The sequence below is a fragment of the Puntigrus tetrazona genome, chromosome 4, assembly GCF_018831695.1.
Source record: "Puntigrus tetrazona isolate hp1 chromosome 4, ASM1883169v1, whole genome shotgun sequence".
Classification (NCBI taxonomy): Eukaryota; Metazoa; Chordata; class Actinopteri; order Cypriniformes; family Cyprinidae; genus Puntigrus; species Puntigrus tetrazona.
Window position 1 is genome coordinate 22,755,745 of NC_056702.1, and position 72,089 is coordinate 22,827,833.

The following is a 72,089-nucleotide window of genomic DNA, read 5'->3' on the forward strand; positions in this document are numbered from 1 at the left end:
TGATACATGGCGGTGATATATCTTTTATATAACCGTAATTAATTAATCACCCTCATGTTGTTCCAAACCCACAAGACCTTCATTAACCTTTGGAACACCAATGAAGATATTTTTGATGAAATCGGATCCTGCGTAAATGTACTACATGAAATTCAGATGTGGTTATTTAAATAATGACAATGATGCTTTATTATATAAATAATAATACACAAATCTTAGTTTTGGAATCACAAAAAACACAGAGTAAATGGTTAAATATTAATTGACATTATTTGCTTTTCTAAATGTTCGAGCAGTTAAAACATTTAGTGGAATGGACTACAAAACTAATTCAGTAAATGATAACAGCTCAGGTAACACTGAAGAGAGCACTGAGGAAAAATCTACTTGAAACGTTTTACAGTGCAGGATCAAAACCAAATGACACTAGAAAGCAGAAATAAAACCACAAACAAACACACCAATGATTGGAAGAATTAACTGAAATGTCCGGTCCATTTCTGACGGAGAAAAATATCGTTTCATTTTGGGGTAAAATAAGTTTTGAGGGTCATTGAAAGATCATCTCTACCTGAACAAATGCACTACACAATGATTGAGTTGTTCCTACTTTAGATGTAGTGTGTTCCTGTCCTTTGTCCTGTGTGTTTATTATATCTGCTATCACTCCTGATTCAGCATCACATCATTTGTTTTTTACGCTGAACGAAAGCCGTATGCTGCAGTCATTTTCTGGAAGTGTGTTCATTTGAATGTGGTTTTCCTGTGTGCACACAACATAAAGACAAAAGCAACATATCTATGAACGTCTATTATTAGTCCGCTCCATACAGCGTTGCTTCCTCTTCATATCATTAATGATCATGAAGGCTGCTCAAAAAGACTTATAAATTAAGAGGGGAATCAAAGCGCATTATGATAAAGATGCTGTAAACAAAAAAAATTTAAATTGCCAGCCCTAAAATGATGTAACAATCTGCATATTTATTAAAATAGATCTGTATGTAAACATGTTAAATGCTGACCAGAAACACCTGGTCTGTAATCAGCAGAAGTCTAAAGCAGTTTTCCAAGAAGTCCTTTAAGCTTGTATAAAAATACCAGTTTCGAAGTAGGAGACAAATTGTATTTTTAATTGGTTAGCAAGCATAGTTAGTGTTTTAAGAAGAAGATTTGTTCTCTGTTTCTTAAAATAGAGCTAAAGGAGTGAATCGGCTTGACCTGTCTATGGAAAGAGCCCTTGGTGTTCAACAGAACGTGGAATATGACACATTCAATTTCAGCGCTGAACTCAAAGATTATTCTTTGACGTGGCCTGGCATACTGTCCATCATTAGTTCTCTATATGATACTTTAGGCTTTGTATCCACAAGCCAAGCAAATTTCACAGCAATTATGCAAAACTGAAGTTAGGATGGGATGAGACCATTCCATTTTAGTTGAGTCAATCTTGGCTGGATGATTTGAATCTCCTGAACGCTTATATAGTGTAAACCAATGCTTTGTTTCCAAAGGTTTTGACAGTTAAACCAGCGACACCAGCAAAGTTGGCTTTGGTGCTGTGCCTCATCTGCGAATTTGGAACAAAAGTGGAGAATGCATTCATCATTGGAAAAGCTAAAGTAGCAGCTTTAAAGCAAACGACTATACACAGACTGGAACTTGCCACTGCTGTGTTAGCTGTGCGTCTTGACCAATTACTGAATACAGACTTCCTACTCCTGCTACTGCTAGACCTTCTACTCCAACTTTTGCTTCAGGAACAACCTTCTAAGTCGCACTTGGCATGCCATTTTGGCTTGTAAAGGTCAACGATCCAGTAAGTAGAAAGTGTTCTTCAATGTCTCTACAGTCTACAAGCAGACAAAGAAGTCTATCGATCTATTGCTGAGGATGATATCGTCAAAGTAGTTGATGTCACGCTGACCCCAAGACAAAAGGTTATTAGTATAAGATAACTAAGATAACTATTAGTGTGCTAATTATAGGGATCTACCTATAGTTGTCACGACAGGGGCGTGAACCCGGGTCATAAGACAAAAGGGAACACAGGGGACCTCTAGAGGCACGGAGATACAACTACAGCAAATGGGATATGACAATAGTAGATTTTATCTGTTTACACTTGAGTGATCCTTCTCTATCAAGCTAGCTAAATATGTCTTAAAAAGCAGCATATTCTTAAGCTGGTCCGACCATCTCACGACCAGGGTTTCTGCAGCTTTCATAATGCCAAATTTAAGATAATTCAATTAAAAACACAGACAACACATACAAAGGAAATTCAGAACCACAAAATTTGTTCTATTTCTTTACTAACAAAAGCCTTTTTTATCAGTGACCTGTCCGTGAGACACTATCAGAAGCTTCGGACAAAAAGAAAGAAGCTCTGAGGAAACCACACACAGAAAATGTGCATAACCACGAACATGATAAAAGTAACAGATCTGCACTGAAAAAAATATCATGACTAGAAAAATGTTTTGGTTAAAAATGACTGAAGAGACCAAGAGGGTTAAGTAGCCTATAAAATACAGTAATACAGTACATGGTTACTGTAATTACTTCTATAATATAGTAGTTGTATAGTACAAAAAAAGGTGTAATCAACAATCACATTATTCCATTTTATTCCATGCACCCTTCATTGTTGAATGAAGTCTTTTTCACCAGTTCAGCCTGAATCTGGAGGTTTGTACTTGTTTGTTACAGGATTCCCTTTGTCATTGCAGAAAGAGGTTTCCCGAGGTTGTTGATTGGTTGGAAGGTCGGTAGTTGTTGAAATCTTGGGAAGCCAGTGATTTGAGCTGATGTTGGCTGAAGATGCGGAGACATGGTCTTTTCTTTGCAGTAAATAAAAACACAGATTTTTGTTTCTGACACAGATTTTGCAAAGCATAGGGCTTCGTGAGATCCCTTATGGGAGAAGAGGCCTCATCACTGATGAACATGAATGGAATTGTGATGTCAGTGTTGAGCAAAGTATCTTGAGGAGGAACAGGCAGCCCAAGGCAACTCTGAGTAGGCAAACACAACAGCTTTAGACACTCTGTCGTAGCTTCCGACAATAGAAAACACAAACCTGCAGTGGGCATCAACAACAGCCATAAGTGTGAAGGAAAATCTAAACTTTTTAAACATGCTTCCAGGCTTGGAAGGGGGTTGAATGAAGACCCCCGAAGCAGTGTGGAAAGTGTGAGCAAAGTCTTTGGTAACAGCCTTCCACTCCGGCTCAGTGGTCGACCAAATGAAGTTGAATAATGGTTTTATTTTGCAGAGAGGGTTTAACTACACAGGGTCAAGTCCCCTGATATCCAATATTTGATCATCTGTGTGTCTGGGAGTAAAGAGCACACAAAATGTGGTCTCTTCACTCTTTATCCATCACCAAGAAATATTTCTGCTTCTCATCTCCAGTTGCTTCTTCTGCGGAGTTTATTGACAGTGTGTGGCTATAATGTGCTGTATGAACGTCTTGTGCCATTGACAGTAAATTGGGTACCACACACATACATCAGATACTGCTCGCCTTATGATTTTCCTTAAAGAGTCTCTTCTACACTGCTTCTTTCTGGTCTGTGTTCTGGATTGAATGAACCCAAACTCATTCAGGAGACATGTAATAGTGTCCCCAAGTGCTTAACAGTGAAAACACACAAAGCAGGAAAATTCTGTTTGGTGGGGAAAGTGTTTATTGGCAGAATTTTTGATAGATGCATACTAAGTTCAGTGGGGAGAATGTAACTGAGTTAATGATTATACAATGTTAAATGTGAGTGAACATAATCAAAATTAATTTCTATAGTGTTTTACATTTATCGTGTTCTTATGTACAGTTTGCATAATTTATTCAGAATGTTGTATTATGAGGAGCAAATTTGAATGACGCACATGACATCTTGTGCAGCATGCTAATGGTGTCATCCTTACAATCACATTTATCTTTGACGGGTTCACATGCAGTGTTGCCAATTCAGCAATTTTGAGACTAAATATAGCTACTTACGGAGAAAGGTCTCTGCCGAGTTACATGGAGTTAAATGGCATCAGCCAAGCAGAAATTAGGATGTTGATGTTTCCACATAAATTAGTCGATCCCGCTCAAAGCATGTTCATCTTTAAGCAACATGGATTAGTACACACAGAGTGTAAGTTAAAATAGCAAGATACAACGATTGTTGTGAGTAATACCTTAGTTTTTTTGGTTTAACATTTTGATTTTACAATTCCTGGACGAAATCATTTACTTGTGATCGAACATAGTAAGAGCTAATGCCCGACAAACAATGCAGCTCTGAAACCACACACATGTTCTCACACAGTGAAAAATACATCGCAGAGCAAAGAGAAAACTGACAACACATCAACAGAGATGAAAGATCATGTTACTTCTGATATTAAACAAGGTCTCAGGACTCTCAGCTTTTAAATTTTGTCAGATGAGCGCTTGTGCACATAAACAGATCTTAATCAGGGTGAAGAGTACATTTTAAGAGCACATTTTATTTTATTATTTTTGTTCGTTTCATTTTTGTGAGGAATCGACTTTATTCATTAAAAAAATGTAATCTCAGTCTCATCTCAAGTTGATCCGTCACCGTCTTTTATTATTTCTGTACAAAACAGAGAATGACATGTTTGTGAAAGACACATTTGAATTGAAAGGTAATTTTGAGAATAATACAAATTATTAAAGGCACACAATAATTAAAACACAAATGTAGGCTCATAAATTCAGATTCACATCATCACTTAGCATGACTCTCCCTCTCTCACACTCACACACACACTTATCTGCCTTTGAGTATTTCTCAAGCATTATTCTGTTATTTCAGTGACAGAAGTTGAGCTGCAGTATTGATGTCATCTCATTGTTACTAATTTGCCACGCAGCTCAAAGCATTATGGGTAGAATCTCTGCTCAGTCTCTTCTGATTCATCAACACAGATTCACTGATGATTTATAATAAACAGTAAACCCAGGACAGAGTGTCTGAGTGAATGTGGTCTGGACTGTGTGGATGAGTCTCATTGTGTCAGAGATGCAGAAGAAGGACAGAGTTCCTGCGCTCTCATCCACATACACTCCTACTCTAGAAATATATTCATACACTCCTGTTCTTTCTATTCTTCTGTTCATGATGGGCTTCACAGAGAGATCAGTCTCTATGTTATTGTGTATGAATGAGTATCTGTGAGGAGAGCAGCACAAACTCCAGGACTGATCATTGCGTCCAAACACAGACTCATCACCTCTTTTATAGGACACGGATATATGCACAAGCCCAGTCCACTCAGTCTCCCAGTAACAGCGTCCACACACACTCTCTCGACACAACACCTGACAAACATCATCAAATCTGTCTGGATGATCAGGATACGACTGAGACACATGCATCACCTTTCTGTTCTTCTTAGACAGATAGAGACAAGTGTATGCTGTGTTTGGATCCAGTGTGAAAAAACACTCGTCTGAACACAAGAACAGAGACATTAGTAACACAACAATCACTACAGCTGTGTGTGTGTGTGTGTGTGTGTGTGTGTGTGTGTGTGTGTGTGTGTGTGTGTGTTTTTTTGCAAAGGTGGGTAGAGAAACCAAAGAAAGAAGAAGCTGCATTTTAATTTCTGAGTTAAAACTAATAAAATACAAAAAGTACACAGACCCCTTAGACAGAACATCAATCAATCAATCAATCTATCTATCTATCTATCTATCTATCTATCTATCTATCTATCTATCTATCTATCTATCTATCTGTCGCTGTGTAGAAGGCTTAAAACTGGGTGAGGAACAGCCAAACTTTGCTACCAAGGTGAGGTTGTGAAAGATAGTTTCATGTCATGGAGGGATTGAGTACAGCAACAAGACACAAGATAGTTATATTGCATCAACAAGGTCTCTCCCAGACAAAGATTTCAAAGCAGACTGGGGTTTCAAGATGTGCTGTTCCAGCTCTTTTGAAGAAGCACAAAGAAATTTGCAATGTTGAGGATCGTAGATGCAGAGGTCAGTCAAGGAAACTTAGTGCAGCAGATGAAAGACACATCAAGCTTATTACCTTTCGAAATCAGAAGATGTCCAGCAGTGCCATCAGCACAGAACAGGCAGAAACCAGTGGGACCCAGGTACACCTATCTACTGTCCGGAGAAGTCTGGCCAGAAGTGGCCTTCTTGGAACATTTGCAGCCAAAAAGCGATACCTCCGACGTACATGAACAAGGCCAAGCGACTAAAGTATGCACCAAAACATAGGAACTGGGTGCAGAATATGGCAGAAGGTGCTCTGAACTGTCAAAAAGTTGAGGTTCCTTGAATGTTTGGGGCTGCATTTCTGCAAATGGAGTTGGATATTTGGTCAGGATTAATGTTGTCAGTGCTGAGAAACACAGGCAGATACTTATCCATCATGCGATACCATCAGGGAGGCATATGATTGGCCCCAAATTTATTCTGCAGCAGGACAACGACCCCAAACGTACAGCCAAAGTCATTAAGAATTATCTTCAGCGTAAAGAAGAACAAAAAGTACTGGAAGTGATGGCATGTGTTACGGGAAGCCAGCAGAGGGAGCTCTTACATCGGCATGAACTGTGATTTCTTCCTCTGCTACTACTTCCTGTTTGGACACTACAAATTCTGAAGCAGGATTTTTCCTGGCATGTAGCGTTATAGTTAGCCTACTTTTGTTTGTTCATTGTTTCTCTTTTGATATTCTCTGGTTTTGACTATGCCTGACCCTGTTGTTGCCTTGCCTCTGATATTCCTGTTTGCTGTGTTTTTGATGTCTGCCTGCTTTGACCATGCCTTCATCAAATAAAAGCCTGCAACTGGATCCGCAGACATAACGCACTGTTAAGTTCCACTGAACACATGAACTTCTACATTCTTTACTTCACTTAAATATGCCCTTAAAAGAATCAGACCATACAATACAGACCAGACAATGCACTGAGAAAAGTAGATGGTGCGTTTGGAATAAATAAATTAAAGCATTTTAAGTTGTACTGCATTAAAATAAAGAGAGAAAGTTCGCCCACAGTAATGCAGTAAATGTAGTTTTTTGACTAAAATGTACTTGTGTAAAAGTACCAATCTTTAGATATACTCTAAAAGTTTAATTACCCCAAAAATGATTAAACTATGTAATGTAACTCGTTACTACCCACCTCTGACTGTTTGTGTGTGTGTGTGTGTGTAGGTGTGTGTGTATACACTTACATTTTTTCAGTCCTTCTTTAATCCTGGATTCTCCTCCATGATCCACACTATGAAACACACACATTCAGTCAGAATATAAATGTTTTAGTTTAGTAATTTTAAAAGATTGACTGGATGTAGTCTTGATAACAGTATTTTTTAGGGATATGCTTTTTTTGTTGGTTGCTAGGAGAGCTGTGTACATCTCAATATATTGTTATATACTGTATATATCGCAAGTGCATTTTGTTCAGCTGTAACGAGGAGGCAGAGGCCGACGTAGAATCCATGTTGCGGTCGTTTATTACATACAAGGGCAACAAACACAAATGTTAAGGCAGACAGAGAGTCAGTAACAAAAAGGCAGTCAGAAATATCAAGTTCAAGGATAATCTGAAAGGCAGTGGTCATGAAACAGGCAATGGGTCTGTACCAGGTCATGAGTCCAATCAGAACAGGAGAGCAGGTCCTTAAATTGGTAATCAGCTAAACAGGCAGAGATCATACACGTGGCAGGGAATCAGAACAATGAGAAAGAATGCTTGATAAGGCAGTAGTACTGGCAATACTTGGCGGTGAGCCTCTGGTTATAAAGCCCTCAAACAGGAAATGATTGCAGAGTGAGCAGAGGGATGGAACACAGTTAGTACTCAGGCAACGGATCCCTCTGCTGGCTAGGCGTTGCCAACATCAGGGTTGCCAGGTTTTCACAGCAAAAACTTACTCAAGTGCTACTCAAAACTATCCCAATCACATTTCAGGGGAGATTCTCAGTAAATTATCACTGTCATAGTTTGTATGTCATTTAAGACTCAACACCACAGAAAATAATACAGGTTTTAATAACAATACTGTATCGCTTTTATATATATATATATATATATTTGTGAGATTTTTATAGTTATTTCCCCTACTAAATACTTCTCCTGCTAAACATACTTGAGTTTGTCCAATGAGCAGGTTGAGTCCTCTAGTTTTTCAGAGAGCAGCTTCACTCCTGAATCTCCAGGATGATTGTAGCTCAGATCCAGCTCTCTCAGGTGTGAGGGGTTTGAAGTCAGAGCTGAAGACAAATAATGACAGCCTTCCTCTGTCACCATACAGCCAGACAACCTACAAAAATATACAGCAAACAGTTCACATCACATTAGTTTGTGAAAAAAAACAAAAACAATTGTTCACAAAAAATGTTGTGCTCATTTTAAATTATCAAGAAAAAAACAAATATTCATCCAAATCATTAAACATTATACATCTTGCATTTAAGTACAAAATAAAAATAAGACAAGGCAAGGCAGATTTTATTTCTACAGCACAAGTTTAGCATTACTTTAGTTCAGGCTATCGAGAGCACCAGGAGCCTGGCAGCTTTTTAATTTTCCCTGAAGGAATATTTCACACAAAAATGTGTATAAACACAATGGAAGATATTGTAATGCCACGCCAGCAGAGGGATCCCTTGCCTGAGTGCTGACTTCTGCTCCACTCCCTCTGCACTCACTTCCAGTTCTTCCACTATATAACTCAGAGACCATCCACATGCTAATTGCAAATTATTGTCAGTTTACCTGCCTTACCAAGTGTTATTCTCCTGCATGACTTCTCTGTATGATTCTGCCTGATTACATGACCACTAATTGTTTGGATTGTCCCTCTGATTCTAGTTAGATTGATGTTTGTGTTTGGATCCATTGCTTGCTTTATGCCTTCTGGGTTTCCCTTATGTATGTCAATAGATTGGACTGCCTTTCCAGTTTTGATCCACTTTACAATAAGGTTATATTAGTTATGTGCTAATTAACTTGAACAAACAATACATTTATTACAGTGTTTATTAATCTGTCTTAATTTTAGTTCATGATAATACAGTTGTTCACTGTTAGTTCTGCTAAAAAGCACAACTGCTGATTTTATTAATGCATTAGTAAATGTTGCAATTAAATTAACCAATATTAATAAATTGAATTAATTTCACGTCTTTAGCTTCTGTTGCGTTGTTGTTTTGATTGCCCTACGTGTTCTGTGCGCCCTACTCTTCATTTCAGTTAATTGTCTTATTGTGTTCAGCAATGTTTAGTTGACGGTCCACTGTCAAAGTCCAGAAAGACAGAATACTCAATCTGCAATCAGTGGTTCAAATGAATTGCTTTGTTGTGCATTCACACAGGGTGCATTTGCAATCCACTACTTATCTGTAGCTGTTACCATTTTGATAGAAAACCATTTACCTCAATATATCCAGCTGACAGTTTGGACTCTTTAGTGCATCAGAAAAAAGCTTTAGTCCTGAATCCTGCAGGTCATTGTTACTCAGATCCAGCTCTTTCAGGAGAGAGTTTGAGGATTGTAAAACTGAAGACAAACTCTCACAAGACTGTGCAGTGAGATTACATATAGAACATCTGAACAAGAAGAATACAGTAATTACATAGAGAATTACTTTTTGTAATTACTTTCCAAAAGAATTTATCAAGTATTTGAAACTCAAACCTCAGTATATTCAGTTGACAGTTTAGACTCTTTAGTCCATCAGAAAGAAGCTTCACTCCTGAATCATGGAGGTCATTGTTACTCAGGTCCAGCTCTCTCAAGACAGAGCTTGAGGATTGTAGAGCAGAAGCCAAGCTTTCACAGGACTTTGCAGTGAGATTACATCCACATAGTCTGTGTAAAGAACAAAACAAAAAAGTGCCATTAATAGAAATTTGACAATTTATATAGTTTGTAATCTGCAGAACATAAAAAGTTATAAAAAGTGTAATTAGACTTTATTGGTAACATTTTAGAAGTATACAACACATAACTCATTTAAAAACATAATTGTTTAATTCAAATAAAATTATTATTTGATCGTTTGGAATGCAAGTTCAGCTATTAGATGACCAAAACATCACTGGTTCTAGTGTCACATGTCTGAGCTTTAGTGTTTACTGCATCACATCTTATGTATGTGCATTGATCAGTTGTTAATAAAATTAAAATCAAATCTAAATTTATGAATGAAGCACTAACCTGTCAATCTCTTAGTTCTCTGAAAAGATTAGAATAGCCAAGCAAAAAATAGAGATAGTAACAAGATTGTAACCCTTTGTTCCTGATGGAACCCTTGTTATGGCATGACGGCAGACTGGGGTTTTGCTTGGAGCCCTTATTAGCTCTGATAAAAGAAAAAGCCAATGAAATTTGGCAAGTGATTAACTAAACCTGAGCCCCTCCCCGTCACATGGATATAAATAGGCTACAGGTGTAACCACTGTAAACCGAATCTCAGCTCTCAGTGATGGTTCAAGGTTGTGGCAAGGGGATATAGTGTCTCTGTTCCCTCCTTCAGGGAACAAGGGTTACATACATAACCGAGATGTTCCTTGTCTGTCAGTCACTACGAGTTATGTTGTGACAACAGACTGGGGTCCAATGGAAAACGCCACAACCTGAACTCGTTACTACCAGATAGCAGGAATGGTGCAGCAAGCGTGACACTGGCTAGTTTTTTATGCCAATTACCTATCACCCAACACACAAGAAAAAACTGGCTCTACACGAAGACTGTAATACCTCACAAAGGTATTTGGTGTCTCCCAGCCTGCAGCTCTGCAAATGTCTGCCAGAGAGGCACCTTGCACCAACATAAAGGAGGAGGCGACACTCCGAGTGGAATGAGCTCTCACTCCTAGAGGGCAAGATTCACCTTGGGCCTGGAATGTCAGGGTTATGGCATCCACTATCCAACGGGCCAACCTCTGCTTGGAGACAGCCTTCCCTATCTGCTGGCCTCAACAGCAGACAAAAAGCTGCTTGCAGCTTCTAAAGCTCCAGGGAATGTTCCACATATATGTGTAAAGCTCTGACTGGACACAGCAACGACAAGGCTGGATCTGCCTCCTCCATGGGCAGTGCTTGCAAGTTTACCACCTGATTGTGAAAGGGCGTGGTAGGAACCTTAGGCATGTATCTAGGACTTAGGACTACATGAGAGTAGGCTGGTCGGAACACAAGGCAATCTTCACTTACCGAAAATGCTTGGAGGTCCTCGACCCTCTTGATGGAAGTGAGCATGGTCAGGTGCACTGCCTTGGCAGACAAGAACTTAAACTCAACTAACTGGAGCGGCTCAAGGGGACCTCTCTGAAGGCCAGCCAAGACAATTGAGAGATCCCATGAAGGCTCAAGGGGCGTCCTAGGAGGATTTAATCTTCTGCCACGTGGTTCTTTGCGGTTCTTCTCTGCGAGAAGAACACCAGTTCGTGAACAGACTCCACTTCAGGGCATAGGCTTGCCTCATAAAGGGAGCTCTAGCCTGGGTAATAGTGTTCACCACAGCCTGTGGTAAATCACCTGAACTTGCAGATCCAGGATGGGTCGAAGGCCACCACCTTTCTTGGGTATGATGAATTTGGGGCTGTAAAACCCTTTCTCCACCTCGGCTGGAGGAACTGACTCGATTGCATCCTTTGCCAGGAGGACAGCAATCTCCTCTTGCAAGACAGGAGCGTTCCAGGCTGTCATAGAAGTCTTTAGAACACCACTTTACCCCTGGAGGTCGCTGGGCAAATTGGATCACATAGCCGAGCCAAGGGTGGGGTTAGGCTGAGATGAAACCTGCGGCGGAGCGGTGGCAGTTGGAGGATCACGCCAGAAGAAATCAATTGTGGTCGTCATTTGCAGACAGATATCGACCACACCCGAGAGGGCACAGCCGAAACGGCATTTTGGAAAGACGTGAAATGGCTGTACACAGTAATTGCTCTTTTAGGTGAGACACCCATTGGAATTGCTGGAACTCAGGAATATCACTGAATGATTAGACAGAATAGTGAGGATGGAAGCAATTGTTGTCTTCAGTGTCTGGGCATCCAATATGTTAAAACTGCATTTGTGGATGACTCGTGTGTATATCACCAGCTGATCTCAGAGCTTTTATTCTGGTCCAGTCCACACTAACCCTTTTACTCCTCATGCAGTTATTGACACGTTCGGCTACTGAGTCATTTTGCACCTCATTTCAGCCAGCATTTCATTCAGTGCGCCAACAGAAGGATTGCAAACCTTCAAATGTTGTGGGTAGAGCCTGGAGGACTCATCCTCATCTCCAGTCCAAAGCCTTTAAGCTGATGGCTGCCCCGGCAACCAAGGCTTACAGCACAGCATTGTTGAGGGCTTTATCTAGCTGTTCTGAGCAGTGCAGAAGCAGACAAAGGCCATACAACACATGCACCACCAGCCACCACTACACCACAGGCCAGACCTGCTCCACCCCATGCTAAAGCAAAATCTAGGCCATCTAGTGCAGCTGGCCTCGAAATCTAGAAGGCGTAAAGTTGTAAAGTATTTTCAATGTAGTACTTTCTTGTACTCAAGCAAATCTTTGAATTACTTTTACTTGAGTTAAAGTAAGAAAGTACAATTGTAGTGCAGTAAAAAGTATGTTATGCTTTGAAACGTTGTGAACTAAAATGTTGTGGGTTGGGCTTGTAAAATGTGACGTTATGTTTGGCTTGTTCTGAAATTATTTATGATATATGAGCTTTTAAAAAAAAATGGAGCAGGTGAATTTTTGTCATTATAGGGTGGTTATTATACATACTGCCAACTCTCATTGCTTAGGTAAAAAATCCTACAAAATGACCCTTAATTAACAGAGCACCTAATAATAATAATAGTAAAAGTGATTTATTATTATTATTATTATTATTATTATTATTATTATTATTATTATATGTTGTTTGAACATAAAGGTTGTATTTATGGAGACTCCAGAGTGAGAACTTATGGTTAGCCACTTGCTAGCAGTAGTTTGTTACATTATAGTATATGTCTCTTTAGCATGTGTTATTGTGTATTATGTGTTATGTCTTTATGAAAACAGATTAATGCTTTGGGCACACCCCTAACAGTGATTCAGTTAATTTGATTGGCAAACCTCAGTATGCCTAGTTGACAGTGTGGACTCTTCAGGCCATCATAAATCAGCTTTACTCCTGAATCCTTCAGGTCATTGCTACTTAAGTCCAACTCTGTCAGATGGGAATTTGTCAGTTGTAGAGCTGAAGACACAGTTTCACAGTATTTTTCATCAAGACCACAGCCATCAAATCTAACAAAACAGAAGGTTTATTCAGATTATTCTGATGCTTGTTTTTTTCTGCAATAACATATTGTACTTTTGAATTTAAAATCAAGGCAGGAAAGTATTTTACATTTTGACATTGACCTATTTTGTGACAAAAAATGTGTGATTGAACAGCAGTCAATTAAATTACTCACAGTGCTTTTTTGCAGCATCTCACAGCTGGGACAAGTCTCTTGAAGTTTGAAGATGAGGACGTGTACTGCTTTGGATTAAATTCCTCCAGTACCTTCTCTGACATCAGCAATACATAGGTCAGCACTGTGCACATTGAAGAGGAGAGGTCTCTTTCTGGACGTTTATTTGAACTTAAGTATTGATTTATTTCCTCATATAATGAATGATCTTTGAGCTCAAGTAAGCAGTAGAATAGGTTGACTGAAGTTTCATCTGAGATGTCCTGTTTTTGTAATTGTTTAATGTGTGCACTTATTTTTCTGATGCTCACAGTAGTGTCTTTTGTGTGTGTGATCAGGCCTTTGAGCATATTTTGATTAGATTCCAGTGAAATTCCCATCAAAACTGCAGGAACAGGTCCAGATGTCCTTTCTTGCTTTGCATTGCTTTTTCAGTGGCCCTCTTCGTTAAGTCAACAAATTTGACAGCTCTAAAAAGAACAAAATTTTTGTCTGGCTGTAGTTTGTGAATCTTTGAAGAAAAACTTAAGCTCCTGCATGTTCTTGTTCAGGTAGCAGAGAAACACATGCACTGCAGCAAGAAACTCTTGAACACTCTGATGCACAAAGGAGAAAACCTTTGTCTTGTAAAGTCCATCTTCCTTTTTACTGATCTCAGCGATCATTCCTGTGAACTCAGTGTCTTTAGTCACAGTAATACCACACTTTTCAAGATCTTTCTCATAGAACATCATGTTTCCCTTCTTTAGCTGTTTAAATGCTAGCTTGGCTAATTTCAGAATCATTTTTTATTTGCATCTAAGAGCTGTGTACGTTGACTTTGTTTTTTTCCATCATACTTTTGGCTCTTTGTGTATCTGTATCACAAGGAAGTGAATGTACATTTCAGTGAGTGTTGTGCTGATGTTCTCTTCATTGTCCTGAAGTACTGTGGCTGTGATCCAGCAGAACAGAGGATTGTGGCACATGATGTAGAGACTACGAGATGTCTTAATGTGTGAGATGATTCTGGAGGCCAGACTCTCATCTGTGATCCTCTTTCTGAAGTACTCCTCCTTCTGTTGGTCAGTGAATCCTCGAACCTCTGTGAACAAACCTACATACTGAGGAGGGATCTGATTGGCTGATACTGGTCGTGATGTCACCCAGACAAAAGCCGAGGGAAGCAGAGTCCCTTTCACCAGACTGGTAAACAGCATATCTACAGCTGATCTTTTCTCCACAGTATCCAGTGTTTTACTATCAAAGTCCAATGGCAGTTGACTCTCATCAAGTCCATCAAATATAAATACTAGCTTACATTCCGTATATAGCTTTGATTTCTCTAGGTTCTTTAATTCAGAATAAAATTTGAGCAGAAACTCATGTAGATTGACCTTTCTTTCTTTAATCTTATTGATCTCTCTGAATGAAAGCAGAAACACACAGTGTATATCTTGATTGGCTTTTCCTTCTGCCCAGTCCAGGATGAACTTGTGCACAGACACAGTTTTTCCAATGCCAGCAACTCCCTTGGTCAGCACAATCTTCTCCTCATTGTTTTTCCTCAGTTCAGTGAATATATCATTGCATCTAATTGGTTTGTCCAGTGTTTTTTTGTGCTTTAAAGCATCAACAGTCTTTTGAATTTCATGTTTGTTATTGACATATCTCATATCTCCCTCTGTGATGAACAGTTCTGTGTAAACAGTCTTGAGATCTGTGTCGTTTTCTTGGTTTCCCTCAAAAATACATTTTACTTTCTTCCTCATTGTGTTTTTATGAGTTTTCAAAAAGTTTTGCAGCTCTATAATTAACAAATAAATAAGAGTAAACAAAATAGCATTAAAACTAATTTTACATATTTTTATATTAACATGATAATTATGAATAACTTATGCAGACAGTTTAAATTTATACTGGACAGTCTATCCATAACAACTTGTTCCTCTTCAGGAATTCAAGCTGTTTTGATGACGCTATGGGGAATGGCTTCCAGCGTGATGGCTCTGAATCTTGTGTGATATCAAACCATTGAAATAGAGGGACGTCATTTCTTTTTCCGGATCAATCTCTTCGTCCCCGCATCTGAATGCTATGGCAATGTTGTGGGGATGAAAGAAGGTGGTTATGGGACAGTGCAGCAGGTTGACCAGCTCGAGAGTCTGCTGAGCAGGTGCAGCCTCAGGCTCAGACGAGTACCTCAGACGAGTCAACGCTCAATGCAAGAGTTAAAAGAAGGCAGTTTCAGAGACTGCTGGGCCTTATAGCAGCTGCGTTCAATACCTCTTGGCCTGCTGTACACCCTACAGTGGTGGCTCATGAACGGGGTATTTCCCTGAGGGGAAATCGCTTCATATGATCAAAGTGTTACACCTAGCTGAACGTGCCCAAGACATGTGGAGAAAACCCTGGTTCTTACATCAGGATCCAGTGGATACGTCTCTCTCACTGGTTGGGGAGCGATCATGAGTGGCTGCTCAGCCCACGGTCTGTGAAATGGTTGCCAACTTATGTTGAGCAGGTGGATAGTGGATCAACATTGCTTATAAGTCTTATGCTTATAAGTCTTTGGCTTTGGGTGAGGCTAGGAGTCAAAGTGCACTTGACACAAAGTGTGGTGGCCTCCAAGACCCTGTTACTGTGAGCCACTCTGGGCTTTTCTGTTCTCTCTGCCTAGCTGTGCAGGTACACACACTAGGCAGAGATTTGCAAGTGTGGGGGCATGGGCATCTCGTTCTCCCAAAATGTCATCGACGTGGATCTCATTCCTGAAGTGAAACTTCTCCAGTTTCTGTATGTAACCAAGGTTCCTCTCGTAACCACATGTCTGGCATATCTACCTGCATTCGCTTTATGGCAGAAGCTGAAGCTGGCTGCATTCCACCTGCTTTTATGCTTCCTGGCCAGTGATGTCACCCGCCTATGACATCACATCATTTCATTGGTTTGATTTCACACACAATTCAGAGGTCCAATAGGACTCAATGATCTATGCTAAGCTATGCTAAAGGTGCTATTGCCATACCCAGAGATCGACTGAATGGATTAAAAATAATAAAAGTCAACTTATTAACTCTGAGGGAGTTGGAGAATGAGCCTATTTCCAAAAAAAGTGGAGTGTTCCTTTAACAAAATTCCCATCAGTTGATTTTTCACATGAGCTGAACTGTATTTACTACTTGTTTTGACTGGTATTTGAGATTGTAATCATGCCTTATTAAGACTTAATGAGAGAATCATAACATTTGATGACAGAGGTTTTATTATTAACTCTTAATAATTCTCATACAATTCTCATAATTGTTATATTTATTATTAAACAAATTACCATAATGTGATACAGTTGTTTAAGGCTTTTATACTATTGTAAACTGAGTATATATGGGATACACAGTTTGATTCAATATAATTGTAGATAATATTCTCTTATTTGGTACTGTTTCATTCTTTGACACAATCTGTATTGTTAAAAGCACTATATAAATCAATAGATTGATTCATAATCTGTCGCTGATGTGCCCTTTAATTGGTGCTGATGCTTTAATTGATTGATATTTTTTCTTGTTTCCATTTCCAGACAGTGATTCTTATCAAGATCTGACCTGAATTGGCTTCAAAAGAGACAGATGTTTTGGTATTGCCCTCAGCCTGAGGTGTTCGAAAAATGCTCACTGAAAAACATAAATTACAGTCACATCAACAAAGAGGAAATTTGGTCAAACCATCACACTGTTAAACAACCAATAACACTGCAGTCAGTCATTTAAACATTACCTTCCTCATATTTCTTTTCTAACTGTTCAGCCAGCTCATTCTGAACCATCTTCTTCAGGATACCAACCGTGATCTTCACAGCTTCTTTTAGTCCAAAACACTCCACCATCTTATCCACTGTTTTTAATCTACTTACATTCTTCATTTCAGACTTTGATATGCCCTCATGATCTTTCTCTAAATTCCACTGAAACTCCTCCAGATCCTTATCTTCCAGTTCCTTCAGTGAGTTCAGGAGAAGATCTTTAACAGATGCCATTGACCTTCACCAATTAACAGCTGCAGGACAAGAAGAGGATCTGAAATAATTTCACTCTTAACATGGGGATGTACGTTAATCTGTGAGGAGAGGCAAATTAATCATCATAAAATATTAATCGGTAGCTTTTTTTAAGCAAAAATAAATACTGTAAGCTTGCTAGCTAGAAAAAAACAACAGAAGCCCAATAGAAATTCCAATGCTTTCCATTAAATTACCATGTTGAACCATTATCTTTTACCAGTAAAACTATTACGAAATTTTGGGAATTTACAATAGGATGTAACATCCCAGTAATAGAATCAATCGTGTACCAGTAGACACCGATTTTTAAAATGAAACGTACCTAAATTGGTATATTGACAACAATATCAGAATGAGCAACTTCCTGTGACACCCCTGGCATAAAAATGTTACAATAAAACAGCGAAATGACTTGATTGCGGTATTAATATCTCATAAGCACAAAATACACACAAACAATACATGAAAATAACTAAAGATGAAACGCTCACCTCAAAAAATACTTGCAGGTCTTTCTACTTCCTCCCGTCAAACCATTTTGTTCAACAGCAGCTCTGAAATTTCTTTCAGCGTCTGCATTACAAGGGAAACCTGCTTCCTGTTTTCTCTGAGGCAGAGACGTGTGAATCAGTCAGATATAAACACTCACACACTCACTCTCGTCTGGTTTGTTATTCAGAAAGACTTGTAAGGAAACTGCTGCTGAATCTAAATTACGTGCATTTTACACGATTGTGACACGATTGAGCCCGGCTTTTCTGAGCACGCTCTTCTCACTATTTTCATTATAAAAATATAATTTAGAATTTATCACTATTTTTACTATTTAAGTGTTAACAGCATCTACCGACATATTTTTCTTACCCTATTAGTAGACCACTTGCAAAAATGCACTTAAATTATTATTATTATTTTGCTCTTAGGATACCATTAAAATGAATATAAGTTCAATAATTGGCTCTGATTTTAAAACAGTTATTAAGTCATTAACAGAATTAAAGTTACCCATTGACAAAAGTACGAGCGAGAACTGTTGCCATGGTGACTCATAATATTTGCGCTCCATTGATAATTGATAACACATAGGTGTTCTTTTGGTTTACATGGAAAACTCAGTATTTTATGTTATATTTAAGAGGATTTGAGAATTTGTAATATTTGAAATGTCACTGAACATGTCTAAGTGTTATAAGTCATGTGTTTGGTACAGATGAAGGTGCTCTGTGTGAAGAGGAAAGTTGTTAGTGATGTATCTTGTTGGAGTCTCTTTCACAGTGTTGTTACACATGAGTGCATTTGCTGACTTCACTGAAGGAAATTTACTGTGGCTTCGCACTTTTCCTCCACCCAGTTACTGTTACAGAATTCAACTTGGGTTTTTTTGACAAAAATTGTGCAGAGCACAGCATGTCGAGGACACAGCTGGTGCACAAGTGAAGAAGTCACTCCGTTGAAGAGAAACCCTCCATCTTGAGTCAAGGATACCAAAAAACAACTTCAATACGATTCTAGACCAAGCTGAGGTGAATGACTGAATGACTCTGGGGTCAGAGTTGATGTAGCCTTTCATGGGCCAGTCCAGAACAACAATTTGAAGCCTGTGCTCGATATCTAAGATGGTAAGTGAAACACGTAAAGCCCTGAATATCTGAGGGAAAACGTGTCTTAAGTTAGGTATGATGCCAAGAACTGTACAATTTAACGAAACAATTTATAATATTGCCCATATTTAAGCAATTTCACAATCAGGGTATTTGGCCAAAGTAATGGGAGCCAAGTAATTCAAAGCTGTGTTAATAGTCAGCACTCGTGGAATGCCACATTTCCAATATGACAGCTTGGATGGAATTAAAAACATCACATCCTTTTGCCAATGATGCCAATGATGTGAAGCACATCAACAATCGGCCACCAGCACATAGCAGAAGAACTCGACACAATTACAAAGAGTGATTCTCTGCGCTGATGATGCCATCGTTGATGCCAAATACCGGAGAGGTCTTGACTACTGACCTCCTTGAAGATGCAGAATGATGATTAACCAGTGGAAAGTATTCCTCAACACATTTATGCTCAGAAGATCGTGTAGAAGATGACCTTAGCTGGTGCGTGTCTCCACAACTATTTGCATAAGGTTCAGTCTGACACGTACAAACATTTCTGTGAATTGTGAGGACTTTCCATAGACTTCTATGTTTTTTTACAGACCAAACAATATATTTTATGGGATTATGCCCAGGATTTTCAACCAGGTAAAATTTGGTTGTAAACCTGCTTGATTATCTGTTATATGAACCTTGTTGGAGTCTCGCACTTTCCTGGCAGTGCATTTGCTGAATTTTTTACTGTGGCTTCACACTATTCCTCCACCCAGTTACTGTTAAAGAATTCAGCTTTATTTTTGACAAAAATTGTGCAGAGCACAGCATGTCGTGAACACAGCTGGTGCACAAGGGAAGAAGTCACTCCGCTCATGAAGTACCCTCCATCTTCAGAGTCAAGGATACCAAAAAACAACTTCAATACCCACCCAGACCAAGCTGAGGTGAATGACTGAATGACTCTGGGGGTACTGGGGTCAGTGTTGATGTAGCCTTTCATGGGCCAGTCCAGAAGAAGGTCAATTAATAGACACACACACACATATGCATATGCATATATATATATATATATATATATATATAATTTATCACTCTCTGTTGTTCAAAGTGCTAATTTAATTCCCACCATATTTCTATCAAACTAATCAGAGTAATTTGAGCGTTGGTTGAACTAGTCACATTCAAAGCATAAAAGCCAACAAGTGAATCACGTACAGTCTTCGGATCCAGCTTTAGAGCCTTGACTGTGAGGCGGCAAGTCGTGGGTCAAAACACTGCTCTTCTGTTCCGTCCAAACATCAAACAGGTTCTCCCTGCTAAGAAACCTGATCAAACTGCTCTAGTAATTGGCGATTCTATTGCACATACACTATGTTGCCAAAAGTATTCGCTCACCTGTCTTGACTCTCACATGAAATGACATCCCATTCCTAATCCCTAAGATTCAATATGACGTCGGTCCACCCTTTGCAGCTATAAGATCTTCTGGTAGGGCTGTCTATGAGGTTCAGGAGTGTGTTTATGGGAATTTCTGACCATTCTTCTAAAAGCGCATTTGGTTTATCAGGTTAAGGTCAGGACTCTGCACAGGCCAATCAAGTTCATCCACACCAGACTCTGTCATCCATGTCTTTGTGGACTGATGCACAGTCATGTTGGAAGAGGAAGGGGTCGGCTCACTGTTCCCACAAAGTTGGGAGCATGGAATTTTCTTGGTGTCTGAACATTCAGAGTTCCTTTCACTGAAACTGAGGGGCCAAGACCAGCTCCTGAAAAATAACCCCACACCATAATCTCCCCTCCATCGTCCTTATACTTGACATACAGTAAGTACCATCCTGGAAAAACGCCTAAACCCAGACTTGTCCATCAGATTGCCTGATGGAGAAGCGTGATTCCTCACTGTAGAGAACGCGTCTCCACTGCTTTAAAGTCCAGTGGCGGGTGCTTTACACAGCATCCAACGCTTTGCATTGCACTCGGTGATGCATGGCTTGATGCATCTCCTCGGTCATGGAAACCCATTCCTTGGCAGTCTGCATGTCTAGGTGTTTGATTTTATACGCCTGAGGTCATGAAAGTGATCGGAACACCTGATTCTGATTGTTTGGATGGGTGACCATATACTGTTATGCGTGTTATGCATTTTTAAGGTTTTTGGCACTTCTTTGTGACACACTGTTTGCACGTATCTCTTAAGCAAAAATACCTTACTACGCCAAATTGTTTTTCTTTTAATTAATTTGATGCTTTATTTTTTGGCTTTTTATTTAGCTATTTTTATATCACGTTTTTAATTATAAAAACCCCAGATATCATTCAATATCTAAAGCAGGTTTGATATCTGATTTTTTTTTACCTTTTAATGCATTATGCTTATGTTATTGAATGCTTGAATCTGATTTTCTCAGTTATCAGGGAGTTGCATAAGAGATCGCTCTTGACCACATTACAGTTATTTTCACTGAACTAAATCTAAATAAAGTTCACTATAATAGATTAGTGTTCATTTTAAAGGTCTTACAACAGCAAAATAACATCAGGTTTGTGAAGCACATACTGTATATCTCCCATTATACCTGCGCCACATGGATACATTTTCTACATTTATTTTATTTCTTGATAACTTCATAATGTTACCACTGATGGCAGATGGACTATTCTGATGATGACTTTTAAACTTTTCTGCATCTTGATGGTGGTTACTACTTGGCAGTGAATGGGATAGACACCAAAAAATGTATCCAAAATGTCTTGAATTGTGATCTGAAGACAAACAAAGCTTTTCTGACTTTTGAATGTGATTATTAAATGACATAACATTTTCATTTTGGGGCCTTTAAACGCCCTGCCAATGTAATCCTTCAGACTTTTAATGAAATCCAAACCATCAACTATTAATCATTAATGTGTGTTTTGAGACATATTCCATTGGTATTTAGTTATTTTAACAACAAAAGGCAAACAGTAACCAGTAATAGCCAACAGGCTCCATAACAGTTCCACTAAAACCAATACAAATCCCATTATATACAGTAAAACTATTACAAACTCTCTGATATATTTTTTTTCAGGATAATACAGTAACATAAGGATTCCGCAACTGTAATTTCGATCTACAAATATTCAGCCTATGGTTTTAGCCAAAAAGACCTTTATTTTGGAGCGGCGCTGTGAGGTCATATGCGCGCGCCGCGCTCTCGCTCCCGTGATTGCGGCTGAAGAAAGGTGAGTGTTTTTACTCATTTAGTATTGAAATCTGTCCAGTTCGTTTAGAGAAATGCACACACCAATTATAAATAAGTAATGCTTCGTCGGGTAGGTATGTTGTAACGTTATTAGTGAAAGGCGCGTCTCATTTAACAGTGTAGTGAATCAGTTTCTAAACACGAACTCAGCCTGCCTTTTTTAGACCCTTTTTAGGGCGGATAGTGTGTATACTGTGCACACTGGGACGCAGAGTCAGTCACTGGCGAGCAGTGATGGAGAAACGGAGCTTTTTGATCAACTGAATCGATTGCTTCTGAAAATGATTCAGTGATTCGAATCACGCTGCTGCTCAAAACTGTGTAAACACAACAAAACAGACACCTGTTTCGACTTCTACAAACCAACTGGAAATGTTTTCATAAGATTGGAATATATTAAATATAATCTATAAATCTCGTTTTGACTATTGAAGAAGGGAGCTACACTCAGGTTCAGTTGTATTTAATTCTTCTGTTATTCAGGTGGAAAACAGAAGAAAGTGTCCAAACACAGAACCATTCCTGGTGGATCGGCTCTCATACTATCACAGAGATGGCGTCTATTAAAGAGGAGAGCGAAGAGATCAAGATTGAAGAAGTGTTCAGAGTCAAGCTTGAAGATACTGAGCAACAAACGGGTAGGTTTTCTCTGGTTTAACCTCGTGAACATCTCCAGCTCCACACGAATGAATGAAACTTGCACGAGCGGTTTGATTTGAGGTGCCGTTATCTGGCACGGAGGAAGATATTGTCATCATACGCTTAACATAGTGGAATAAAAACCATGCAGACCCAAACATAAGATGCCCCTGATGATCAGACGACCCTCCCGTGTTTTAATATGCATCTCATTCTAAACCAAATCTTTTGTTTTATTAAAGCAAAAAAAAAATTTAAATCTTGAATCGCAAATTACATTAAAAATGTTTTATACCATTGCCAAAGCAGCTTCCTTCTTTTCACCGTCTTGTCTCTTTTTTTCACTCAGTCCCAATGGCGTTCAAAAAGGAAGATCAAGAACTGGATGAAGAGCAGGAGAAAGATCAGTGCAGTATGCAACAGGATTTCATGACCGGCGAAAAACCCAGACAGGCTGAAAAGATCTTGTCTCGAAAAAGAGCTCAGAAGACCAAACCCAACCGGACAGCGAAACAAAACCGCCAGGTCCAGAAGAGCGCTCCCACTGGAGAGGCGGCGTTTGCGTGCGACCAGTGTGGAAAGAGCTTCTCAGACGCCAAGCGCCTTAAAAGACATGTACCGATTCACTCCACAGAGAAACCCTTCACGTGCCAGCAGTGTGGGAAAACGTTCAAGTTGAACAAATACCTCTTGACTCACAAGACGGTCCACACCAAAGAGAGGCCCTTCACCTGCACACAGTGCGGAAAGAGCTTCTCGCAAGAGGCACATCTGAACAATCACTTGAAGGTCCACGCCAGACAGAAGTCCATCGCGTGCCAGACGTGCGGAAAGAGTTTCACACACAAAGGAGATCTTAACACCCACATGAGCCTTCACACCGGGTGAGGCTTTACAACTGCAAGGCGTGTGGGAAGAGCTTCTCGTGCAAAGGAACCTCAACACCCACACAAGAATTCACACCGGAGAGAAGCCCTACATGTGCGACCAGTGCGGGAAGAGCTTCAGGTTCAAAGCGACTCTCACTTACCACATGAGCATCCACTCCAGAGAAACCCGTTTCCTCTGCCATCAGTGCTTGGAAGGACTTTCGCTGGCGGCAGCCTTCTCAAGGTTCACGTAACGGCTCACGGCGGAGAGAAGCCGAACATGTGCCATCACTGCGGGAAGAGCTTCACGAGCGCTACACCCTTAAGAATCACATTCGGGTCCACACCGGAGAGAAGCCCTTCACCTGTGCCCAGTGCGGAAGGAGCTTCGCCGTTAAAGAAAACCTGCGGACTCACAAGAGAATTCACTCTGGGGTCAAGCCGTTCACCTGCCAGCACTGTGGAAAGAGTTTCGTACTGAAGGGAAACTTTAAGAGACACGTGTGGCGTCCACACGTGAAAGCGGAAGAGTGAATTAACTGAAGATGCCTACGGCTTTTTCTGATGCATCATCGCAATTGACCGTTCACTAATACCGTTGCCATGACCTCACACTCACGCGTGTGTTTCCACACAGTGAAAAATACATCACACAGCAAAGAGAAAGCTGACAACATGCTGGAGAAGACAGAGCAGGTCACTTCTCACACTAAACAAGGTCTCTGTTTTTTAATCGTCTCGTTATTAAAGAAACTATGAATACCATTCTGTGGCTCTTTAACGTGTTGTGATGGATCACTGTATGTTTCGGTTCAAACGTGAACCGATCGTCTTTATATTAAAATGACATACTTACCCCAAGGTGTACGTGACTTTCTTTTTCAGCCAAGCGCATTTCGTGGTTTTATTCTGGCTCTTCCACGGCTTGGTAATGCCGGTGAATACTGCCCCTTATGTTGAAGCTCCATAGATGGCATATACATATATATATCTGTCGTAAAGCTAACCTTCATGCCTCCGGGGGTTAGCGCACGTCTTCTGAAGCAGATTGGTGGGTTTTTGCAATAAACATACTTCTAAAGCAAATCACTGATGTTCGCGAGAGAGTGGACTTCTGGCTTCTTGGATGATGTCAGCGGAAACATGAAAGTCTTGTACATCTAGTAGATTATGAGCTCATTTTAATTTTTGGGCAAACTGTTCTTGTTTCTGTTAAGAGCTAGTGTGGTGTGCATGGTGTATCGTCTATGCTTTTTTTCTTGTAATAAACAAAATTACTTCACATTCTTCTTACGTCTTTTTCACGTTCCTCAAATACATTACAAAAATGAATAACATACTGCATACAACTTACAAAAACAGAAAACTCCTAGGTAGTGGTTGTCTTTTACTACTTTACACATAAAAGCATTTAAGAGTGTCACAATATGCATTAAGCAATCCACTTATGTCCTTTAATTTCTTATAAAAGTTGCATAATCACGTGATTTTCAATGGAAGTCTCCCAATATGGTTAAATTGGAGGTGCTTCCGAATAAAAATTAGATTTATAAACAGTAATTGTTCAATCGTGGGTAAAAGCTGCATGCTCATGTTTGATAAATGTGATTTTTTTACAAACTTTACAGGCTTTAAACACTTCTTTCAAGTATTTAAATGAAAACAATATTAACCTTTCAATGTGAAATTCCCACAGAACGCCTATCCACCTTGTTCTTTGAATAAAAGCACTGTTGTCATATATGCGCTATGAATTCTGGGTTTTCCTTGGAAGCGGAGGATGCATTTTTGTAACGTTGCATTACAAACGTTTTGTAAGAGAGTCGACTATGAAACACTGAAACGAAATGGCTGGTGACGGCTGTACAAACGCTACTTTTATTATGAAATTGCAACGTCAAACAAATGAGTCACTGAGCAAAAAAGTAAAAATAAATACACATTATAAGACGACGAAAGTGTTTTTTGACAACCTATAGTTGGGGACTCCTAAAATGTAATTTTTCATGAATCAAAATTTACCATTAGATCAAAACAGACAACGAAATTCATTAAGTTAATGAGCCCACTTCAACCTTTATTGCTTTTTAATACATGTAAGGAATGAAAGGATAGACACTACAGATGTACTTTTTAGTGTCGCAGGTGTTTCTTGTTAATGCTATTCGTGCAACATGCGTTTTATTCTTAACATATCTGAATGTTTAAAATCGTACTGCTACGACTTACTCCAGAATGATGTTTGCGCCAATCATGGCGCTTTCTTCCCGTCGTGAGTCCGCACGTGAAGGTTCACGCCGCTTCTATACCTGAAGCTCTTCTCGCACCGAGGACACTTGTAAGGCTTCTCTCCGGTGTGAACCCTCACGTGAATCCTGAAGCTTCCTTTGCACGCGAAGCTCTTTCCGCACTGCGGGCAGGTGAACGGCTTCTCTCCGGTGTGAACCCTCATGTGGATGCCGAGGACATCTTTCCTAGAAAAGCTCTTCCCGCAGTGGTGGCACACGAAGGCCTCTCCGCCGGCGTGAGCCATCACGTGATTCTTCAGGCGACCGGCGTCCGTGAAGCTCCGCTCGCATAGATGGCATTGGAGTGTTTCTCTGGAGTGGGTCTTCGCGTGGTTGCTAAGGCTTATGTTGTAAGTGAAGCTCTTCCGCACTGAGCGCCGCGTGAACGGTTTCTCTCCGGTGTGAACCCCACATGAGTTGTCAGATTGGATTTATACCTGAAGCTCTTCCCGCAGCGGGCGCACCTGAACGGCTTCTCTCCGCTGTGGATCTTCATGTGGATATTGAGCTGGTTCTTACGCGTACAAGACTTCCCGCACAACTGGCAGACATACGGTTTCTCTCGGTGTGAATTCTCGCGCGTGCGCGTCAAAGTGGCTTTTCCAGGTGAAACTTTTTCCACAGCGACGACACGCGAATGGCTTCCTTTCGCCGTGAATTCTCATGTGCGCATCAAGGCTGTCTTTTCGGCTGAACGTTTGCCCACAGTGTCGGCAGGTGAACGCTCTCTCCGCGGCGTGGACTCTTGCGTGAGTCTTGAAGTTTTCTTTGCGCGTGAAACCCTTCCCGCACTGTTGACAGGAGAAACGCTTTTCTCTCGGTGTGAATAAATCGCGTGGGCATTAAGGTGGGTTTTCCTTTTGAAACTTCTTCCGCACTGCTGGCAGGTGAAAGGCCGGTCTCCGGTGCAAACTGTGTCACGGAAATTGATGCTTGCGTTTTCTGGCGAGCAACTAATCGATGTTTCCTCAGCTTTGAAATCACATTTCTCGCTTTGATCCTTCATTTCATTCAGTTCTCGACTCTGCTCTTTCAGGTCTGAAAATAAAAAGAAAGAAATAAAAATTAGCGCCTGTTTAACAACTAGGACTACATAACTATGACCCCCTCCTTGGATCGCCACCTTAATGTGGTGGAGGGTTTGAGGGCCTGAATGACCCTAGGAGCTAGGTTGTCCAGGGCTACATGCACCTGGTAGGGTCTCCCAAGGCAAACAGGTCCTAGGACAAAGAGTGGTCCACCCCTTATGAACAGTAAAAATAATAGAGTGTACCTACAGGCTGAATCGCAGTGTAGAGTACCTGGCATTCTTGGAGTCCTTGGGAAGAGTGCTGGAAAGTGCTCCAACTGGGGACTCTATCGTCCTGTTGGAGGACTTCAACGCTCACGTTGGTGATGCTAGCGACACCTGGAGGGGCGTGATCTGGAGGTCCTGGGAAGGCCGTACTCCGCTCGTGTTTTTCTCACCCACTGCTGTTTGTTATTATGGAAATATGGCGGGAGTCGCGAGTACGGCTATAAGGCGTGCCCGGTTGGAACAGTCTCTCACCACCTATCTGTCCCCGGTGCAGCATTCGTCTTTGAAGGCTCGACCTTACCATCAAAGCCGCTTAGAACAACGTCGGGTCTGGCTGGATCTTGCATGCACACTATGGCAGTGCTGCAGGCATATTAAGCCGACCTGCTGAAAGAGGTCGGCGAGGAGAGGGATCAGCTCGATGAAATCGCAGAACTGCGTCGGACCGCTGACCTCTGCCTCTGCGTCATGAAGAGACCGCCCCGCGCTCTATGGGCGGTCTATGGCATCCCTTGTGGCCGTGGAGAGGCATCTTTGGCTTACCCTGTCCGATATGAAAGAGAGAGACAGGGTCTGCCTATTGGACGCCCCCCTGCAGCCTTCTGGCCTATTCGGCGACTCTGTCAAAATTTCCTCCCGCGTCGATCTCAGGGGGCATCGGGACGAGAGATGCCCCCACCGCATGCCAGCTCCTCGTACAGGCGAACGCAGAAACAGAGCGTCGCCTCTCGTTCTCCCCCTAAGAAACAGCAGGGGGCAAAGCAGCGCTCTGGGCCGGGGACTTCCGGGTCCAAAGATCTGAGGGTCTTTCTGGACAGGAAGTCTTCGGCCAAGAAGCCCTGACGTGAGTGGTCCAGGGCTTCTGAGGGCTGCCCCTCCTGGGGAGGATCAGGTTATGACTTGTCAGTCGGCACCCGTTCCTCCTCAGGGCCCTCAGGGAGTAACTCCGCTGTCTCTGCCCTCGTGCCAGAGCGCGGAGCCTTCCAGCACGTCTCCCCAGCCGGATTCACCCAAGGGTGCGTCTCGGCCAGGGAACGCGCCACACATGCGGGGTCCCATTTACAGCTAGCCCGGGTCTGCCTGCGGTCAGCCGCTTCAGGACACCCGAGTTACCTGTATCTCACACACCAGAGGTCAGCCTCGAGAGGCTGATTCCCTTAGTAGATTATTTAGCAGCGTGGAAGCTTCTGCCAAATGTATCTCAATGGGTCATGCAAACGATAGAGAAAGGCTATCGATTTCAGTTCGGTTTTCCACCACCGACATTCAGGGGAGGCACACCGACAGTAGTCGGCCCCCAGTAGGCTCTGGTGATGGAACAGGAAGTAGAATCCCTGCTCAGGAAGGAGGCCATTGAGGTGGTCCCTCCTCATGCTGTGGAATCTGGGTTTTACAGCCGCTATTTCATTGTTCCGAAGAAGGATGGGGGGTTGCGTCCCATCATAGATCTGAGGGTCTTGAACCGCTATGTCAACAGACTGAAGTTCAAAATGCTTACCATCAAGCATGTGGTGACTCAAATCAGATCCGAGGACTGATTTGTCAACATAGATCTGAAGGACGCATACTTCCATATATCCATCCTTCCTCAACTCAGGAAGTTTCTGAGGTTTGCTTTCGTGGGCGTAGCATACCAATATGGAGTACTTCCATTCGGCCTAGCACTCTCACCCCGCACATTTACGAAGTGTATGGACGCAGCTCTGGCTCCACTGAGACTCCAGGGCATCCGCATACTCAATTATATCGACGATTGGTTGATATTAGCTCAATCAGAGCAGATGGCAGTTCAACATTGAGATGTTGTTCTGTCTCACATGGGGGAGTTGGGTTTGAGACTGAACACCAAGAAGAGTGTATTGCGTCCTGCTCAGAGGACCACATACCTAGGCGTGGTGTGGGATTCGACCACGATGTGGGCACAATTGTCTCCTGCTCGTGTGCAGTCGATCCTCACGTCAGTCGAGAGAGTCAAGGAAGGCCAGTCATTCACTGTCAAGCAGTATCAGAGACTGCTGGGGTTGATCCCCTCTGGTTCTCTCTAGTTCATCCAGCTCTCCTGGGACTGGATGCCATGTCTAAAGCGTGGCGAGGCTTCGCCTGCACGCATTTCCCCCAATTGCCCTGCTCCCAAGAGTTCTGGCGACAGTGCGCCAGGATGGAATCAGACTACTGCTAGTAGCTCCGTTCTGGCCGGGCCGAGTATGGTTCGCGGACCTGATCGGCCTAGTAGACGGTCATCCGTGGGGAATCCCCCTGAGGCCGGATCTACTCTCTCAGGCGGGGGGAACAATAGTTCACCCTTGCCCGGAGTTATTGAAGCTTTATTGAAGCTTATTGAAGTTATTGAAGGGGCACTACTCATAGTTTCTCATACTTTCAGCTGAGGTTGTTGAGACCATCCTCCAATCCAGAGCTCCCTCTACGAGGAGCGTGTATGCCAGGAGGTGGGAAATGTTCACTTCCTGGTGTGGAGATCGCCACTTAAACCCAGTTAACTGCCCAGTAGGCTCAGTGCTGGAGTTCCTTCAGGCGAGATTCTCCACCAGGTTATCCCATTCCACCCTAAAGGTCTACGTGTCAGCCATATCTGCATATCATGACCCTATTGGTGGCCACTTAGTGGGCAGACACCCATTAGTTACACGATTCCTCCACAGTGTGCTGAGGCTGAGACCTCCAGTGCGGACCAGAGTTCCCCCCTGGGATTTGGTTGTGGTATTAGAGGCTCTGTGTAAGGCACCCTTCGAGGCCCTCGAAGAGGTTCCCTTACCTGTCTTAACTTATAAGACAGCATTTCTCCTCGCCATCACCTCTCTTCAGAGGGTGGGAGATCTGCAGGCCCTCTCCGTGGCCCCTACTTACTTGGACTTTGCCCCAGGCATGTCCAAGGCTTTTATATACCCACGAGTGGGTTATACAACTAAAGTGCCCTCTGTTACACCGTCAACCGATCGTACTACAGGCCTTCTGTCCTCCCCCTTCCAGGCAGACCAGCACTGGACACTTATGTGCGCAGAACTGCGTCTCCGGACGTCGGACCACTTACTCATTTGTTTTGGTCCGATAAATAGGGTGGCACTGCTGCTAAGCTAACTATTAGCAGGTGGATAGTTGAGGCTATGCACCCTATGAGGCCTCTGCACTCCCATGCTCTCTCGGGTCAGAGCGCACTCCAACTAGGGGTATGGCGGCCTCCTTAGCGTGTGCCCTCGGGGACATCTGCAACGCTGCAGTGGTCCATGCCCTCCACTTTGGACATGAGGCCGCCCCTGGCTCCTCTGTCTTATCCTGATGGGTGGTCTTTACTTTTCAGGCAGGGGCCTTGAACTATGGCGGCGTGGGCATCTCGTTTCCCAAAGCATTTGTCGCAGCTCGAGTTCCTGAAGAGAGCGCCCCAGGTTACAAATGTAACCATGGTTCCTCTAGGAACGAGGCGCTGCGTCCCGATGCCATGCGCACATCTGCCGGCGCTTACTCCACTACAGAGGCTGGCACCGGCCCGCAGAGCGTGACTTTATACTTCCTGGTCGGTGACGTCATCTCGTCCATGACGCGCTCCCCTCCATTGGACAGATTTCACACGTGGTTCAGGCGGCTCACGCTGAAGGTGTTCCCAAAGCGTTTGTGATGCAGCGTCTCGTTCCCCTAGAGGACCATGGTTACATATGTAACCTGAGGCGTTCTCAGCCTCTTTGGTCGACGTGGCCGTCTGGAGCTGTAGCCGCAAAGTCTCCAGTGCATGTCGTGGCGGCAACCCCCGAACCCAGTGGTGGACACCAGAAGTAAGGGATGCCGTCAAGCTGAAGAAGGAGTCCTATCGGGTCTGGTTGGCTCGTGGGACTCCTGAGGCAGCTGACAGGTACCGGTGGGCAAAGCGGACTGCTGCCCGAGTGGTTGTGCAGGCAAAAACTCGGGTCTGGGAGAGTTCGGGAGGCCATGGACAAGGACTATCGGACTGGCCTCAAAGAGGTTCTGGCAAACTGTCCGGCGCCTCAGAAAAGGGAAGCAGTGCCCTGCCAACACCGTATACAGTGCTGGGGTGGGAACCTCGACTGGGGACATTGCCAGTCGGTGGAAGGAATACTTTAAGTTTCTGGGAGTTTGCCCAACCAATTCCACATGTGTTTTGTGGATTTGGAGAAGGCATTCGACCGGGTTCCTCGCAGTGTCCTGTGAGGGGTGCTCTGGAAATACAGGGTAAGGGGCCCATTATTAAGGGCTGTCCGGTCCCTGTATGATCAGAGCAGGAGCTTGGTTCGCATTGCCGGCATTAAGTCAGACTCATTCCCAGTGCATGTTGGACTCCGACTAGGCTGCCCTTTGTCACCGATCCTGTTCATTATTTTTATGGACAGGATTTCTAGGCGCAGCCGGGGGCCGGAGGGGGTCGGGTTTGGTGACCACAGGATATCATCTCTGCTTTGATGATGTTGTCCTGTTGGCTGCATCTGGCCAAGACCTACAGTGTGCGCTGGGGCCGTTTGCAGCTGATTGTGAAGCAGCGGGGATGAGAATCAGGCCATGGTTCTCAGTCGGACAAGGGTGGCTTGCCCCCTTCAGGTTGGTGGGGAGCTCCTGCCTCAGGTGGAGGAGTTTAAGTATCTTGGAGTCTTGTTCGCAAGTGAGGGGAGGATGGAATGAGAGATCGACAGACGGATCGATGCAGCTTCTGCAGTAATGCGGTCGTCATGGTGAAGAAGGAGCCGAGCTGTAAGGCGAAGTTAACTAGTGTCATATCATACCATATACACACAGAAACCTCACAGCAACCCGTCAAAATAAAGGTCTGATTGAACAGATAACATGTATCGTGTAATGTATGTCTTTACGTATTCAGTTCACTGTCAAATTTAACTACATTCATAGATGTTTCATGTCTTCATTTGAAAACGAGAATTTCTAGAAGAAAAAAATAATTATAGTGCTTTAAAGAAAATGGTTTCTTTGTTAAACTTCAATGTATTTTTTTTTTCTGGCATTCTCACGTGATGCTATTTTATTTGGTTTATTTAAATTTGTGTGTGTTTGGCTGGTAAAATAAATGTTGTCGATTCAAATCAGAGCTTCTTCCATGTCTGGAATGGATTTTTCTTCAGTCTATGAAAAAAAAGGTTTGGCTTAAAGAAAATGTTAGTTTTGTCTACACTTATACTATATTAACTGGGTTTATTTGAATTGCATACCTAAAAGAGTTGACTGAAACTTGAAAACAGTATGAATGTGGCTCTAACTAATTTAAAACTAAAATGAAAACAAGGCACATTAACAGAGCCCATGTCTCTTAGGTATCTCTCAAAGCCCTTAATAATGAGCGTAATGAGCACTATTGTTGGTTTCACTGATGTATAACCTGTTCGTATATCTTTACATCCTAAAAAGCGTGTTTTGGGGTTTGCACGACGCTTGTGTGACCATTTCTAAAGAGTCTGACATTTTATTAAGGATAAAATGGCGAGGAGTTCAGCTTGGAGAATGAAAACCAACCGGTTTGTTCCTCAGGATCTTCATGTTTGACTCTGAAAGTCTCTTCAATGTGAACGTCTTCACTCTCCTCTTTTATTGGACGCCATCTTTATAAGAGTGTCACGTGGATCGTTTCCTGTATAAGATGAAAATAATTACCAGAAAGTAAATATAAATGGTAACCACATTTCTACCTCAATGAGCTCCCTAGTTCGGTAGTTAGTGAGAGTAAATGACCGGATTAAAATATACAAACTCAACATAAATGTAATATTTAGGTATTTGTGATGTGGTACATAATGTGAAGTAGATTTCATTTTGCAGCTGGTTTGTGAAAGCTGTCATTAGAGTTTGTTTGTTGTGCTCGTTTCGAATCACTGAATCATTTTACAAATGATTCGGTTCCGATGACTCGGACTTCTCCCGTCAGTTCTTGAACGATGCCGGGAGCGAGACGCACCTTTTCTGCTACTGATACGACCACGCGCTTCACTCATGAAATAACTTTAAATCAGTCACGCACGTTGTATTACTTAAATCGTTTTTATTTAGTTCATGTAGCTTCTTAAAGCGGTTCGCATCGACTTGGAAGCGTTAGCACGAACCTTTCTTCAGCCGAATCACAAGTTGAGGAGCGCGGCGCGGCTTTAGGACGTCTTCATCGCCAGACCAAAATAAAAAGTCCGCTTGAGAGTAAATATATATAAAACAAGTCGTTTACATTGTTACTGATACGCCTACCTTTTACAAAACTGGATTGTGTGCCTCAGCAAAAATTTGTGCCTTTTAATTGTCCATTATCTTTTGAGTCAAATTCTTATATTTAATCAGTGAATTAGAATAGCTAATTACAACAACAAATGAAGTCATTATCAATAAAATTCACCTTTGAAGCCGCATCTGAAGTGTTAGATGTGTGTACATACTTTAGTGCAGAAATTGCAAATGTATAAAAGTTTTGACATTAATCATAAAATGCTGAATACTGATTTTTTATTATTTTAATTATAAAAGATAATTTGAATGTGAAATTAACACATGATTTTTTTTCCCTTTTCACGTAAATCAATTTGTATTGCATTTGTGTATGAGATAAGATGTATTGCATTAGATTTCTGTTCACTATATATTTTTTTGCTCAGAATCCGACACAATGTTTTTTTTTTTTTTATATCAAACTACATTTATTTCACCAATAACTCTACCTTGACCTTGTTTTAATAACTCTACCAGTAACGTTTTAAATGTTTTACTCTCTTATGAACTTTTATTCTGGTTTGGAGACGTGACGTCACAAGGCTGCGATCCAGCATCTGTTGTGATTCTACTGAAGACAGGGTTTTTTTAATCCAGTCCATTAAAGCAATTTTTACATTTTGACAAAGATGCAAACAAGTTCGAGAATGAATTAAAAATATGCACTACCTTAAACTCCATCCAACAGGAATGGCAATATTTGGAGCAAAACAAGCATATGACCCGAGGACCGCTTCAGTTTATTGTCATTGGTAGCTATGTTCTGTATGCAATAGGACAAGGCCTATCTCTAGAGTCTTGAGGAGAACAAGGGGCGCCAAGGATATCAGCATCGAAAGCCTCTAGGAACAGTCCCGAAATAACAATTGTTTCAACATGCGCTAAAGTTTCAAGGAAGCAACGACCTCAAGATTACATTCATATATGTATCTTGAGGTGTTGGATTGAGTTGAAGTTCAGTAACACTGCTCATTTTTGCTCAGTTTCGCCAACAAAAATAGACAGAATCAGCTTTTTGAATGAATCTGTCGAATAAATGATTCAATGATTCACTCTTTAACAATCAAATACTTTGCTTCTGAATGAACCATTTGTTTTGAACGAATCGTTTTAATAGGAAATGTATAAAATATCTAAATGGAACATCATCAGTTTGGGATATTAAAGAAAAATCAACAATTCTACAAATATATCCCAAATAAATCACATAGAGATCCATTTCCTCAGAGAAACAATGCCTCGGTTCAGTTTACACCCAAGTCTTTCAGGAATTCCACAGTAGATAGATTACAATAATCTAGAAATGAGGTATATTTGAAATATTTAAAATTTTGGGCAAACAAAACAAACATTCTAGGTGTATATGATTTTCTTTTTTCAGGCAAACACAATCACACAAAGTTTTAATAAAATATATTCTCACTCTTCCAAACTTTATAATGGCAGTGAATGCCGGATAAGATTATAAAAGGCCAAAAAAAGCGAATCCTTTTTTACAACATACTTCACATGGCTCCAGGGGGTAATAATGGCATTCTGACACTAACCTTATTTATTGTTATTGAGAAACAAGGGCTTGCTAAACTTTATTATTATTCAACTCAAATCTTATCAAGTTAAATATTTCTAATGAGCATTTACAACTTTTGAACAATGGATGCCAACAATGGACAGAGAGCAGGAGGAAGATGAAGAAGAGGAGCAAGGAGAGTCCTCTCTGATGAGATTAGGGCAACACTTTTTGATCATGTGATCAACCACCGTTTGACCATAAGAGAGGCTAGGCTGAGAGTCCAGCCCAACTTAATTTAAAGTGGCGTCCATAATTCAAACCTATGCAACTAATGATTATTTTAGCATCACAGTAAAGAACAGTAAAATACGTATGACTGGATAGTATTGGATAAACATCTGTAACTCTAAGCCAACCATTTCACGCACTGCATTGAATGAATGAGGTTGGTTATCATGCTGTACTACATTTTTTTGTAAATTGTTTACAGTTTCTATGTTGAATACATACTGTGCTTCAATTCTGTACAGAGCGGAAAGGCAAAGACATAATAAGAGGACACTTATTTACAGATGTGCAAGAAACTGCAATTATAAACACGGTGAGAGTAGTCTGTCCCGGGTCCAAAAAACGATCTAGTATGCCATCTTGCATTATGGTCGACTCACACTACACCAAGATAAGTGGTTCTCTAAGCTGAAGAGAGCACACTTTTCTAACTCCACAGGGTAGGGAGGAAGAATTCGATATTTGTAAGCTTTGCCTCTGCACCAAAGCGAACCAGCGAAAACAAAGACATGACTTGGGATCCTGAGCATCAGCCCTCCGTTCTCCTAGGAACTATGAAGCACCGGCTATAGAACCTGGATTCTCTTAGATGAAGAGGACCACTGCCCTCAAAAGAGTATTTACTTCTTGATCCATAACCAGAGTCAGAGCTCGGGGCCACCAGGGTGGGGCAATGAGCAGGACCCACTAAACCACACTTGGCAGTAGCCAATAATATACTAAGGGAACCAGTCACTAGAGACTTTTCCCAGAGTGGCTCACGTTCCCGGGAATGCAAAGGAGCTGAGAGGCTCAGAGTAAGCCCGTCCACAACCTGTCCAACAGATCCAAATGCATTCCTCACACGCTCAATCGCCACCGTGCCTCAACAGCAGCAGGAGAGAGAACTGCAAGCTCACAAGATACACTCCTTGGTGCATCTCTGAAGCCGAAGCATTTACAGTTTTTCAGAATATAAAGCGTGATCAGCCCCCTCCAGAGCTGACAGCGAGCGCGCGCTCCTTATGCTGCTTGTAGTAAATTAATTCATAATAATGGCAGTTAAAGACATTAACTTGGCAGACAAAACACAAGACACTTCTCTTTTCAATATAAATATGGCTTTATTGGATAAGACACATAAACTAACACATAAACACACTCATTCATATGAGTTGAAGGAACAGAGAGAAAGTGTGTTCAAGAGAATGAAAATGTGAAATCCCAAGTTTACAGCAATGTGGGAAATTGCATAGACCTGAACAACCATCAATCACATGATTAACCCTCACATTGAGTTCCTCAATGAGGTTAAGATTGAAGGGATCCCTAGCGTGTTAAGACATTGATAGCCTACCAAAACATAAATGATGTCTCTTACTGAAACGTAATAGAAACCCAAGAAGATGTATGTTATTAAAAAGATTGACAGCTATTTCTGACTATGGGTAGCCATTATTTTTACAGTACAATTACACAGTACATTCTGTGTCACTGATATCAAATGGTTGCACTTAGTGACTTTTAACTGCAACACTAATCAGAAAAAATAGTCCGTAAATAAAATTCTGATAAGATACTATAGATATCAATTTTTGGCTGTGATTTTCAATCAAAAGAGCAAGAGGAGAAACAACATATATCCTAGCCTCATTAACTTAATAAGGAGTGTCGTCATAAATATGTGCTCTTGCAGAGTACAACATTGGACATGATTTCTAGAATACTTAATGATGCTGTTTGGCCAAGGATTAGTTTGGAAAAAACATTTCTAAAGGTGGGTATTGATATATCACGCGCCACCAGAACAATAGTTTTGTTGTCTTTGATGTTATTCTATAAATATGATTAATAAGTAGCGATTAGCATGTGATAGAAGTTAAACATGTAGTTATGCATATAATATGCAGTTATGTATATAAGTGATTAAAGTCTTTTTAAGTGATGATTTTGAGTATGCATGTGGATGAAAACAAAATTGATTCTGTTCAAACCAAAGGTTAAAAGTCTTGTGTTCTGAGTGGGGGGATGGAGATGCATCCAACAGATTCTTTTTATTATTTTACCCATGTTGTATTGATGATGTGCTGTGTTTTTGACCATGAATCTTGGTTACTTGGCACAAAAGTAGAAAATCTTCTTCCTGGGTGAAATGTTTGTGTTAATGTTGCAGCCTCTTTTGTGGAGACTCGACCTGATTGTCTAATTCACACACGATTCCCTACCAGCTCTGCTCAGTCTCTTCTGATTCCTTCGACACATAGTTTCACTGATGAGCCAGAATAATAAAGATAAAACCAGGACAGAGGGTCTGAGTGAATGTGGTCTGGACTGTGTGTAAATGTGTCATTGTGTCAGAGTGTTGTAGAAGGACAAGGTTCCTGCGCTCTCATCCACATACTACCCCTACTTTACTAGATATCATCATACACTCCTGTTCTTCTGCTGATGCTGATGGGCTCACACAGAGATCAGTCATTATGTTATTGTGTCTGAATGAGTATCTGTAGAGGAGTGCAAGCGCAAACTCAGGACTGATCATTACGTCCAAACACACCTCTGCACCCCTCTCCCCTTCCTGCTGATGTTTCTTATCTTTATATAACACTGATACAGACACAGTATCGTCTGCTCCACTCGGTCTCCCAGTAACAGCGATCCCACACACTCTCTCGACACAACACCTGAGACACACAATCAAATCTGTCTGGATGATCAGGATCGACTGAGACTGAGACACACCTGTCACCTCTCTGTTATCCTCAGACAGACTGAGTTTAGTGTGTGCTGTGTTTTGGATCCAGTGTGAAAAAACACTCATCTGAACACAAGAACAGAGACATTAATAACACAACAATCACTGCAGGTGTGTGTGAGTGTGTTATGGGGACCAAATGTCTCACAAGGATTGGAATATCAGTAAATTTTGACCTTGTGGAGACATTTTTTTAGATGCCCATGAGGAAACAAACACTATAAAACTTATAGGATTTAATGTTTTGAAAATCAAAATTGGCAATAATTTCTAGTAAGTGGTAGGTTTCAGTGTAGAAAAATAACATATGCAGTCTGTACAGTATAAAAACATTATGCTTTATGAAAAGTCCCCATAAAACATGGAAACACAAGCGTGTGTGTGTGTGTGTGTGTGTGTGTGTAGACGTACATTTCTTCAGTCCTGCTGTAATCCTGGATTCTCCTCCACTGAGTCACACTAGAAAACACACAGAGACACAATCAGTCAGGAAACAAGATAAAAAGACAGATTTCAAAATTATTGTATAAAGGCAGATCAGGAGGATTGCCTAGGTCCTCTAACTTTGAGAATGGGGCTTCCATAACCGGTCACATCTCCTATCCATGAGTCCACCAATGAAAGCAGCGCAGAAATACTAGCTTCACTGGATATACAGTAGTTAAAGTTTATACTAATTAACTTATTCCCACCATTCACATGATATCTCATCAATAAGAGACAATACTTCCCCTACCTCTACGGGTCTCTGGGTGTGTTTTATTCAGGAGATCCACAGTGATTGGAGGAGGGTAGTAGGTATTGTTTATTCCTGTCTCTTTTGAAGGTAAAACAGTAAGTTCTGGTAGGCGGTGAAGGTGAATTCAGTTTTGATTTGTTATTTAAATTAGTTTTTATTTCTCTCTTTCTTACACATAATCTCTCTCGGATTGGCAATATCTGAGAAAAGGGTTTAGCAACGTCTGGTGGTGTAAGCAGCTAAGTCCACTACTTTAAGCTGCTGAGGATGCTGGGTCGAGTGCTTGTAAATGAGCCAGCGCCTCTTACATTTATATTAAATAGAATGTCACACAAGATATTAAAATGCTCATGGTTGTCGATTTATTTTACCCGTTCCTGGTCTTCATTTCCATATGGCAAGAATCCAAACAAACAGTCAATAAATCCACCTGTCCATCACCTTACAACTTGTATCATTAATTTCAAACTACTTAGCGTAGTGATCAAAAAACTGTGTGCACCTTCCCTCCAGCAACACCTGTCACTGAGAAGGTTCCCATATACTGTGCCCAGCCACAGGTAGCCCTACTGGACACACATGCACACAATCCAAAGCAAACCCATAAAATAAAACAACACGCCAGCCCCTAATTGGGATGGATCAACATCTCAATTCCACACATAACAAAGAGCCATACACAAATACAAATAAAGTGAGTACAATGTACATAAACTCATAATAACACCTCTTAAACCGTGAGCTCGTGTAAAAGCAAAGGGGATTTTGCTACAGGCCTATGAACCACACTTGTCTTAGTTTGTAAGCGCTGGGCGCACCAACCCATTCTTGTCAGGAATGTTTCACAACTCTTCCAAGTGGCAGGATCCTCGCGGTGCCGTTGGATCCATAATAACCACAATATCTCAGACTAGGCTATGCCTTATTCCATTTCTGCCTCCTGCAACAAGTAGATATTCCCTCACCCATCTCTTCCAAAAAAGGTCAGAAATATATACTGAACCTGTTTCCCACCTTCAACTTTTTATATACAAATCATGAACATCAAACAACCCAGGAATGGAGCGGTTTCCCTTGGCAACAAAAATATGATTGGGAGGTAAGAGCTTCCAGAGATCCATTGGATCGTCAGACAATCTGGTGATTGAGTCGATCATTCAGATACGCCTCCAACTTCACACAAAGCGGTATGCAAACTGTCATCATCAGCGTCTGCTGTTGGAGAACTGCAGTGAGGATCTTCCTCAACATGCAGTGACCCGTTCCCCATACCCCACCATGTGAGATCCAGCTACAGGATTGAAACTCCACTTAATGCCTTTCTTACACAAGGCTCCTTGGATCTATCCTGATTTAATGAAGAAAGTGCCTCCCAGGGAATTCCCTCTCTGCTCCTATAAAATTTGTACCATTATCTGAAAGAAAGATGCTCACTTGCCCTCTTCTACTGATAAAGCGGTATGAAACGTGCTCACAAGCATCTGTGTCAAGAATTGGCCATTTCAGGTGAACAGCTCTACTGCCAGACAGGTAAAAGATGACACCATAGCCGTTTCACTATGCCTCTTCCTCTCTTCACCTCTACTGGTCAAAATAATCAGCGCCACGTGTTGATAAGCGGATTGTCTGGCAGTATTGTTCTCTCCTTGAAGCAGATCAGCCATCTTCTGCCATCTTTGTCCACTCCCATTATATTTTTTACAGAAACAGCATTCTGCTCACGATCCTCCTAATAACAGCTGAGGTGGCACCCGTGACAATATGCTTCTTCTCAATGCAGACAAAATGTGATTAAGCCTATGACCAAGCTGTTGATGTAAATCTTTCAATATGAGGGTAGCCACATGCTGATCTTTAGTGAGGATTAATGGATGTTTTATGTCTTCTGTTGCCGAACCCGTGTTAACTTGACCTCAACTCTCAGAAGCCCATTATCCAACCATGGATCCAATTTATAGATGGCACTCTGTTTGCTCACTGTATTTTACAGAAGACAAGCAGCGATCTCCTCAGGAATCTTTGCTGTTGACAATAGCAGAAATTATAACCATTTGGCTTCCATAAGATCCTCTGCTAAGGTTTGTCCTGTGTAGTTATTTGATTCCCTTATAACCAAGTATTCTGTATTAACATCAGAAATATCTAACTCCTTTTTCTTACAGAATCCTTCCCAACAACATCTCTTCAACCCAAGCAACCAGGCAACTGTTCTTTCGTAGTCTCCTCAGTCTATGAAAAGTAAGACATCAACCTATTTATACTCTGCAAGAGCCTTGAGTATTCACACATTCATAAGCTTCCTTCAGCCGAGGCCTCAAGGTCATCTGAACCTCTACTGAAGTATTCACCATATTTACAGGCCAATCTTCTTCTGATTTATACAAAAAACCAGGTCCACCTCTATCATCATTGTTCTTGATAAAATCTCCAGCCCACAGTCCTCTGGATGCATCCTCAGCTGGATTCTCCTTTGTACCAACGTGTCGCCACTGCTTGATGTCTTTGTGGCTTCCTGATGATAGAAACTCTGTTGGCAACAAAGTATGAAATCGCTTGTCCTCATTCATGATATGCTAGTACCAGATGTGCTGTCTGTCCAGAAAGCTGATTCTTGCAGCTAGACCTCAGCTCTTTGCAGCATCAGATCCAACACGGACAGAACAGCTGCAGTTAGCTCAAGCGGGAACAGTGATGGCCTTTAAAGGGTGTTACTAAGACCTTACCCATGAGGAAAGAAGCGTGAATGTCACCATTACTATTCTGAATTCTAAGGTAAGTGACTGTTCCATATCCTGTTCGCTTGCATCTGAAAAATTATGAAGCTGCACATGTATATCAGATCCACGTCCATGGGCTTAACGCATCCTCCACCCTGAATTCAGAAAGTTGTTCAGTTCCTTCAACCACTGTGTCAACTGCACAAAATTTCAGCGAGCACTGCCTCATTCCATCCAAAGTTCCTCGGCATAGTTCCTGTGTAGCATGATCTTGGGTAGCACAACTGGTGCAAAAACCCAAATGGATCGTATACTAGACTGGCCACTGACAGCATGCCACGTCTTGTGCAGGACTTCTCTGAATCTCCATTTTAAGCTTAAATGAATCAGTTTCCCGCGCACCACAATAGCAGAACTTCGCTCAACAGGTAGGCTGTCCTTGTCCAGATCTAGCTCCTTCCACTCTTTTGGCCCGACACTCCTACAGGGAAGGATTTGCAGGACAGTGCGCCTGTTGCTGATCTATTTGTCAGAGTAAACCCTCCTTGTGAGATTAGAGTCTTGAATTAAGAACTGCTGCTTCTTCAGTGCCACCTCTTAGAGCAATCATCACATAAAAATTCTCTTTGAGAGTTTGAGCAACCTCTTTCTGAAAATCCATTGAAGTGATCATCTGCTGTTTTCTCAACATAAACCAGCACAACGGAGAGAGAATGGCTCCAAAAGATGGACAGTCGTGAGAAACACCCCAACCTTCCTTTTGTAAAATCTCGTTCTGCCACCACAAAAAACCGGAGAAATCCCTGTCCACTTCTGCCACATAACCTGATGAAACATTTACCTGAATGTCTCCATGACAGCCACTGACTCCTGTCTAAATCTCAGGAGGACACCAAATGCTTGTAAGATTGGGACCTTGAGAAGGACTTGATTTAATGATGTTCGCCAAATGCAGCACCACAATCAAAAACCACCATGGTTCCTTTCCTGGGATGGCCGTACACCATGGTGAGGAATATACCATACCTTACCCTTTCTCCTTTCAGCTGCTGAGTAGGCACTTGCTCTGCATGTCCTTTATCAATCATCTCTTTGCCAGATACTACATACTCCTGATAAAACTGAAAATCTCTGCAAATCCTCTTCAACCCAAGAATCCGTTGCTTTGCCAAGGAAAGTTATTAGGAAAATACACATTTTCCCTTTTAAATAACAGCTTCAAAGTATACCTGACTGCCCTCCAAGCTTGACCACGAACTTTCTGCAATCTCCAAGAATCTGATATCCTCTTGACAAACCTTGTTCTTCCACAGCCCTCTCATTGAAGTCATGATTATATTGTTTCAAGCATCCTCCTCCAGTCTACACAGAAATCCCTATTCTCACTGCAGAACAATCTTCACCTTCAAAGCTGCCTGCATTTTAAAGGACCATTGATGACCCAACTAACGCTGTTCTTATGGCATAAGGACCATCCCACGGCTATTTATAACTTCCCAAGGCTCCATCCTAGGCACATTATACAATCAACAACTCAACATTAGCCTTTGGGGAACTTTAACCTTTTCAGGTAAGGCCCATGGACAAATCTCCTTCAGACACGATATTGTCAGGAACTTGCAGGCATTTGTTTCTGTGTAAGTGTTTGGGAAGCTGATAGAAGATATACCATCAATAGCAGATACTTCAAATCTGATAATACATATGCAGGTACAACCTTTTTCTATCCCATAGTTTGTAACAGAAACTGTTTTTCTACCAGAAAATATTAAGCCCTTCATAAGGCTTTCCAGTGCAAAAGATTAGCCGAACTGCCAGGATCCAAGAATGCACTGGGTTTGGACTATCTGCTTTCCTTTGCCAGTCTTAACTTGCAGGCAAAATAGAAAAGAAAACAACGATCCTTTCCAGCCCCTGTGACCACATGTTTCAGTAGGTCCCAGAAACCTACATGCCTCTATGACTCCTTGGAGGCTATGTCAAGTTAGCCCATATTTCTGTCTATATGGAGCACAGTAGGATATTTGTGACATATCCTACAAGTCAGCCGCTTACCACGATTCTGACTCATGCCCGATGCCAAGCAACCAAGCAAAGCTCTTTCTCTTTTGAAACTCCATCTCTTTTCTTTGTGCTTCTTGGCACAAATTGTAGACAGTTTTCAATGTATGATAGCAGCACACCACACACATATTAAATTACTTAAATTACTTGATTGCAATTCTGTTCTTATATTCTTAGTAATTTCCCCAAATTCTACAGGTACAACAGTAGTAGCAAAGATGTTTCTTTAATTCTACCCTCTGAGCAATAATTTTGGCTGATTAACAGGCCTCATACTAGTTGGCAAATCTCTAATATCACCAAACAAAGATCCATTAGGATGTAACCTGTCTTTCAATAAATTGGAGCAGATCTTTGAACAATGCTCTGCACTGAGTAGTTTCAAAATGTTATGTGCAACAGATCTCCACCGTTCTCGGAGCTTGAATGGAAATTTAGCTATAATGCTCTCATATTGCTTGGCATATCAACTCCTGGAAAGGTACAATTCTTCATTGACATTAACATCACGCAAAAGAGGCATATAGGACTGCAAGCATTAACATCCTCCCCCTTTATTGAGGGGCCAGGTTCGAATACTATCCAAATAAGCAGTAGCAATCTTATACATGCAAAATGTTCCTGCAATAACTCTTTTGCCTTTGCATAGTCGTAGTCATGAAGACAACTGCGGACCAGCTCCCTAGGCTGTCCCTGGTAAACTGTTCCCAGATAATATAAGCAATCACTGCCCAGGCACCTTCCTCCTCCCTTCCCTTTTCAAACGCCTTAATAAATGAAACATACTGAAGAGGATCTCCATCAAACAAGGGAATATCTCTTGCTGGTAAGGTTGAACAATGTTGCTATGGACAGAGCTGCTGTTGTATTTCATTTTTGTCTTTGCATTATAGCAACAATGTGCCACACTGACTCTGGCTTGTGGCGACAACTTATAAGATGCATGATGTTCATGAACTGGACTGACACGAGCTGAGACATCCTTTCAGATGCAGGAGGTACATGAGTTGAACTGATGTAGGCTGAAAAATCCTATTGGATGCAAGAGGTCCATGAGGTTGAACTGATGTCTTTCCTAGTATATGCTGGGAATTTCGTCTTTCCTAAATCAGCACATTCCTGCAAGACTGTTGTGAATGTCCTGATAAGGTACAGAAGATGCAGCGAGATCTGCTGATGCTTGCTTTTCCATTCTACTACAGACGGCTGGTTAAGCTCCTCTGCCATTGGATTCGGTAATTGAGAATGTCTTTTCCCTTTCCAACTTAGAATGTGTATTATAGGGAGGCCTTGAAACACTGCGACTTTCAGAGGCCTGTAATACTGCAGGTTTAACGTTGAATTCTGCTAGCATTGCATCAACTCGAGTTACTCCTTTTTCCTCTTTATCATCTGCTCTTGCTCCTCCAAAGCATGTTTCCTTTAATGCTGCCATACAGACAAGCAGCGCAGCCTTATCTGCCTCAGCTATAACTCTGGCAGAAGAAACACTGTTCATGCACTTACTTTACTTGAGCATCTGATACCAACATTTGAAATACTGTCATGTGGATAACCCCATCAAACTTGTCTGCATGACCTCATTTAAAATAGGCCTAACTTCATTTTCAGTACCTGATACCCACATTTTTAACTTCAGAAATAAAATCATTATTTTCCGATCATTTCTTTAAACCATATATCATGTTTTTCCTTTTCACTTTCAGGTAACAGACCCATCAATGAACCATGAATATCTTTTGCTTCATCACAAATTTAAAAGATCATCAAAGGCACTTTGTACATCTTTTACATTTCTTTATGTATAAGACCTTGCATATTTTTCTTAAATTAGTAGCTTTAATTAGCACAGATTTTCTATCACTCTGCAACCTTTCAACCTTTTACAACAAATGCTTTGAGTTAATTTTACAACCACGTTTTCTTTGTCCATTTGAACATCAACGTCATTTAAAACACTCAACTGCTCGTTGATTGGCCTGTGTTCCACTACAGATGCCTCCACCATAATTCACAAAGTCAAACACACGCTTAAGCGATAATGGTAGTTCGCAAAGTCAAGTTAATTTCTTTTGACAACCAATGCATTAGTTTATGTCCCATATTGTGTGCACACAAAAACATTAAATAGCCATTCAATAAGTGGCGCTACAAACATACACACTATCTTCACGTTGGGCGCCAATGTTTAGACAGGTTACTCCGGCTGATGTTTGTGAACAGCTCAATGTCTTTTATTTAAGCTGATAACGATCCAAACCCCAAAGAGAAAAACGTGCGTATAATCCTCGACTCGCGAAGCGCTAAGGCGTCATGATTGGAAACAGAGTCGATGCAGCTCTTCCAGCAATCACTTGATTCTTTCGGCAAATGATGGCGCCAACGTTACATAAACTGAGCCGCTCCTTTCAAGGCGATAACAGTTTTTGACTAAATGTAAGCAGCTAAGTCCACTACTTTAAGCTGCTGAGGTGCTAGTCGGTGCTTGTAAATGGGCCAGCGCACACTTACATTTATAATGCTCGAATGTCACGAGATATTAAAATGCTCCTTGGATGTAGATTTATTTTACCCATTACTAGTCTTCATTTCCATATGGCAAGAATCCAAACAAACAGTCAATAAATCCACCTGTCCATCACCTTTAACGTATCGTGGTACAAACTGCTTAGCGTGGCAGTCAAAAAACTGTGTGCACCTTCCTCAGCAACACCTGTCACCTGAGGAAGGTTCCTACTATATACTGTGCCCAACCCTGAAGTGAGCCCACTGGACACATGCACACAATCAAAGCAAACCCGCCAGTAAAATCTTACGAGGTGGTAATCACTCCAGATCAGAGTATGAAGATATGTTGTGCCACTACCATGCAGTCAATAACGTTAATAGTTGCGTTAGCAAATATAGCAATTTTTACAAACCTTTATTGCATATATGACCGTAATTGACCATACATATACATATTAAAGGCTCATTATAATGATTCCCAAAGGGTTTACTGATAAATGTTTGATAATAAATAATTAGAAAAATCTTTAGCCAAGGGCAGCCTAAGGATCATGTGAATCAAGGTCAGGATTTTCAGCCCACAGCAATATTAATCAGTAGTTTTTCTGCTTGCTCGGAAATTAGACAGCAAGTTCCATCTTGGTGAATTCCTTTTTCTCTCAGGTTTCCACCAGTTTCAAGTTTGTGAACCTGAGCGATAAGATTCGCCACGCTGATAGACTACTTTGTGACCTGAGCGACTTTGCTTCTCTCATATCACTGGCATTATCTCTTTGCTCAAGTTTTGCTACTTGATTGCATCAACAACACTTTTACACAAGATCTGCTTTCCCAGCTGGAAGAACCGAGATAACATCTGACCATTTAACCCTTTATTCATGTCTGGATGTCTTCACAAACCTAAGTGTCTTTTACATCCTCATTTGTATTATCCTATGTTGCAATTATGCTATCATCAATATTTTGACATGCTGGTAACATTACCCATAAACATACCACATAAGGCTTGTTTTAATTTGTTGACTAAGGCTGTCTAAATGGCTTTTATGCTTAAGGCTCATCTAGTGTTGATTCTGTTTAATTTCATTTCAATTAATTAGTGCAATTCAACCAAAAATGTTTGCCTTCATAATCTTTAATCCAAATAAAACCACGACTCTGTAACATGTTTGATACTTAATGTGCAGTGTAGAATTGCCACCATTGATTTATTAACTGCTTTGCCTAAAATTTGGGCCTTGACCATATGCTGTACTATGTAAAGGGCATGCTGCTCTTCTCAGCTGCCCTTCTCATCTTCTTAAAGGGCATGTTGCCACAGTCTATGCTAGTTCGAGTCTCTGTTATTTAGGAGTATTGGGATTTGCTTGCCTTATTTCGTGTTCAGTATAGTATTTGTTGCTAGACCCTGCTGTTGGTTTAACTATGGTTGTTACTGCAAGTGCTGGTTTTTTGGTTAAACTTGCAACAGAAAAACTGATATGTAGCTTCTGTAGCCATGTAATTGTTCTTGAAATATGCTTATGACTCATCTAGTATTGGGAATGCATAAGTTTTCTCCTGACTTCTGCAACATGCAGTGATTAAGCAAACAACGTGAATTGTTGCAAGATATTGTGAGTATATTGGTAATTTATGCTACACTCACATAGTTTGTTGAATATATTGCGTAACACAAAGTGTCAGCAGTACTGTTGGTACTGAGCTTTTAAATGGATGCTGATGTGTTCCAGAACTGTTCATTACTTGCTCTGTGGCTGTAGTACCACGCAAAAACACATGGATTTCGCTACAGGAGGCCTTTATTCATCCCCGGAACTGAGACGTTTTTTTATTATAGAGCGGATGCACTTTATTTTGGACTGTTAAAAAGAAACAACCAGTCACTGCCCTTTTAAAGCTGAGAAAGAGCCAGGATATTTTTAATATAACTGATTGAATTCGTCTAAAAAGAAAAGACTTACTAGTGACTAGTGCTATTTTAAAGGAACTATTTATGTCTAATTTTCAAGCTCTCCTAAAGTTAAACAGTTGTGTTTTACTGTTTTTGAATCCATTGACTGAATGTATTCAGTCTTGACTATAAAACTCAACTGTTAAAAAAAGTTAATACAATAGATACACAAAAACACTGAAACCACAACTCCTGATTGACATACTTGTATTTTGTTCAGAAACGGTTGGATCCTCAGTTTTTCGAGAGCAGCTTCCTCCTGAATCTCCAGGATGATTGTAGCTTAGATCCAGCTCTCAGGTGTGAGGTTTGAAGTCAGAGCTAAGACACACATAACCACAGCCTTTCTCTGTCAGCATACAGCCAGACAACCTAGGAAAACAGCAGTCCATGACATTGGCAAATGTTGGCTAAGCAGCTTATTACAAATGGTAGAAAACAATGTAGCTTTTCCTGTAGCTAACAATTTTTCCAGCAAATAATGATTATTAGCATGACCAAGCGCTCACGTTCCGTTATGAACCTCTTGAATTTTTTTCACAGGACAAACCAATCTTGGCATGCTTTTACCAGCTTGCATACTGAAAAAAATTAGACAAATTTGAGTGGGTGGAGTAAGAAAAACACTCTTTTCATTTACTTCAGTATGGCTGACATGCATTCATGGAAAATGAGAAATGACACATCATTAATGATCCCCACAACATTCCAGCACAAATCTGCTTTACAGGCAATGTAGGCATGCTAAGCCTGAGCACAGAGCAGAGTGTTTGCAGAGGAAACAAATAAGACATGAGATATTTCAGATGTAGTGCCGAGAAATGCTGAACCCTCAGTGGAGCTGAGCGTAGTGATTATTAAAAGCTCTGGAAGCGGCAACAGCTTCCAAGCTCACTCTCTGGACACTTTTTTGTTAATGACTGTCCCCTGTGCTACATGATTTATCACAGGTAACAGCTCACTACCAGTTACAAAGACAACTCTACTTGCTTTTGCATCAATTAATTTCTTATAAATTATCCTTTGACTATGTTCTGGCCTGCCACCTAGTGGTGATCTTTTTGCCCTGCCCTGGGCATTCGCCTGCTTTGCTTCTAAAGCTAGCACTGGCCTGATTGCTTTAATGTGTGTATATTCATGTATTTCTATACTCCTGATATATCTTAGGCAGTAGGGTGTCCCTACACAAAGAGGCCTAGTTATTCTTAAAAATTCAGCAGTTTTGCAGTTTGTTCCGAAATATTTTAGACCATTTGTGTTTTCAATCTCATGCAATCCACATCTGACAATTATACAAACATGAAAAATTGCATGTTTTTTCTTGTTCTTACATTGCATTGTAAGCAGAATACATTTGTTGACAAATATAATGGTCATTTCTGAAAGACCCTTTACTTAGTATTGCATTATATGAAAAAATTGCCTCCAGTGTCTCCAGCTTGGAGTTGGACTCTTCAGTCCTTCAGAAAGAAGCTTTACTCCTGAATCCTGTAGAGTCATTACTCAGGTCAGAGTTCTCTCAGAACAGGATTTGAGATTATCAAAACTGATGATAAACTCCCACAAGACTGTACAGTGAAGTTACATATGCAAAATCTGAACAATATGAACAGATTAATTACATTCAGAATTAATCTTAACAGTGTGATTTGAAAAAATTATAATAATATAAAAAAAAAAATTGAAACTCAAACCTTAGATCTCAGCTTTGAGTTTGGACTCTTCCAGTCCTTCAGAAGCAGCATCCTCCTGAATCCTGCAGGTCATTTGTTACTCAGGTCAGCTCACTCCAGGACACAGTTTAAGGATTATTAGGGCTAGAGATAAGCTTTTCCTAGGAATGAAAGTGACATTACAGCCACACAGCCTGTAGAGAATTAAAAAAAAATAAAATAAAATAAATCCTAGAATCAGCTTTGCTCTATTTGCACAGTTAAGATTGTTTCTCCCTTTAGATTAGAGTCACATAAAATCTGAAAATGTAATTTACTTTGAAAATGAATAGATAAAAAATATTCACAATATTGTTATTGTGGCCACTTCAGAAACACCATGAATTATTTATTACAAGATTATTTAGATTTTTAAATGCATTTAAGTACTTTTCCAATTAACTGGTTAAATGCACCACTATTTTATGTAAACAAGCATGGATGAGAAGCGCACAGCTGAACACATAACATCAGTAAGAAAGATTGGTGGAATCTCTTAGCATGGAACCGTTTCTGTATCATCAACACAAGGAAGAAACAAGTGTAAAAAGGATTTATTAACAAGATAAACAAGTAATCAATCACTAAAAAAGCAATAAAATAGTGCATAAATGCAAGTGATTATGTTGAATGTTGTTGCTATCAGGCTATGTTATCTGGAGAGATAAAGCTGTTTCTACTCTAAAGAAATAGGGTGAAGAACCTTATTGTGCTATATACTGATAAAACCTGTGTGCCAAGATCTCTGGAAGAGGTTTAGATAGAAGTGATAGTTTACAGTCAGTGGCAGTGACTTCATCCACTGGTTGTGCACAGAACAATGTAGTGTGAAAGGAGCAGAATCAGCTTCAGCAGCCTTAAACAAAAAGGCTGGAGTTTCTGATGATGTATAAATCATTTTCAGCATAGTGATTTGAGGACAACAGCTGATCATCAATCACTTTAAGGTTTTCTAGCTGTTTTGAAGTTATGGTTGATAGGCCTGACTGGATAGTGAAATTGTGAAGAAATTATGGGTTTATTGAAATCACAGCAGTTCTTGGTGGTCCTTCATCCAGCCAAGAAATGTGGGATTGAACATGCGGTATTGTCAGATCATCCAGGATGGATTGAGAGGTGGAGTTGGGTGACGCGCAGATAGTGCAGCAGTGATATGAAAAGCCATGTTTTGAAGACAGAGCCTAGTGAACAGAAGTGGTCCAACATACACACACTACCAGGTTTCTGTGTGTTATAAGGACTATTTCATGTAGAAACAGAGTATTTTTATATTGTATAAAAGTGTACATACTGTCCCCTCTAAGCCTAATCAAAGCCTAGCACATAACCCTAAATTATGTATTTTAACACAGTAATTTAATGATGTTTCCTATGACAGCAGAGCATACATTTTTCTTTAAACAAACAAACAGTTCAAAGACCAATAAGATCTATTAGATATTCGGTACCTGGATTTGTAATGCTCATGAAATCCTAAAATGGAAAACTGCATTACAAAATTCGAGGCTTTCTAGGATAGTTTTCTCATCAACAAGTTTTAGTAGGCATTGCCTGTTCTTGTAGTAAATGCCACTGATACAATCCTTACACAGTATAGAAAGGAGAAATATCTGCTAGCTATAGTTATGAAACACCTATTTATCTATACATTGAACAGAATGCAGTGAAGTGAAAGTCAAACCTCAGTATGTTCAGATGACAGTGTGGACTCTTTAAGTCCATCAGAAAGCAGCTTCACTCCTGAATCCTGCAGGTGATTGCTGCTCAGGTCCAGCTCTGTTAGATGAGATTTAGTCGATTGTAGAGCTGAAGAAACAGTTTCACAGCATGTTTCATCAAGACCACAGCCGTCAAATCTGCCAAAAAAGATGTTTTAGATATATATTTTTAATTTGTTTGCTTAATATTGTACTTTTTAATTTTTAGGTATGTTAAAATATTTCACATATTTTGGTTGTTTTAGTAATATAGAACAAAACATTTGATGGAAAACTGGTCAGTGAAATACTCACAGGGCTTTTCTGCAGCATCTCACAGCTGAATGATCTCTTGTAGTCTGCTTGTTTGATGTGAACCTCTTCGGGTTGAACTTCGTCCAGCACCTTCTCTGACATCAGCAATACATAGAGTAAGGACTGTGCACATTGAAGATGAGAGGTATCTTCCTGGATGTTCATTTGAACTAATGCCTTTCTGAATTTCCTCATATAATGAATGATCTTTGAGCTCAAGTAAGCAGTAGAACAGGTTGACTGAAGCTTCATCTGAGATGTTAATACTTGTTGTGTTTTTGTTTAATGTATTCACTTATTCTCATGATGCTCTCACTTAGCCAGGTATATTCAGTGTGTGATCAGGCCCTTAAGCAGGGGTTGGCTGGATTTCAGTGAAATGCCCAGCAGAAACCGCAGGAACAGATCAGATGTCTGACTCTTCAAAGCTTTTCCAATGGCCTTCTGTAGTAACTTCTCTAATGTGACATTTTCTTCTGGCCCATCAAAGAAAAACTGAAGCTCTTATGTTCTTGTTCAGATAACAGAGGAACACGTGGACCTGCGAAGAACTCTTGAACACTCAGATGCAAAGTGGCTCTTTGCTCCATAATCTGCGTTCCCTTTTAAAAATCTCAGCGATCATTCCTGAACTCAGTTTCTTTTCTGTAATACCACATGCTTTTAAATCTTCCTTATAGAACACAATGTTTTCCTTCTTCAGCTGTTCAGATACTAGCTTAGCTAACTTCAAAATGATTTCTCTATTTAATTTTAAGTGCTCTGAACATTCTCTTTCCATCTTGTTCATCAATTTCTGGTTCTTCATATCAACAGTATTAGCAAAAAGTCAATGTACATTTCAGTGAGTGTGTTGTGCTTATGTTCTCTTCATTGTTCTCTGTGAGAATATCACAAAGTACTGTGGCTGTGATCCAGCAGAATACAGGAATGTAGCACATGATGTAGGAACTACGCGGCGATCTTAATGTGTGAGATGATTCTGGAGGACAGACTTTGATCTTTCATCCTCTTTTGTAGTATGCTCCTTCTGTTGGTCAGTAAATCCTCGAACCTCTGTGAACAAACCTACATACTATGAGAGGAATCAGATTGGCTGCTGCTGGTGGGTGAAGTTATCACACAAGAGCTGAATGAAGCAAGTCCCTTTATTAGACATAAAAAGCACATCTACAGATGCTTTTTCTCAACAGTGTTCAATGATCTACTTTTAAAATTTAGGTCAGGCGACTCTCATCAAAGTCCATCAAATATAAATACTAGCTTGTTCCTTATATAGTTTTGAGGTTCTCAAGTCTTTCAGTTCAGGATAAATTCTAACAGAAGCTCATGGAGACTGAACTCTTATTTATCATTACAGTTAATCTCTCTGAATGGGAGAGCAGGAATACACAGTTTATATCCTGATTGGCTTTTCTTCTGCCCAGTCCAGGATGAACTTGTGCACAGAGACGCTATTTTTCAATGCCAGCAACTCCTTGGTCAGCACAGTGTTTTTCTCATTATTTTCCTCAGTTCAGTAATATATCATTACATTTGGCATGGTTTTCCTGTGTTTTTCTGTGCTTTAAAAGCATTATCAATCTTAAGAATTTCATGTTAGATTGACATCTTCCATATCTCCTCTGTGATGAACAGATCTGTAACAGCGCCAGGTTGTGCTTCATTTTCTCTGCTGCCCTCAAAATATATTCTACCTTCTTCTTCATGTTTGTTTTGTGAGTTTCAAAACAGGTTGGCTACTCTGTAATAGAAAACATAAACAATATAGAAGCAGAAATTGAATTGAATTACACATATTTGAGAAATATTTTCATATTAGCATGATCATCATTATTAATAACTAATGCAGAAAGATTAAATCCATACTTTTGAAATATCATTATGTTTTTCATGCATCTCTGATATAGTTTCTTCTTTATATTCTATAAAATCTGATGTGATAGGCACTGCAATTTGCTGCTTGTTTTATATTTTCTTGTTTCTGTTTACAGACAGTGATTGATATTTACTCCAGGTACAGTATGTTGTGAATTACACTCCAACAGCAGATATATTCATGTTGCCCTCCGTCTGAGCTGAGAGAGAAAAGAGAATTCCTCACTGGGAAACATTTATCAGAAATATGTCAGTAGAGTAAAGAAGATATTTTAAATGTATTCAATAAAATATTTAAACAAGTTACATTTACAGTGAATTAAAATGTTACCTTGCGTGTGTTCTTTCACCAACTGTTCAGCCAGATCATTTGGTTCATCTTTCTCAGGATATCATGGCCTCCACAGCTTCTTCTGGTCAAAGCACACACCATCTTATCTGCTGTATCCAAAATATATCTGCCTTCTCAATTCAGACTTTGTTAACCTTAGCATGATATGTATTCATTGGCGCCAGTGAAACTCCTTTAGTTCAGCAGCTTCACTGCACCAGCCTTCAGTGACCCCACGAGCAGCACTCCTTGACAGCGCCATCTTCCTTCACCAACTCCCGGCTACCCAAAAAGCAAAACTAAACATCTGAAGAACTTCCACTCTTAACACATTGACCTAAGTGCTCCAAATTATATTAATAAGATGTGTATAATGTTAGGAAAGATGCTCAATCTGCTGAACAATCCTACATACATTAATGGATTAATGGAACAGATAAGCTAAATTGCTCTTGATAATTTGATTATTGGGACCTTGCAAGATGACAAGCAAAGACCTGTCAACAAAACAGGAAGAAGAGGGCAAGCATCGAGAAGGAGAAAGCATTAGTGTATGTTCTACCAGGAAGACTCAATGCCATGTCAAATCATGGGGATTACATCTAACCAATCAGTATTCTACACAAGGACTATATAAGCTCTCCTACTCATCCTCATCTGTGTTTGCAGATGCAAAGTATGACTTCCCCTCTGCCCTCCCCACCACCACCACCAGGTTGGCCCTGTCCAGTGAGTAGGCTCCGCTCCTGCCTCCGTCTTCGGCAGTACATGCTGGGAAATCTTCATCTACAGATCCACACCAGAGGACCGGGTTTACGCCACAGAATACTGTTTATATTTACATATTGATTTTATGTAGATATTTTTGGATCATAATTTAGTCTACTGAGTCTTTAGCAGAGTCTTTCCTAGAACTGAGAGGTAGATCTGCTGGTTCCTCTCCAACAACTACCATTCCTCTATCTCATAGATGACTCTCTCATCATATCTCTCCCAATGCTCTGTTTCCAAGCTAGTCCCAGTACCTCAGCCTTCAAATTTCTAGGCAGTAATCTAAACCCCAAAATTTCCAGCTTCGCTCTAAGAAAAGTTGACAGAAACATTCTGGTGGTCTCCAGCCTCTTAGCTAAGCCTCTGTGTTCTAAATGTGAGCTGCTATCTGTCTTCAGGCATAGAATTTCACTGTACATAATCTTGTAAGGCCGCTCTTTTATCAATTGATCCACAGTCTCGGTAGCCGACCCTCCCCGCCTCAGTTTATGCTGAGGAGCCTGGCTTTCTTGACTCAGCGTGGATCAAGGTTGTGCCAGAAGTTCCTTCAGGAAACGAGGTCCCCCACAAGTAACTGTGACGTTTCCTTTCAGTCAGTCACTATGATATTACATCAGTACCTGACATCATGGCCGGCAGGTAGGCCACCAGGGATGCCCTAGATTCTTTGAAAGCATGGGTGGGGTGGGGCACACTAAATAGAAGTGAGGATACAGAAGATGGAACATGGGGAAAGCAGTGAGAAAAAAAAGAGTGGGACAAGGCGCTAAGTGGGAGGGAGTGAAGGAAACCCCCTATCAGGCCACAGCTCAGACTACTGTGACTAGCCTGAACTGTGGGGCAATGGAGAACCAATGTATCCAGGAAAATGACTAGTAAGAGCACACAGATCCCGGGAATGGCGCAGCGAAACTCTACCCTGTGCCAGCGGGTGGAGAGGGCATAGCACACAATGAGCTTAATATGCCAAGGTGAAGGCATCTATTACCCAATAGGCCAAACTCTTCTTGGAGACCAGCATTTCTACTATTCACAATGCCCCAAAGCAAACATGAAACTGCTCTGGTTGAACAGGACCAGGGAGAAAAGAAGTAAAACACTAATGTACAAAACACCAATGCAATTGTGATTTTTGATGGATGATGGCCTTTACTTCAAAAACAAATGGATTCAATTCTTAAAGGTTTTCAATCTTAAGCCAACATTAAACCATTTTTTTGTTGTGAAGGTAACTCTCTTTAGTGACTACTTTGCTTATTAAACACTACTTATCAATCACACCTGGAAACCAATAAGACACTAATGATAACTAATCAGGAACACGGAAAATGACCAAATTAGGAAAAACAGTAACATAAATATGACAAACAAAGATTAACAGAAAGTGGCATTGAAACAGTTGCTTTCAAAGCTTTCTAAACCATTTAGTAATAATATTTATAATGCATTTTAACATAAAGGGTTTAACAAAGTGTAATAAATAAATAAATAAATAACCATGTTTGATGGCTTTTTATGCAAATTACTTTCCCCTAGAAAATTACCAAACCTATGAGTGTCATCAACCTTAAAAAAATATCTGAGTTTTCTCCTTTATAGTAATTAAGAAAGGTGATGCATGAGTAATATCTATGAATAAAATATATTTGCATGTCATATTACTTACATTGTAAAACATAACCTCTTGTGTAACAAAGTAGGCTACTTTAAAATGATTATATGAATTCTAAATGTTTGAAAACAGGAATGCAAAACATTACAGTGAAACATGTTACAATCTTATAATCCATTTCACATATTTAATCATGTTTCTTAGTATTTTATGCTTACTTACATGAATAAGGAAGTGACTTTGCGCTCCACAGCTCATTGACCAGGTTGTTCTGCTACTAGACAAGTTCTCAGTATGTCCTTGGTTTCTTCATTAGGTCCATGTACATTTTCCATCAGGAAGCAATAATGACAGTTCGATGAATCCAGATTTTTCAAAATGAAAAAATCCACTTTTGATCAAAGAATTAGACACAACATGTACAACTTCTGCTTTGGCATTCCGTTTTGACAGTAGGGTTGCCAAATCTTTCTAGAAAAAAACGCAAATTGTTATCCTAGTTTTTGCCAGTTTGGTTTTGACATTGTTTTGATAAAATTTCTGCTAACGTTTTATAATAATGATCAGGTATGAGGAGGAATATAAAAGTGTTTGTTAATGATTATTAGATAAAACCAAAAAAGTCAGTTTCTTTACTTCTGATCAGTGCTTAAAAATATTCAATATATTACACATTTGCTGTGACAGTCATAATATTAAACATTTTTTATCATGTTACTTTGGAGATGCGAGAATTGTTTAAAAATGATCTTTAAAAAACTATTATTTAGGGTAATATTTTCAAAGTGAGTGATAAAAAAGGTTTACCCCAGGTTAATGATTTAAATACCCCAAATAGTTGGAGAGAATTTTTAGTTGTTGTTTTTTTTTATTTGTTTGCCAATTTGTGTATTATTACTATTATTATTAGAGGAAAGTGTAGTTATAATACTCTATTGATTATAATTCCTAAAAAGAAGGATGGTGTGAGACAAATTAGAAAAATTTGAGTTTCAGTGTTGTGTTATATTATCATATTCATACGTTTATGACTTTTTTGAAAATTTGGTATGTAATTTGAAGATTTTTAATTATAGTAGCTTTATTTTGCTTTTTTTAAATCACCTAGCTTTTGTCCCCTTCTGGTTTTGTAAAAAATCGGAGAAATTATTCTTACAGTTAAACAGCACAAAATGTTTAACACATTATGAACAGAACAAAAGACCTTCTCTTTTCAATATAAGTAATGTGGCTTTATTGGAAAAAACCATATTACACTCATTCATACAAGTTTGCTGGAAGAGAGGAAGTGAGAAAAGAAAGAGAATGAAAATGTGAAATCCAAGTTTACAGCAATATGTAAGTGCATAGACCTGAAAAACCATAAATCACATGATTGACCCTCGTTCTTGAGCAGTTCAGCCTGAATCTGGAAGTCTTTGTCACAGGTCATCCTAGCATTAAGAGGCTTGCTGATTGGCTGGGAGGTCAGTTGTCATGGAAGGTTTAATTCACTGGGTTGTTTATAACCAATTGTTGTAATTTGAAGGAAAGCGCCCATAAGCGTGCATTTACTTTTATGCCAACTCCATTTTTAGCATGAACAGTGTGATTATGCAACTGTGTTAGTGCTACAAGGACACTTCTGAAGAACATTTTAATGTAGTAAACTCGCATAGCATTATTTTCAGTGGCGCAGGATAAAACATGCTGTAACTCTCCTATAGTCTTCATGAAATCTGCTGTGACACAGAGAAATAATTGCTGTTTAAGTAACTACCATAAATGACATACTGTGGAGCAAATGCTGACAGTCCTTTACTATAGTACTGAGCAGCTGTAAATTATCAGATCTTACATTCAACTTTGTATTTATGATCTCAATCTGATCAGTGACTTGTCTAGAAGGTAAACAAAGTTTCTTCATGTGTGATTAAAACCAGGGTTTGTTCATAAATTGAATTGATAATAATAATAATAATAGCAACAATAATAAACCTGTCACAGTGTAGTACAGGAGATAGCACAAGAATAATAAATGATCTTTTTAATAATCCACAGAGTGTAGGGCATCCAAACAGCGTAAGATTCAATCTAAACATTAAAACAAAAAAGAGCCAAATTTCACAAAGAAGCCCAAGACAGGCCCAACCTTCCAGAGAGGGGTGCTAACCCTCTTCTATTTGTTGTACAGATGGCAGAACAATGAAGTGGGCCTTCTAAAGAATGCAACGAGATCACATCCTGACAAGAGGAAGTGAGATGTGGAATGCTGCTATGCACTGACCTAAAATTAGGGGCAGTAAATTATCCGACTTATCTCTGTGGCAGGTTCTATCGCGGAAGGAGAGGAGCGACTGGCAGCAGAGACACATATAGGTTTACTGTGGAGAGTCAATATGTATGGAGCACCTGGCCAATGCAGGGGCTGACTAGAACCAGGCAAGCTACACTGTTACTGAGTCTGGCTGCCAAGGGTGTTGGAAGAAGCTCCACAAAGGTTCACTGACTCGGGAACTTACTGGATGAGAAAGCAATGATCGCATCCCCGGGTGAGGTTGAGTGTGACTCTCACCCCAAGGGGGCACTGGTATGCCAAAAGGATTGCTCAGAGCTGCTGAAGCTTCAGGTGTGATCCGCACGTATGTCGCCAGAATATGCGGGACACAGCAATGAGCGAAGCTGGAGGATCATGGCAGTTTTATGCATATTATATCATAATAACAAATGTCAACTTGTATGTTCTATAGGATCAGCGAGTGACTTCAGCTTTGAGAATGAAAGCCAACCAGTTTATTTCCTCAGCGGTATTCCTGCATGTTTCTTTAGCAGCTATCTCTTTGCTCTCTCTTCTTCAGTAAACGTCACAATAGTTTGTCAAGTGGATGATCCAACAGGAGTTCTTGTATGTAGGTTTGGATGTTTGTTTCCGTTGAATTAATTAACAATAATTAATTAAAGCTGCAGTCCATAGATTCGCCTCTTTGTCACCATCTATGTTTGAAAACCTGTAACTGCAGTTCATTGCGGTTATATCCACATCACGTACTTTAGAGGCTTCAAACCATACAAAAAACATTATTATTGTTATACTTCATTCTTGAATTGTGTCTTCTTATTAAATTAAAATTTAAAACTCATGCCCGCTATTTATTGTGTGCTTTTGGTCTTGTGTTTTGTCAGTTCCTCTTGCGTGTTATCCCGTTCAGAGTCTCGGGTTTGTGGCTCCCTTCACGCCACATGGGCGCGTGTTCTGGACTCTTGTGGATTCTCTTTGCTTTCCTGGATTTTTCTACTATGACTCATTTCTTCCTGGATTTGTTAAATTATTCTTTGTCAAGCTTTGTTTAACATGCACTTGAATCCTCTGGAGCCTGTTGTAGGCGTCTCCTACCTGCAGAGCTCTCAGGTAAAAATCTATTAGCGTGGAATTAGAGCTTTAGTGTAGACAGAAAAATAAATCTAAACTTTTCAATCAGCTTCCTATTTCTCATTGGATCGCTGAACTCTTACATCAGTTTGGGTTAATAAAAGAAACAAAAACTAACCAACATCTTAAACACTGTGTTTTAGTAATTTATTGATTTACTGTAGTTACTGTAGCAGGTAATACCAGCAGTGCCATTTTGTAAATTTATGTTGGAGCATATATAACACTGTAAATAACACCAAGACCATTACGTGTTACATGATTGGCTTTTGGGTAAACAGTGTTAACATGATGCATAAGGGGGTTTCCTATCTTTCAAAATTATTCCATACAAGAAAGCATTGAATACTAGAACTCTAAAACTACATCTTTCTTGCAAGTGCATCTTCACGTGCTGATTGAGGTTCACTGCGTCCGAAACTCTTTCCACAGCGATGCATGAAGCGGCTTCTCTCGTGTGAACAGCCGCGTGAGCTTGAGGTCTCACTTTCGAGAGCTGCTTTCGCCTCTTGACACCACGTGGAGTTTCTCGATGTGAATCCTCATGTGGGAATCGAGGACTGTTTGTATCGACTCTTCCGCGCACTGAGAGCACGCGTGGTTTCTCTCCAGTGAACTCTCGTGCTTGAGTCTTGAAGCTGGCTTTTGCCAATGAAACTCTTTCCACACTTCTGACAAACATAGCTGTTCTCTTTGAAGTGACCGTTCCACGTGAAGTTCAGAGTTTCTTTCAGCGCAAAACTCTTTCCACACTGACCGCTTGCGTGAGCGGTTTGTCTCGGTGTGAACTCTCATGTGTTTTATAAAGGTCAGTTCTGACTGAAGCCGTTTCGCACTGTGGGCAGATGTACGGTTTCTCTCCGGTGCTCGAACTCTCATGGCACGAGGTGCATCTTTTGACCGAAGCTCTTTCCGCACTGCTGACACGTGTAGGAGTCTCTCTCCCGGTGTGAGTCCTCCTTGTAGTTCGTAAGGCTCCTTTGTACACAAACTCTTTCCGCACTGAAGGCAGGTGAAGGTTTCTCTCAAATTAATGAACTCGCGTAGTCCTTTAGTGACTGTTTATGCAGAAATCTCTTTCCGCACTGATGGCAGGGCGTTAGGTTTGGCTTTCTTAGGTGTTTTGTGAAGATGTTTTCAGTCGTAAAAACTATTCCATTCCACGTTGATCCTTCTCGTTCATTTTCATTTGGGTTCTTGTCTCTCCTCTTTCAGAACATCAGCTCTGATGGAGAGAAAAATTTTAATACGTTAACTAGAAATTGAAATTAGTGGGATTTACATCATAAAATTGATTTTTGTGGATTATATAATACAATAATATTATATAGCGCAATGAAGCATAACAGTTGATACAGGTGCATCTCTCAATAAATTGGAATTTGGTGAACTCCAAACTCGTGTATTAAATAAATTCAGTGCAAACTATTTAAGTAGTTTAAGTCTGTAGTTTAGTTTGATTATGATGATATTGGCTCACATTCAACAAACGTCAATAAAAAACGTTTTTAGTGAATTGTTGGCTTTCATGTCCTAGTCATTCCCAGAGCCACCTCAGCTGGCCTCTCTCTGTGGATACGGAGGGCAGCGGTCTACTCTGAGCTCTCACCCCATCTCCAGGGAGAGGATGACCTCATTCAGAGACAGAAGCGGTTTGCAGTCAGCTCAGATCCATGCCTTAGCCCGGACATCTCCTGGGCCACAAACACTGAATTTGCATCCGTGATTATTTCACTGGCCGGGCCAAAAGTTAAGCGTTTTGTGGAGTCAGAATGCTGAACAATCAGAGCACCCCCTTCATGTCTCAGATGGCGGCCTTCGGTGAAAGCAGCTCCTCGGACAGATTGAAAAATCAAACAGTGACGAACAAGCGGAAACGGCAGTACCTGTATACGACCAGCCAGAGGAACCGGTATTCAATCGTTTGAGAAGGCAAAAACATTCCAACCACCAAGAGCCTAAAAACCTTCAACAATGTAATCAAGCGATTGCTCTTGATAATCAACCTTTTAGCACTGTGGAAAACGAAGATTTGGCGACTAGCGGGCGCTCCTTCTCGAATGTAGCCCTACCTGATCTGTAGAGGTGTTGACTACTCCCACACACAGAAGGCGCTGTTGTTCTACTTATTGTGTTATTCTCAACGTAAATAAGGTTTAAATCACTTGTGCAGGCTGTGCAGATTATTGTCATTATTAGTACCATTACAGTTGAAGTTAAGCTACTCTTTTCCAATAAAATGGGAGTTTGTTTCTCATCGTTCTTTATTCATCACCTTTTTTCTTGAAGTACCCCATCCGAAATTTTAAAACCATGCCTTAAATGCACCGTTTCTGATCATTTTAATGTCAATGTTAATATCACAAATATGATACTTTTTATTTTAGTTGATTTTTTTTTAGATTATCAAGAAGCTATTTTCAGTATTTGATTGTCATTGAACGAAGCTGTAAGGTATACAAATCAAATCATGGCCTCCTAAATAAATATTAAAAAATGCATTCAATAAGATTATTGTTTTATTATTATTTTTAAACAACTGAGGAAAGTGGAAATGCTGAACTCTTGTGGAATTTTACAATGATATTGGGATGCTTTTTTTTTTGGTGAGTTTTTCTTGTTATTTTTTCTACTGCAGAGGTGAATGAAATCAAAGAGGGACTTTATTCTTTGAATGAAAACCGACCTGTTTCTTCTCGAGTATCTTCATGTTTTGACTCTGAACGCTTCTTCAATCTTCAGCTCCTTCTCTCCCTCTTTAACAAAGCCATCTTTATGAGTTCGTCGCGAGGATCTGACCACGTGTTTCCCTTCACTATTAGAGTTAGCTCAGGTAACATCTCATGCTTTCAGGTAACATCTCGTACTTGTTTGTGTTTGTTGTCTCGCTGTGAACCCCTGAGAAAAGTTTGCTCTGTTTCATAATCTCTCTACCCGGACTTAAATGCTACCCGATACGATTCATGATCGATGGAGTAAACGTGGATGTCGAGCTACGAATTCATTGCGAAAACGGCGCTTTAAACATGCAAAACGCAAAACTGTCTTCAACGAATTGCAGGCATGACCGGTGAAACAAATCACGCCCCGACGCCAAAATAAGAAGTCCCGTTTAAGCAGAAAGATTCTTCTTTTCTTGTGTAAGGTTTTTGGTGCTTTACCGCCCTCTCTTAACCCTCGGAATGGGTTATATTAAGAACGCAACACCTACATAGCTTACACCCACTCATTATAAACACCAAACTTTAATTATTCTTTTAAATGAACTCCTTAATAACTCTTTTTAATGTGATCTCCCTCACCTGTGTCTGTACTTCATATCTCATAATAAGCTGCTCCTTTTGCACCAGTTTTGCTGTAAAGGACCATATAATCATGAACATGATTAACAAAAGAACTATTTATAAATTAACAACTGTAATAAAGTTACACTTACACTGTATATAATGTAATAAAAGTATTTACTCTGCATTCTCGTCTTTCTTTATTTAATATCAGGAGAATATCTCAGCTTCATGTTCTTGATAATCTTAGTGAATTCACTTCTAAATGCATGAATTTTTAAAGAAAATATAATTTGAATGAAGCAAAGCTAACAGCCATTAAACCCTGATTCAGATTTTGGCATAGAAGTTTTAAAAGGAGTTTATATTTCGGTGATCAAGCTGAAATTTAACATGAAATACAGGACTACAGATGCTTCTATATAAAGGACTGTAATAAAGAAGTTTTTATCATGTGCTGAGCATACTAGCATTTGTGATTTAATCATTTAAAAACATTTAATAGGATATTCAAAAAGTGCTTAGCATGGAGTGAGCGTCATACAGTTGGGAGGTAATGTGAAATTGAGCTGATTTCGTTTTGGTGCAAAAAATCATAAAAAGCAAATCAAATGAACCTTCTTTTCAAAAGAATATACATAAAATAACAAAGCATTGCTATTCATGGAATCACTTTGCGCTATTGTATTGTATTTAGCATTTTGCTCCTGCCTTGCACTTCACTGCCCCACTCCTGTCACAAACAGCACCTCTGTAGCTCTCCGACCCCCACCGAAGGGGGGCTCACTGGAGTATTGATCATCAAGGACTCAATTTCCCACAACCCCGTACCTTGGGCTGATTAGAGCCACCAGGTGTTTCTCATCCTCCCAACCTTTATAATGAACCTATGATCACTCTTCGCAAAATCTTGTTTGTCTACACAGCAATTCAGCGTTTATTCTTGTTTTGATTATCTGTTGCGACCTTGACGTATACTTTTCTGTGATTGTTCTCTGCCTGCCTACTAACCTGTACCTGTTATAGATTTTGTCTTCTGGATCTCCTTTGTTGCTCTGTTTGCTCCTGTTTGGCCTCACCCATTTATTTACGATTAAACCCTATGCTTTATTAAGATCCAGCCGCCCTATGACTCTTCATTTACAGACCTGCATTGACCTCGTGGACTGAATGGAAATCCACGGTCATCGCTACCCTTTGCCATTAGTACCAGCCTCCTGGAACAACCGCACCGCCAAGTTCTTCACAAAGTTAGATCTCCGATACTACAACCTGATCCGTATCAGAGAGGAGATGAATGGAGAAAACAGCTTTTTTCCACAACTTCCGAACTTTTCGAATACCTTGTTATGCCCGTTCGGGCTGCATGAACAGTCCATCGATCTTCAAGCGCTTAGTGAATGAGGTATTTAGAGACATGCTAAACCAGTTTCTAATCGTTTACATGGATGATATACTGCGTCTACTCTGATAGCTTTGATTCTTATCTCTCATGTTAGAACTGTTCTCGGCCGCCTGATAGAGAAGTCGAATTGTATGCCAAGCTCAAAAATGTGAATTCCATAAGGCGCCGTGGCGCACCTGGGGTATATCATCAGTTCGGAGGGTGACCTTGGGCCAGAGCACAAGGTCAGGAAGACAGTCAGGTGGCGCCCCTCACAGTAGGAACTGCAACGATTTCTGCGCTTCTCTAATTTTTATCGAAGGTTCATTCGTAATTTCCAGTACTGTAGCGCCCCTCTCACCACACTTGTCAAAGAAAGGAATTGTCATCGCCTATCGTGGTCACTGACGTAATCAGCATTTTGATATGCTCAAGAAAAAATTCACGTCCGCCCGATACTCCATCACCCAGACCGAATCGAGTTTATTGTGGAGGTGGATGCATCTATTGTAGGCATTGAGCAATTTTGTAACTCAACAGCGTCACGGACAGCCAGCCGAAACTCTTCCCATATTGCCTACTTCTCCCGCAAAGCTTATCGCTGAGCATAACTACGATGTGGGAGATGAACTTCTACCGCTATGAAGTGCCCTTGAGGAGTGGCGACGTGGCTGAAGAGGCTAAATTACCGTTTACCATTCTGGCCGACCACAGAAACCTGGAATACATTCCAATCTGCTAAGCGTACAGATTCGGCAAGCCAGATGGTTTGCTGTTTTTCTCCAGGTTTGACTTCAAAGTGCGTATCGTCCTGGATCAAAAGAACACTAAAGCGGATGCCCTATTCCAGACAATTTTAGGCGTTCCTCAGGAATTCTCTCTCACGATCTATCGCTACCACCAGCACATAACATGGTGCCCGGTCAGTGGGACATCATGACGCGAGATCACAGAAGCTCAACTTTCGAACCAGCCTGGCATGCCCTCCCAATCGAACTTACGATTGCCTCAAGTCTTAAGACAAGAGTTCTTCATTGGGTTCGCAGTACCCCCCCAGCGCCCGGTCATCCAGGCATGCAGCCACCCTCCAGCTAGTTAACAACTGTTTCTGGTGGCCAACCGTGCGGCTGGACACCATCCATTTTGTTCAACAATGCGAAACGTGCAATATCACAAAGACCTCCCATCAGCGCCTTAGGACTCCTTCAACCACTACCCATACCGGAAAGACCGTGGTCTCACATAGCCATAGACTTTGCCAACTGATCTACGGTCTCAACTCTTCACCCACGGTGCTCACAGTTGTGGATCGGTTTTCCAAATCTTGCAGGTTCATACCTTTGCCTAAGCTACAGCCTGGGAGACCGCCCGAAGTACTGCTGCAACAGGTATTCCTTCTGGCCTACCGAAGACATCGTGTCGATGCGCAGTCCAGTTCCTTTCGAGTCTGGCAGGCTTTGCTCACAACTCAACGTGCGTAGAAGTCTAACCTCAGGGTATCACCCTCAATCCAATGGTCAAGCGAGCGTCAGAACCAAGAACTGTCACAATTCCTCCGAATTACTGCCACAACAACCAACAGGACTGGGAGCCACTATTTAGTCACAGGCGGGTATGCAGAACTCGTTAAGGAAACAATCCACCGGGCTAACTCCTTTCCAATGCGTACTTTGGGCTTTCCCAGCCTCCATTATTTCCCTGGTCTGGGGAACCCTCCACACTACCTGCAGTTAACTTTCGTGGCTACAAAGGGTGAGGAGGTCCTGGAACTCGCTCATGTCCATCTCCAGAGGAGCAGTGGTTCAAGCTCAGGCAGATCGTCATGCAGATGCACCGGCGTGCTCCTGGTGACTGGGTTTGGCTATCAGCCCGAGACCTCTGCCTTCGGCTACCCTGCAGGAAATTAAGTCCAGGTACGTGGGTCCTTTCAAAATCATTTCTCAAATCATCCCAGTTTTCTTACCGTCTTGATCCTGCTAATTTGGCGTTGCCTCTACTTTCCCACGTCTCATTGCTCAAACCCACGGTGGCAGGAGAGAGAGGGACCAGGATGGGGTTGCTGCTTGACGCCCCTCCATAATCATGGAGTAGCGAGGAGGCCTACCAGGTTCGGAAATCCTGGATTCAGCCTTGAGCAGGGAACTACAGTATCTCATTGATTGGGAAGGCTATGGACCCGAGGAGGAGTCTTGGATGCCTGCTCGAGACGTTCTCGATCCGCGCTCACTGCCACCTTTCACCATGACCATCGACAAACCTGCTCCCAGACCCGTGGAAGACCTCAGCGTCGGATCACTCCTCGCTTCCAGAGCATTTCGGCGAGGGCCTCTCTCCGACCCCACCAGAGGCTCTCACGAGATACTGATCATCAAAGGACCCGTACCTTGGGCTGATTAAGCCACCAGGTGTTTTCTATCCTCCCAACCTTTATAATGAACTTCCCTATAGTCACTCTTCGCAAAATCTTGTTTGTACACAGCAATTCAGCGTTTATTCTTGTTTTGATTATCTGTTGCCCGACCTTGACCGTGCTACGTTCTGTGATTGTTCTCTGCCTGCCTAAAGCCTATTGCCTGTTATCGTTTTGTCTTCTGGATCTCCCTTGTTGCTCTGTTTGCTCCTGTTGGCCTCGCCCGTTTGACCTACGATAAAACCCTGTCACTTTATGGATCCAACACTTCCATGACTCTTCATTACCTCCCACAGAGAACAGTACAAAGTGTTGTAATATATGTATTTTTGCTTAATTTTTAAATGCATTATACAGACAGTAGGACAAGCGGTGGAGTTAAAGTACCGCTCAGGTCTTCAGAAGGGTAGTCTTGAGACAGTGGATGACTGAAGCAGAGTAACTCGTATCAGATCCTTTGACAGTTTAGAGACAGTCTGATGTTCAGGGGCTGCCCAGAGACAGCGGCAGTTTCTGTTTTAATGACTGTCTCTGAGACAATGGCAGTCTGAGAGAGAAAGTGGCGCCCTGAATGGCACCACAGCAGTCTCAGAGGGCTTCTGCAGGAGAGGCTTATCAATGTGAAGGGCTTCAGCAGTCTGAGAATTTTCGGTGTCTGAGAGACTTCAGTGTCTCCAGATACTGTGGCAAAAAGAAAAAGGCATGAAATTTTATAAGATTAAATCAACTTCATTCTGATCAGCATAATAGATAATGGATCAATTTATATTTTAATTGCACTTTGAATATAACTGAAATATATATTTTTAATGATGAATTTGAATAAATTCTTTAACAATGAAAATTATTAAGTATCAGTGATATATTATTTTAAAAGTAAACAAAGATGTATTTTATAAATTTGTATCTGCTTTAATGTTTCCATTTTCAGCAGAGGCTAAACAAAAGTTATTTAAAAACAGTTTGATTTTCTACGTTTCCTGATGCCCTTACCTTCTTGTTCATTGTATTGGGTATCTGATAATTCTACATAGAAGTGTTCAGAGCTAATTTAATTGAGCACCTGAACTAAAACCGCTCTTAGTTCCCTGTGGAACGTGCTAAAAGTGGGTAGTTCCACCATTAGTTCAGGGTCTATGAAAAGGTTCTGTGGTGTGAAAGGCCCCCTGCTGTTCTCCTGGCAAGATCAACAAAGACCTTCTGGGTTTTGGAACCACATGAAGACGAAAGTAATTAATGACAGAATATTCTTTGGGGTGAACTATGCCTTTAATGTGTATCAGAGCTGACGAGCAAATATATATTATTTATATAATGTATTTATAATATGTAGATTTGATACAGTATGATACAGTTTGATACAGTGTGAAGTGTATACTCACACACACAGCTCAGGAAAAGATATAGCATATTATAGTGATAGCATTATTGTCACGCTAGCGCTTACCCATCAGATGAGCCAGTCACATGGTTCAAGATCCAGACACCTGATTATTAACTATCAACTACCTGTAGTCACCCGTTCACCTTCACATACACACACTCACATTCACTCAACTTGCTGATCTCTGGGTTGCATCTCGACTCTGTGCTTCGCCTGCCTGCCTGCTAACCAGTCTGTCTGCTTACACTCTCAATCTGCTGTCCTCAGAACCCTGGAACTCTCCACCCTTAGGAAAAGTTATTGAGACTTTTTTTTTGAGACTATTGAGTTTGTTTCTCTCTGTGGCTTTGGAACCCAGCCTATGTTTGTTTCAACGGCTACCGATACCTCAGTTTGAATTATTAAAGATACTATTACTTGAATTTCCTGTGTCTGCCTTCTCTATCAGGACGGAAAATTACAAAGTGATAGAAATGTTTATGAATGTGTTCATCTATATAAAACAAGGAGAAATTGAGTTTTTCAATTAAGCTGTTTTCATGTAATTTGCAGGTTTGATATATGTACTTTTAAATTTCAAATTATATTCATACTTGGTCCATGAATATACTTCTCAGTATAGTTTCCCATGTATGGAAATGTATTTTTTGAGTATTGTCCTGTAATGCCTCCTCTTTATTTTTTTGGAGGGAACACTTATTCATATTTGCTTTCTCAGTGTATTGTAGAGGAATGTCTGCAGTGATGTTGATGAATGAAAGAGCTGCTGGTCACGGTTATCCGTAAGAGAAGAAAAAATAAGTCGCTTATATGATTAGATTTATTGCTTGATTACTTGTTGATCATTTTAAATACATTTTTCAATACATCGATTCCCAACAAAACCATTCATAAATAAATTGAGATTTATTCACGTGAAGAAATAAGATTTCCATTGATGTATGGTTTGTGAGGACAGGACACTTTTTGAAAATATGAAATTTTAAGGGTGCAAAAAATGTTGAGAAAAAAATCACTAGAGCTGCTCACAGGAAAAAGTTTACCAGTTTCTGTTATTCAAATGTACATAAACTTTCAATAAAACATTCAAGTCTCCCAGTCATTGACTAAAACGGTGTAATAAACAATCCTGTTGTTAGATCTTCTTTCAAAAAATATTATTTGATTCGCTTCATTACTAAAGATGAGGTTAAGGAAGCAATTTTACAGTTGAAAATAACAAGTCACCTGGTAGTGATGGGATCACAGCTGAATTTGATATATTCTGAGATTTTATCACCGCTTCTTCTTCAAGTGTATATTGAGAGTTTAAATTGCTCTGAGCTTTCTGTTAGTATGAAGCAATTCCATTAATTCCTAAACCTAAAACGATACTCTTCTCTTTGAATATTATTGATGAAAATCACATCTTTAATGATGTTAGACTCATTTTTGACTTCATTGATTACCCTGATTTTATTGAAGACGATAGTTTAATGCTGTTTTTAGATTTCACAAAGCCTTTGACACTATTGAACATCCTTTCATCTTTTTTATTGAGAGCATTTTGGTTTTGGACCTTTTTTTGTAATGCAATGAAAACGTTTTATGCTGGAGGTAGTAGCTCTGTGAAATTAGGTCACGGCACTACACAGAGGTTTCTTTTAGAGAGGTATTCAGCAAGGCTCTTTCTTATTGTAGCTCAAGCTTTCTGTCATTTTATTAAGGAGAGTAAGCTAGAGGAATTCAAATAGCTGGTAGAAGCATTTTGATTAGTCAACTAGCCGATGACACAGCTATATTTTTAAAAATTCCTCCCAAGTTTATCAAACCATTCAGCTGTTCTCTAATGCTTCAGGCTTGCATCTTAATATAAATAAATGCGAACTTTTAACCTTAAAAATCCCATATTCTCATCTTTGGATGGTATTCCTGTTAAAGAAACTATCAATGACTTAGGGGTTGGTCATCAAAAAATAAACAAGATAGAGTCTTCTCTGAATTTTAACCCGCCTTTGAAAAAATAAATGACCGATGAATTGGGATCTCGCCCCGAGAGACCAATCTGCAAGTGCGCTAATTGCATCCAACTGCCTCTGATTACAGAGCGGGTATAAATAAGCAGTGGGTGCAGTGCATATTCAGCTTTTCACTGAGCCGAGCGTGACTGTTCTGCTTCAAAGACAGAGAAATCTTCGGGTGTTGGAGTTTACGCGCCAGTGAGGTCGCTCTGTGTCGAGTGGATTGCCACAATCAGCCACAATTGCCACAATCAGCCCATGTTTGTGTGCAGAGCGGCCATCTCCTGTTGCCTCAATACTATCTAAAAAAGCTATCTCATGCGAACTTCTTTTTTAAAGACGCATCTGCAAGATGCCCTTCCACCCGCAAGCGCTTTCTGGATGCGGTTGTTACCTGGCGCTGGTGATGGTCACAATCGCTGTCTCTCATGTCTGGGCCTTAAGCACGCTAAGGTGGCTTTCGTGGATGAGTCATGCTCTCAGTGCGGAGGATGACCATCACTGAGTTGGGTGACCAGACTCTGCTTCCTGCAAAGGGCGGAGTACCCGCCTCCTCTGCCGAGGTCTAGGGCTCCTCCTGCCAGCAGCAGTGGGGAGAGTGCTCCGCTGGCAGTGGACGGACTGGTCTTACGGTGACGATTAGGAACCTGAGGGGGACTGCCAAGGGGATGAAGGTCCGGCTGATGCCAGATATGGATATGGATCCAGAACTGATGGCTATGCTTGCCCATCCCGAGCCCTCGAGGCTGAACAATTGGTACTTAGGGGTGGCTTGTGCTGGTTCTCAGGCCCCACCCCGGTACCATTCTTTCTGGAAGTACATGAGGAGCTTACTGGGGCGTTGAAGGCACCTTTCACTGCCAGAAACTGCTCCAGTGGCTCCTCCTCTTCAACACCCCTTGATGGCAGTGCATCCAGGGGGTATACAGTGATCCCTACAGTGTAGCGTGTCAGTTGCAGTTGTGTCCCGTGGCTCCCTCCCAGGCCTGTAGGCACTCATTGGCTCTGATCAGCAGTGCCTATGCGGCCTGTGGAGAAGCTGCATCTGTGGTACATGCTATGGCGTTGATGAAAGTTCATCAGGCCAAGGCACTGAGGACGGCACGGGGTTGATATGACCCGAAGTTCTAAAAAGAACTCTGTACCGCGACGGACCTTGCACCACGTGGTGACGGAGGTCATGGCACGGTCTCTGGTCATGCGATGTTCACTATGGTGGTCCAGGAGTGCCATCTGTGACTTTGTCTGGCCGACATGTGCGAGGCAGACAGGATGCGCTTTCTGAATGCCCCGTGTCCCAGACCGGCCTCTTTGGTGACGCAGTGTAGTCTTTGCCCAGCTGTTTTCCACCACCCAGAAGCAGACTGAGGCGATTAAACATATCCTGCCTCAGCGTGCAGCTGGTGTCTGCCGCTGCCCCTGCTCCAGGCTCCCACCAGCCCGTCCAGGCTCCCACCAAACCTCGAGGAAAGTGCAGGTGCAAGGGCCCTGAGATGGGCGACCCAGGGATGGAGCGAGCTGCTCTTCGAGAGAAGGTGAACGCACCAGAGAATCTTTGCGTTTGGTGGAGAATCTTTTGTTTTTTTCCCCCCTAAATATTCGACAAAAGAGCAGTTTCCTCTATCTCTGGCTCCTCAGGGAGGACAAGGACTTGTGTGCAGGCCAGCTACGCACCACACTCACTCTCGGGCCAACATGCAGCAGTGGGAGGACTGGG

At 40.9% G+C, this 72,089-nt stretch overlaps 3 protein-coding genes across 3 annotated transcripts; 1 reads left to right on the forward strand and 2 right to left on the reverse strand.

The window, feature by feature from the left end:
• Positions 1 to 3,676: 3,676 nt before the first annotated feature.
• Positions 3,677 to 13,830, reverse strand: LOC122343013 (ribonuclease inhibitor-like). The gene is made up of 7 exons (XM_043237282.1): positions 13,466 to 13,830; positions 13,122 to 13,295; positions 9,692 to 9,865; positions 9,430 to 9,603; positions 8,141 to 8,314; positions 7,223 to 7,269; positions 3,677 to 5,472 (listed from the first exon to the last, which is right to left on the reverse strand). The coding sequence occupies exons 1-7, from the start codon at positions 13,813 to 13,815 to the stop codon at positions 4,940 to 4,942; spliced, it is 1,626 nt and encodes a 541-aa protein (XP_043093217.1). The 5' UTR covers positions 13,816 to 13,830; the 3' UTR covers positions 3,677 to 4,939.
• An 8,408-nt stretch (positions 13,831 to 22,238) lies between these two features.
• LOC122342317 (gastrula zinc finger protein XlCGF8.2DB-like) lies at positions 22,239 to 24,395 on the forward strand. Its single transcript, XM_043236110.1, has 4 exons — positions 22,239 to 22,333; positions 22,837 to 22,991; positions 23,342 to 23,876; positions 24,068 to 24,395. The coding sequence occupies exons 1-4, from the start codon at positions 22,239 to 22,241 to the stop codon at positions 24,393 to 24,395; spliced, it is 1,113 nt and encodes a 370-aa protein (XP_043092045.1).
• Positions 24,396 to 25,917: 1,522 nt separating this feature from the next.
• Positions 25,918 to 26,510, reverse strand: LOC122343143 (zinc finger protein 32-like). The gene has a single exon (XM_043237500.1). It carries the CDS (start codon positions 26,392 to 26,394, stop codon positions 26,113 to 26,115), a length of 282 nt encoding a protein of 93 aa, XP_043093435.1. The 5' UTR covers positions 26,395 to 26,510; the 3' UTR covers positions 25,918 to 26,112.
• Positions 26,511 to 72,089: the final 45,579 nt, after the last annotated feature.

Excerpts from the sequence above, each read along its gene's own strand:
- LOC122342317 (XM_043236110.1), top strand. The coding sequence starts at position 22,239 with ATGGTTTTAGCCAAAAAGACCTTTATTTTGGAGCGGCGCTGTGAGGTC. Across the intron at positions 22,334-22,836 it reads GTGATTGCGGCTGAAGAAAG|GTGGAAAACAGAAGAAAGTG; the intron begins GTGAGTGTTTTT and ends TCTGTTATTCAG. Across the intron at positions 22,992-23,341 it reads AGATACTGAGCAACAAACGG|TCCCAATGGCGTTCAAAAAG; the intron begins GTAGGTTTTCTC and ends TTTTTCACTCAG.
- LOC122343013 (XM_043237282.1), bottom strand. The coding sequence starts at position 13,815 with ATGCTCAAAGGCCTGATCACACACACAAAAGACACTACTGTGAGCATC. Across the intron at positions 13,296-13,465 it reads AGATGCTGCAAAAAAGCACT|ATTTGATGGCTGTGGTCTTG; the intron begins GTGAGTAATTTA and ends CTGTTTTGTTAG. Across the intron at positions 9,866-13,121 it reads TGTCAACTAGGCATACTGAG|ACTATGTGGATGTAATCTCA; the intron begins GTTTGCCAATCA and ends TTCTTTACACAG.
- LOC122343143 (XM_043237500.1), bottom strand. The coding sequence starts at position 26,394 with ATGGCTCACGCCGGCGGAGAGGCCTTCGTGTGCCACCACTGCGGGAAG.